The sequence below is a fragment of the Marmota marmota genome, unplaced genomic scaffold (assembly GCF_001458135.2).
Source record: "Marmota marmota marmota unplaced genomic scaffold, marMar, whole genome shotgun sequence".
NCBI classification, from domain to species: domain Eukaryota; kingdom Metazoa; phylum Chordata; class Mammalia; order Rodentia; family Sciuridae; genus Marmota; species Marmota marmota.
In genome coordinates, this window is record NW_026000257.1 from 199,351 (window position 1) to 268,748 (window position 69,398).

General features: G+C 36.4%; 1 protein-coding gene and 1 long non-coding RNA gene across 2 annotated transcripts; one reads left to right on the forward strand and one right to left on the reverse strand.

Annotated features, from left to right (window-relative positions):
• Positions 1-42,888: 42,888 nt before the first annotated feature.
• On the reverse strand, positions 42,889-52,118 carry LOC125614267. Its single transcript, XR_007344878.1, has 3 exons — positions 51,940-52,118; positions 48,870-48,872; positions 42,889-42,906 (listed from the first exon to the last, which is right to left on the reverse strand). It is a non-coding gene; the product is annotated as an uncharacterized LOC125614267 (long non-coding RNA).
• Positions 52,119-57,181: 5,063 nt separating this feature from the next.
• On the forward strand, positions 57,182-60,567 carry LOC125614266 (EZH inhibitory protein). Its single transcript, XM_048796792.1, has 2 exons — positions 57,182-58,568; positions 60,404-60,567. The coding sequence occupies exons 1-2, from the start codon at positions 57,182-57,184 to the stop codon at positions 60,565-60,567; spliced, it is 1,551 nt and encodes a 516-aa protein (XP_048652749.1).
• The last annotated feature ends 8,831 nt before the right edge of the window (positions 60,568-69,398 follow it).

Genomic DNA, 69,398 nt, shown 5'->3' on the forward strand with positions numbered 1-69,398 from the left:
CTCTACCATCTTTGAATCCAAATATTTTTTATGCATCAATTTATTGAAGAGTGGGATGTCCAAATAGTATATTACAATTTGAATGTGTATTATTATATTTTTACTTTTAAAAAAAATCTATATACATTTTTCTCTCACTTATCTGTCTCCCTGGATTTTCTTTTCACTTCTCTCATGCTAATAGCTAACCTCAATTAATTCCTCCTTTGCTCTTACTATAAATTTTTACCTCTATCTTCTCTCCTTCTCCCTAATAAACATCACATCCTACACAACTTCTGTTCCTTCTTTGTCCATCATTTGAAATGGTAAACCCTTTCAGCAAACTTGCTGTTTATATTATAGACAATAATTTAATGCATCATTTCTGTATTATTGCAACAAAACTGTAGACACCTTAATAGGAGTTTTTTAGTTTATTGTATATTATTTGCATTAGGTGCTGTTAATATTGGTCTTCTCCTTAAAAGCTAGGTATTGGAAGCCTTCAGGGACACTGTAAGATTACAGGGTAGATTACTGTACTGCCTCAGATCCATACTACTAGATAGGAAGACACACAAACAATATAAAAAAACAAGGGAAAAAAGCACCTCAAATAAACCAAAATGTTCCGACAATAGAATCCATAGACAGCACAGTAGAAGAAATGTCAGAGAAGGAAATTAGAATGTACATAGTTATGCTGATCTGTGAAGTAAAGGATAGTATAAGTAGTGAAATCAAAGAGAAAATACAGGAAGTGAACGATCGTTTCAAAAAAGTTCGAGATTCTAAAAAAAGAGCAGAAATCATCAAAATTAAAAAATCAACAAAACAAATGATAAATTCAATAGAAGGCATCACCAACAGACTAGACCACTTGGAATACAGAACCTCAGGCAATGAAGACAAAATGCATACTCTTTTTTTTTTAAGAGATAGGAGAGAGAGAGAGAGAGAGAGAGAGAGAGAGATTGATTTAATATTTATTTTTCAGTTTTTGGTGGACACAACATCTTTATTTTATTTTTATGTGGTGCTGAGGATCGAACCCAGTGCCCCACACATGCCAGGAGAGCATGTTACCGCTTGAGCCACATCTCCAGCCCCCAAAATACATATTCTTGAAAACAAAGTTGACTGTACAGAGAAGATTGTAAGAAACCATGAACAGAACTTCCAAGAAATAAGGGATAACATGAAAAGACCAAATTTAATATTTATCAGAAGAGATGATGGCATGGAGATACAAACCAAATGAATGTACAAACTTTTCAATGATATAATATCAGAAAATTTCCCAAATCTAAAGAATGAAATAAAAAATTAATTACAATAGGCTCACAGGACCCCAGATGTCCAAAATTACAACAGACCCACACCAAGGCACATTATAATGATAATGACTAACATACAGAATAAGGATAGAATTTTAAAGGCTGCAAGAGAAAAAAATCAAATTACATATAGGACAAAACCATTTCAGATTTCAGCTGATTTCTCAAACCAGACCCTCAACACCAGAAGATCATGGGACAATATATATGAAGTTCTGAAAGAAAATGAAAGCCAATAGAGAATTTTATATCCAGCAAAACTGAGCTTCAGATTTGAAGATGAAATAAAAACCTTCCATGAGAAACAAAAGTTAAAAGAAATAACAACTAGAAAGCCTTCACTACAGAACATTCTCAGCAAAATATTCCATGAGGAGGAAATGGGGAAACAAACAATGAAAACCAGCAAAGGGAGGAACTACACTAAAGGAAATGTCAATCAAAGGAAACTAAGTCAAGTTAAAAGCCAAAATGACCAGGAATACAAATAATATGTCAATAATAACCCTGAATGTTAGTGGCCTAAGCTCATCAATCAAAACACACAGAGTGACAGAATGGATTTTTTTTAAAAAAGACTCAAAGATATGCTATCTTTACTAGACTCACCTCCTAGGGAAAAAACATTCACAGACTGAAGGTGATAGGTGGGGAAAAACATAGCACTCACATGGACTGCGTCAACAAGTAGGGGTTTCTATCCTCATATCACATAAAGTGGACTTCAAGCCAAAGTTAGTCAGATGGGATAAAGAAAGACATTTAATACTGCTTAAGTTAATCATACATCAATAAGACATAACAATTGTAAATATATATGCCCCAAACAGTGGAGCATTTACGTATATCAAACAAATCCTTTTCAATTTCAAGAATCAAATAGACAACAACACAATAATACTGGGTGACACTAACACACATCTCTCACCACTGGATAGATCTTCCAAACAACAACTAAACAAAGAAACTATAGAACTAAATAATACAATCAATAATTTAGACTTAACAGACATATATGGAGAGTATTTCATCCATCATCGAGTGAATACATTTTCTTCTCAGCAGCACATGATCCTTCTCTGAAATAGACCATATGTTATGCTACAAAGCAGCTCTTAGCAAATACAAAAAATTGAAATACTGCCCTGCATTTTATCAGATCATAATAGAATGAAACTAGAAATCAATGATAAAATAAAAAATAGAAGATACTCCAATACATGTAGACTAAATAACATGCTACTGAATGATGAATGGATAGCAGTAGAAATCAGGGAGGAAATTAAAAAAATACTTAGAAGTAAATGAGAACACTGATACAACATGTCAAAATCTCTGGGACACTATGAAGGCAGTGCTAAGAGGAAAGTTCACTGCATTGAGCTCATTCATTAAAAGAATAAAATGTCAACAAACAGATGACCTAACATTACATCTCAAAGCCCTAGAAAAAGAACAAATCAATGCCAAAAGCAGGAGAAGACAGGAAGTAATTAAAATTAGAATTGAAATCAATGAAATTGAAACAAAAGGAGCAATTTAAAAAAAACTGACAAAATGAAAAGTTGGTTCTTTATGGAGGGAGATCCTCTGGAGGGAGATCCTCATTGTTATATAAAATTACATATAAGAGGTTGTGAGGGGAATGGGAAAATAAAGAAGGAGAGAAATGAATTACAGTAGATGGGGTAGAGAGAGAAGATGGGAGGGGAGGGGAGGGGAGATAGTAGAGGATAGGAAAGGTAGCAGAATACAACAGTCACTAATAGGGCATTATGTAAAAATGTAGATGTGTAACCGACGTGATTCTGCAATCTGTATTTGGGGTAAAATTGGGAGTTCAAAACCCACCTGAATCAAATGTATGAAATATGATATGTCAAGAGCTTTGTAATGTTTTGAACAACCAATAAAAAAAATTGATAAACCCTTAGGCATGCTAATGAAGAGAGAGAGAGAAAACTCAAACTACAAAAATTTGTGATGAAAAGGGAAATATCATGATGGACAATACAGAAGATAATTAGAAACTATTTTGAAAATTTATAATCAAATAAAATAGAAAATCTCAGACATTGACAAATTTCTAGAGACATATGATCTACTCAAAGTGAATCAGTAGGACATATACAATGTAAACAGATCAATTTCAAGCAATAAAATAGAACATGCCATCAAGAGCCTACCAACCAAGAAAAGCCAAGGAACAGAAGGATTCTCAGCCGAGTTCTACAAGACCTTCAAAGAAGATCTAATACCAATATTCCTCAAATTATTCCATGAAATATAAAAGGAGAGAACCCTTCCAAATTCATTGTATGAGGCTAGTATCACCCTAATACCAAAACCAGACAAAGACACATCAAAGAAAGAAAACTTCAGACCATGTTCAGATGAATATAGACATAAAACTTCTTAATAAAATTCTGGAAAATCACACAAAAACATATTAAAAAGATAGTGCACCATGGTCAAGTGGGGTTCATTCCAGGGATGCCAGGTTGGTTCAACATATGGAAATTAACAAATGTAATACATCACATCAATAGGCTCAAATACAAGAATCATGATCATCTCAATAGATGCAGAAAAAAGGATTTGATAAAATACAGCACCCCTCCATGTTCAAAACACTAGAAAAACTAAAGATAATAGGAACATACTTCAACATTATAAAAGCTATCTATTCTAACCCCAAGGCCAACATCATTATAAATGGAGAAAAATTGAAATCACTCCCCCTAAAAACTGGAACAAGACAGAAATGCCCTCTTTCACCACTTCTCTTCAACATAGTCCTTGAAAGTCTAGCCAGAGCAATTAGACAGACTAAAGAAATTAAAGGGATACAGATAGGAAAAGAAGAATTCAAATTATCACTATTTGCCAATGACAAGATTCTATATATTGAAGATCCAAAAAACTCCACCGGAAAACTTCTAGAACTAATAAATGAATTCAGCAAAGTAGCAGGATATAAAATCAAAACCCATAAATCAAATGCATTTCTATACATCAATGATGAATCCACTGCAAGAGAAAACTATCCCATTTACGATAGTCTCAAAAAAATTAAAATACTTGGGAATCAACAAAGCAGGTGAAAGATATCTACAATGAAAAATACAGAACCCTAAAGAAAGAAATTGAGGGAGACCTTAGAAGATGGAAAGATCTCCCATGCTCATGGATAGGCAGAATTAATTTTGTCAAAATTGCTCTACAATCAAAACTGTTATATAGATTTAAAGCAATTCCTATTAAAATCCCACTGACATTCTTCATAGAACTAGAAAAAGCAATCATGAAATTCATTTGGAAAAATAAGATACCCAGAATAGCCAAAGCAATCCTTAGCAAGAAGAGTGAATCAGGAGGCATCACTACACCAGACCTTAAACTATACTACAGAGCAATAGTAACAGAAACAGCATGGTATTGGCACCAAAATAGACATGTAGACCAATATTACAGAATAGAAGGTACAGAGAAAAACCTACATAAATACAGTTATCTAATACTAAACAAAGGTGCCAAAAACATACATTGGAGAAAAAGTAGCCTATTCTTTTCAAGTAGAAAAATTAGTGCTAGGAAAACTGAAAATCCATATGTTGTAAAATGAAATTAAACCTCTATCTCTCACCCTGCACAAAAAATAACTCAAAGTGGATTAAGGACAGGAACTCTACACCTAATAGAAGTAAAAGTAGGACCAAATCTCCAACCATGTTGGCTTAGGGACTGACTTCCTTAACTAGACTCCTAAAGCACAAGTAAAATCAAGAATCAAAAAATGGGATGGACTAAAATTAAAAAGCTTTTTATCAGCAAAGGAAACAATCAAAAACGTGAAGATAGAGCCTACAGAATGGGAGAAAATCTTTACCTTACTTATCTCAGAGCACTAATCTCCAGGATATATAAAGAACTAATAAAACTTAACACCAAAAAAACCCACAAATAACCCAATCAATAAATGGGCTAAGGAATTGAACAGATACTTCAGAGAAGAAAAAATACAATCCACCAACAAACATGAAAAAATTTTCATCATCTCTAGCGATTAGAGAAATGCAAATCAAAACTACTCTTAGATTTCATCTCACTCCAGTCAGAATGGCACTTATCAAGAATACAAGCAACAATATGTGTTGGCAAGGATGTGGGGAAGAAGGTTATTCATACATTGCTGGTGGGACTGAAAATTGGTGTAACCACTCTGTAAAGCAGTATAGAGATTCCTCAGAAAACTTGGAATGGAACCACCATTTGACCCAGTTATGTAGATGCCCCTCAACAGATGAATGGATAAAGAAAATGTGGTACATATACACAATGGAATATTACTCAGCCTTAAAGAAGAATGAAATTTGGCATTTGCAGGTAAATGGATAGAGCTGGAGAATATCATGCTAAGTAAAATAAGCCAAACCCCCCAAAACAAAGGCTGAATGTTTTCTCTGATAAGTGGATATTGATCCACAATGGTGGGAGGGATGAAGGGACTTTGTATTGTGAAGAGGAGATTGAGAGGAGGGGTTATGGGGGTGGTAAGGACAGTGGAATGAGATGGACATTACTACCCTATATACATGTATGATTACACTAACAGTGTGACTCTGCACCATGTTCAGCCAGAGGAAGGAAAAGTTGTGTTCCCTTTATTTACAATGTATCAAAATGCATTCTATTGTTATGTATAACTAATTAGAACAAATTAAAAAAATATACATTTAAGAAAAACAATGGAAGTATAGAATATTGGTGCAAGGAATGTAAGGTTAGATTGGAATGAATTTATGGATTGTGTTCAATAAACACAGAATTTACATATAATGTTGTAGATTTGAGGAGTTAGAAAGGACTCTCCCAGTTTGTTTCTCTGTTAACTGAAACATGGACCAAAAGGTAGCCCATAGTAAGCAAATTGGAAATTTCATATCTTCCTTGGTTTAATGTATAGTAAGGGATGAAAAAGTTTAGGGAGGTTGGAATGCTAGAGTACATTTGTCATTTAATAATTACTCACACTGAGTGGGTCCATGAAACATTTCTTTTACCAGTATTATGAGAAATTATGAGAAGAACCTTAGCATCCTTAAAGAACTCTGATCTTTCTTCTCTGTAAGCCAGATATTATAGTGTGAACTGCATTGGTGAATTGGGAAATCTAAATGCAATGAGAGTAACTGGATCCCAGGGTGGCAGTGGCCGTGTGGCAGCACTCAGCCACCAAGGACAAGATGGGCCAGGTTTCTACAATGGATGATATAGTCAAAGGAGCAATTAGAATATTCTGACTCATGGGCTGGGATTGTGGCTCAGTGGTAAAGCACTTGCCTTGTATGCATGAGGCCCTGGGTTCGATCCTCAGCACCACATAAAAATAAATAAATAAAAATAAAGATATTGTGTCCATCTACATATATATAATATTCTAACTCATGAAGATAGATAGTATTGACCATAGCATCTGGAATTTGTTGATATTATTTGATTTTAAAAGCCAAGCAGGCTGAGGGAGACGGGAGACCACTTGAAACTAGTGGGTGCTATAATCTGCCAAAGAAAAACCTGTACATGAATGTTTATAGCAGCACTATGTAACAGAAAAAGAAAAAAACCGTGAATGGCAGGGCTTAGGGCCATGGCACCCAGTTTGAGTCCCAACTCCATCACATAATAGCTATATGACCATAAGCAAATTACTTAACCTCTCTAACCTCTGCTATGCTGAACATCTCCAAAAAGTCTGAAGGCTAAAGTCTTGTTCTTAGGGTGGTTATTGGGTGATCATGGAACCTTTAGTAAGTGGGACCTAGTGAAAGATCCTTAGCTCATTGTGAGTTTGTGCTGAAGAGATAGTTCTCATGTTATCAAAGCCTGAGCTTGAACTCACCTTCTCTATACTCCTGGTTTGAAAATGTAATAACTTGCTACCACTTGTACTCTTACTTTGCTATATACTACAATGTGACACAGCTGGTAACTGAACTGATATCCGCATGATGCCCTTGAACCACCAAATCTGTAGACTGACCCAACATTTTCTGTTTATATTGCTTGCTGCCTCAGGTATTTTATTAAAGTGATAAAAACTAATTAATGCAACCTTAGTTTTTAGTCTTATAGAAGTATACTTTATAGAGTTTTGTGCAGATCTAAAGATTAAATTGCTTTTAAAAATAAGCAGTACAGGGCTGGGGTTGTGGCTCAGTGGTCAAACACTTGCCTAGCATGTGTGAAGTACTGGGTTCAATTATCAGCACCACATATAAATAAATAAAGTCCAACTAAAAAAATACAAAAAAATAAGCAATACCACTAACTTGTTGGTTATACTTGAATTTATCCTTAATAAAAACTGAGTCGAGGGATGGGGTTGTGGCTCAGGGGTAGAGCACTTGCCTAGCATGCATGAGGCACTGGGTTTGATCATCAGTACCATATAAAAATAAACAAATAAAATAAAAGTATTTAAAAAAACTGAGTCCATTTTAGATAAATTAGGTAAATTTATATACTTCTATATGCCCAGTGAACTAGTGAGAAAGTTATCTTCAACACAGTCAATTGGTTCAGACCACTAAAATTTTTATGGGAAAAACTTAAGTTCCTTCTCAAATTATAATCTGATTCTCCTAATTATGATCTTATTTTAATGATCACTTTGCTAGATTTTATAAATTGTTTTCATTTTCTAATATATCTATACCTTTCCTTCCAAGAAACTGTGATTATCATAGTGGAAAAAAAAGATTGCAGGATAGGAAAACAAACACTTTGAAGTTGGATTCATACAGTGGAAGAAAGAGTTGCTACATACTGCAATTCAATAAGCCCTACATTGATCATTATCTTACTGTGGTATTGCACTATTGAGATCTGCAGATTTTCTAGCAGGGATCTTTGCATTTATTTTCATGTTATTATTGTCTGTATACTGGTAAGTTGATTCACACATATAAGCTACTATTTAAAAAGCTATGGTTTCTACTGTGATAAATACAATTGCATTTTTTAAATTTGCTAAAAAAGAAAGAAAAAAAACTGTGAAATCAACTCAATTATCCATCATTTGCTTAATGGATAAACCAAATGTGTATGTCCATACAAAGGGACATTAGTGCTGCTACATGCTACAAAACAGATGGAGGTTAAAACATGCCAAGTGAAAGAAGCCAGTGGCAAAAGACAGTGCAATATATGACTCCATTCATATGAAATACCTAGAATAGGGAAATCTTTAGAAGCAGTAAGTAGATTAGTAGTTATTTAAGGGTTGGGGTGATAGGTTGAAAGAAGACTAGCTAAAGCACGAGAATTGTTTTACAGATGATAAAAAATATTATAAATTGATTATGTGAATGATTCCACATACCTATTAATACAATAAAAACAATTAATTTTATGCTTTAATGAGTGAAATGCATACCAGCAAAGCTGTTAAAAACAACAAGAGAACATTATATTGTGTTCAAGAAATACACTGTAAGCCAGACACAGTGGCACGCACCTGTAATCCCAGCAGATTGGGAGGCTAAGACAGGAGGATCGTGAGTACAAAGCCAGCCCCAGCAATGGCGAAGCCCTAAGCAACTCAGTGAGACCCTGTCTCTAAATAAAATACAAGATAGGGCTGGGGATGTGGCTCAGTGGTCGAATGCCCCTGAGTTCAATCCCCACTACTGCCCCCTCTCCAAAAAAAAAAGAAAGAAATACACTGTAATACAATGAAACTGGGTTAAAAGTAATGTGATGGAAATATTAATGAATAGAAAAGGAGAGAATACTAAGAAATAGGGGCAGAGTAAGAGGGGCTAAGAGTCTCCAGAGATCATTTTTTTTTGCTATAGACAAACCTATTTCAAGAGCTATTCATGTACATGACTGTCTTCCCAAGAGCTACAGAATCCAGGTGAGATACCATAGTGCTTGGTTTTAGTTCAATAATAATAAAAGACTCATTGAAAAAAGGAAGAAAAGAGTTGCCCATGTCACCTCTTCAACTTGAAGCAGGGTGGGGAGACATGTCTTCTATTTTGGGAGGGGAATTAATTAAGTCCAGGTCTTAGCCTTGAAACCCAATACCAGGACCCCCCTAGTGATAGCCAGTGCTGGGCAGAGTCTCACAAACACTGCCCCCAGGCCTGCACCCATGGACTGAGCTGCTAGAACTGCATTAGCCTAGCATCCAAGAGCCGCCTCCACCACTTTTTCTCTAGTATTAGTGGCAGAACAAAGAGCAAGACTCCACCTGCTGGAGAGTAAAGCACAAAAGCTAACAAAGGGTTTTGTCTTAGAACTTTGTGCCAGGCTCATCCTGGTAAGGCCCAGCATCATTCAGAAGCTAAATACCTCACATATCAGCCAGATCTCACAGATGGATTCTCTAGACCTTCCCTGGAATCAGGCAGAGACTTGCATGATGGTATGACAGATCCACTATTCAGCCTGCATCATTACCAGCCCTAGAGTAGGCATGGGACACGTCCACCCCAGACTCCTCAGGTCTTCTGAAGCTGTGAGACTCAGATGCAACCCATCTTAATGTCAGCATTTGTGTCCTAGGGACTATCCCCATTACCTGTTTGCCAATTGTAGGCAGCAAGTTATCCCCAGGAGAGTGCTCAGACATAGCTCTAGACCTTCCCCAGCACCAGACAGAGACCTGTGCCTCAGTAGGAAGGACAAATGTTTCAGTCTGCATCACCGCCAGCCACTGTGTTGGCCTCAGTGAACTCCTGAAAATGCAAAGGTCCTTTGCACTTTGAAACTTGTAAGCAACCCAGCTTAGCATAAACGTTGGTGGCCAAGGGACTGCTTTCGCCAATACTATCCCAAACTCAGGTAGCTTAATATGGAGCAAGATTCCTTTCAAAGGAGTTAGGATAGGGTAGCAAGCACAGGAATTTGCCCTGGAACTCAGTGCCAGGCAGGTGAAACCTAACATTAGGTAAATAATCTCAGGATAAAGCCTCTAGAAGAGCCCCAGAGTCAGAGCAAGACATGCGACCTGTCAATTGACTTTCTGTTCCAGCCAGCATCACCTGTGGCCGGGTGCAGCAGTTTGGGGCCAGCAGTCCATCTCAGCAATAGGCAGCCTGTAGAGAAGTATGGGCCTTGGCTGGGAGGGCTGTGGGCTCAAGGTGTGATTATTCACCACAATTGAGACTCATCCCAAGAACATAAGTGTAGTTCTCCATATGCATATCAATAAATGTGATACACTATATCAACAGAATGAAGGACAAAAATCATATGATCATCTCTATAGATGCACAAAAGGTATTTGATAAAATTAACATCCCGTTATGATGAAAACAGTGAACACATAAGGTAAGCATAAAAGGAACATACCTCAACATCTTAAAGGCCATCTATAATAAGCCATCAGCTAACATAGTATTGATATAGAAAAGCTGAAAGCTTTCTAAAATTTGGAACAATACAATGATGCCAACTTTCATCACTTTTTTATGTACCAGATATTTATTGAATATCTATCAGGTAACAGTCCTGTTTCCGGTGGCAGGAAGGCAAGCAAGGATACACCTTGCAGCAAAGCTGACGTTGATGCAGAACTTCCTTGTGGCAGTGGACCACACTCAGGAAGCCTGGGGAGAGCTGGTGAAGCTGACACTGAGTGGCTGTGCTGGCCAGTGGTCCAAGCTCCCCACTTTCATCACTTTTACTGAACCTAGATCTGAACTCCTAGACAAAAAAAAAAAAAAAATCAGGGAAGAGAAAGAAATAAAAGACATTTAAATTTTAAAAGAGATAGTCAAATCATCCCTGGAGATGACATGATCCTATATACAGAAAACTCCAAATACTCTACCAAAGATGTATTAGAAGTGATAAATGAATTTAGTAAAGTTGCAGGATACAAAATTGAAATATAAAAATTCTTAGCTTTTTTGGGGGGTGGTACTGAAGGTTGAATCCAGGGGTACTTTACCACTGAGTAAAGTACCAAGTCCTTTTTCTTTTTCTTTCTTTCTTTCTTTTTTTTTTTTTTTGATACAGGGTCTCAATAAGTTGCCAAGGCTAGCCTCAGACTTGAAATTCTCCTGTCTTAGTCTCCAAGTTGCTGGGATATAGGCATGTGCCAACATACTTATAAATACACAGCTTTAAATATACCAATATACCAATAGTGAATTATCTGAACTAGAAATCAAGAGAGTAATACAATTTATAATAAATATAAGAAAACAAATACCTAAGAATAAATTTAGCCAAATAAGTGAATGATCTCTACAACGAACCATATAAAACTTTGATGGCAGAAATTGAAGAGGACACACAAAAATGGAAAGATATCCTGTGTGTGAATTGGAAGAATCAATACTGTTAAAAAGTCCACATTGGGGTCTGGGGTTGTGGCTCAGAGGTAGAGCACTTGCCTAGCATGTGTAAGGCACTAGAAGCAAACTAAGGCATCAACAGTTGACTGATTTTTTTTTTAATCAAGATGCTACAAACATGTAGAAGAGAAAGGACAGTCTGTTCAATAAACTGTAAACTGTTGGTGATGATGTAAGTTAGTACAGCCAATATGGAAAATAGTTTGGAGGTTCCTCAAAAAACTAAAAATAGAACTACCATATGATCTAGCAATCCCACTACTGTGTATATCCAAAGGAAATGAAATCAGTATATTGAAGAGACAACTGCATACCAATGTTCATTGCAGCACTACTCACAATAGCCATGAAACAGAAACAATAATTGAACCTAGTGCCTTACACATGCTAGTTTATGTGTCCATAAACTGATGAATGAATAAAGAAAATGTAATATATATACACCATGGAATACTATTCAGCCATAAAAAGAATGAAATCCTGTCATTTGTGACAACTTGGATGCAATTAGTGATTATTAAATGAAACCAGTTAGACACAGAAAGGCAAATACCACATGATCTCATTCATATGTAGAAACTAAAAAAAAGTTGATCTAATAGAAACTGAGAGGAAAATGGTAATTACTAGAGGCTGGGGACAGAAGAGGAGAGAGAGGAGTAGGTAAAGACATCAATGGTACTAAGGTCACAGTTATATAGGATTAAGTTTAGGGGTGATATTGAATAGTAGGATGACTATAGATAAAGATAATGTCCCATAGATTTCAGAAAGCTAGAGGAAAGGAGTTTTGATGTTTTCACCACAAACAAATCAAACATTTTATGAGGCAGGGGCAGTACCAGGGATTGAATCCACTGGTGCTTAATCACTGAGCCACACCACAGGTATTTTTATATATTATTTAGAAACAGGGTTTCACTGAGTTGCTTAGGGCATCCCTAAGTTTCTAACACTGGCTTTGAATTCGTCAGCGTCCTGCTTCAGCCTCCAAAATCAAACATTTTTGATGTACGCTATTGGTGGGAATGTAAATCAGTAAAGTCATTTTGAAAAAACAAGTATGGAATTTCCTAAAGAACAATTAAAAATAGAATTACCATCTGATCCCACATTCCTATTTCTGGCATATATGCAAATAATTGAAATCAGTGTGTCAAAGTGATATATCACTCTAATTTTCATTATAGTATTTTTCATAATAGCCAAAATATGGAAAAAATATAAGTGTCCATTGATGGATTAATTAATTAATTAATTAAGAAAATTTGGCATATATACTATAGAAGACTACAGAGACTTTAAAAATAAGGGTATTCTATGACTCATGACAATGTGGATAGAACTAGAGAACATTATGATAATTGAAGTTTACCAGAAACAGAAAGAAAAATACTATATGATGTCACTTACATGTGGAATCTAAAAAAAGTCAACCACAGAAATAGAGAGGAGAAAAGTGGATAATGTCTGTGGTGGGGAAGGAATGGAGAAAAGGGAAATGTTAATCAAAGCATACAAAATTTTTCATGTAGACAGGATGAAAACATTTTCATGATATATGATGACTACAGTTAATAAAAAAATATTACAAATTTCAAAATTGCTAAAAGAAAATATTTTTCACATCCTTACCTCAGGACAAAATATCTTGAGGTAATGGATGTGTTCATTAGCTTAATTTAATCTTTCTACAATGTATACATAGATCAAAATGCACGTTCTATGCTCAATAAGCATGCACAATTATTATTTGTCAATGAAAATAATAAAATAAAATGTCAGGAAAGGATATACCATTATAATATCAAGAAAAAGAAAGCTGGAATATCTAGAATAGTTTCAGACAAACCCAATTTCAGAATAAGGAAGATTATGAGGGATACTGAGCAGCATTAAAAAATGATGAAGGAAAATTTCCAAGAAGATATAATGATTCTTTCTGTGTATGTACCTAACAAAAGTGCATGAAAATATGCAATGTATAAATTGATAGAACTACAAGGATAAATAAACATGCACACTGTAATAGTTGGAGACTCAAGGCTTCCCTAATAGGCAGAAAATCTGGAAGGGTAGAGTTGAACAGAACAATGACATTAATCAAATGGAACTAATAGACAATTATAAAATATATCATCCAAAAACAATACAATAAAGATTATTTTCAAGCTCCTTTATAACTTTCCCCAAGATATACTACATATGGGTTGACAGAAAAACACCTTAGAAATTCAAAAGAACAGAAATCATGCCAATACGTTCTCAGATCACAATCAAAATACAGTAGGAATTAATAACAGACAGCTGGAAAACCTTACAATATAGAGTTGAACATATTTTCAAATAAGACATGGGTCACAGAAGATGTCTCAAGGGAAATTTAGAAAACAGTCTGAACTAAATGAAAATGAAAACACAACTTACCAAAATTTGAGTAAAGCAGCAAAAAAAAGTGTCTAAAAGGCACTTATATGGTTAAATATATATGTTAGAAAAGCAGGCTCTAAAACCAATAACTTAATCTTTAATAGAAAACTAGAGAACTATGAGTTAAGTAAGCCTAAAACAAGAGAAATAAATGATTAAAATTAGAGCAGAGATAAATGAAATTAAAAACATGAAATCAACAGAGAAAACTGATTGTTTGAAAGATTAACACTTAATAAATGTCTATGTAGGGGCTGGTGTTGTGGCTCAGTGGTAGAGCACTTGCCTAGCACTGGCACGGCCCTGGGTTCAATCCTCAGCACCACATAAAAATTAATAATTAATTAAAGATATTGTGTCCAACTACAACTAAAAAATAAATATTAAAAAAATTTAAAAACATTTAGTTAGTTAATCAAGAAGAAAAAGAAAGAGACAAATAACTATCAGAACTGAAAAAGTGGATTTAGCAACTAAACCAATGGACATTAAAAACATAATTAAGGAATATTTTAAACTATTATTTTCTCAAAATTTCAGTAACAGAGATATATAGCCCAATTCCTTGAAAGATACAAATAACAAAAGCTCACACATATGACTTAGAAATAAGTCATATGAATAGGCTAATACCTATTGTAAAAGAAAGATAATAATTAATAACTTCTAAGAACAAAGCAACCCAGCCTAGGTGGTTTCACTTGTGAATTCCATTGATCATTTAAGGAAGAAACAAACTCATTCTCAATAATCTCAGGAAACAGAAACAAAGGGAATATCTCTTGAAACATTGTATGAAGATGGCATTATCTTAACCTTAAAACTAGACAAAAACATTATAAAAAGAAAAAATCGTGCTCACACGTAAAATAAGTTCTAATATTCTATTACACAGAAGGATGTTCTAATATTGTATCATCTAACTTAAAATAACTAGAAGAAGGATTTAGGTTTTGTTTTGTATTGTTTTTTACTTCAGTGCTTGGGATCAAATTCAAGGACATGTACATGCTAGACTAGTGCTATACCTCTGAACTATATCCCCAGCCCCAGAAGAGAGGATTTTGATTGTTTCTCATCATAAATAAGTGATAAATATTTGAGATGATAACATAAATATCCTGAATTGATCAATACACAATATATAAATGCACCAAAACATCATGTAATACCCCATAATGACACACAATTATTGCATCAATTAAAAAAACTGAAGCCAAAACAATAGGAATTTTAATGACACATTGCTCATCTTTGACTTACCTTTTGCCAAATTCAGCACATAATGAGTAGTAGGAAACCACATTAACTCCAAGCTCCTTTCTCAGGATGAAAGTAAAAACTGGAACTTGTTTGAAGTGTTCTAGCTTGTCTGTGTACTACCGGAGGGACTGGTTTCTGTTTCACCTGATTCTGAACACTGATGGGAAAGATGGCATAGTTTGCATACCAGGTTAGAGGTCATTGAAAGCCATGACTAGTGCGGGTATCATTAGAGGTGCAGGGAATTTGCAGTCCCACAGGCACACTGGTGTAAGTGATTATAGATAGAACAATGCAATAGAAACCACAGGCTTCAGAGAAGAAGGAATGGCAAGACTCTTAGGAAAATAAGGCTTTTAAAATTAGCTGTATATATTAGGAACTGGAATAAAATCACAGACCTAGGGTAGATGCATCCCCAGAAAATGTTTGAGCGGACCTAGAGTCTCTACAGACTACAAAAAGCCAGTCTGCACAGACTGGAAGAGATGGCCATTTTGGGGGGCTGGGGCTGTGGTTCAGTGGCAGAGCGCTTGCCTAGCATGTATGAGGCACTGGGTTTGATCCTCAGCACCACATAAAGATAAATAACTAAAATAAAGGTATTCTATCCATCTACAACTAAAAAATATTGTTTTAAAAAAAGAAAGGGATATCACCATTTTTTTCAATTGTCTAAATCTCTACAAAAGATTACAAGAGCATATCACAAAATAGGCAAGTATTTCCCATTCAAATGAACAAAATAAATCTCAATAAACCACCTCTAAGGAAATGTAGCCTTCTGAGTCACTTGAAAAAATAAATAAATAAACAAACAAATAAACAAACAAAAATAGATAAATAAAACAGGACTGGGGTTGTAGTTCAGTGGCAGAGTGCTTGCCTAGCATGCGTGAGACACTGAGTTTGATCCTCAGCACCATATAAAAATAAACAAATAAAATAAAGGCATTCTGTCCATCTACAACTACAAAAATATTTTTAAAAGTTTAAAACAACTGTTTTAAAGATAGTCATTGAGGGGTGGGGCTGCAGCTCAGTGGCAGAGCACTTGCATATGGCACTGGGTTTGATCCTTAGCACCATATAAAAATAAACAAATAAAATAAAGGCATTCTGTCCATCTACAACTAAAAAAAAAAAACTAGTGTTTTTTTAAAGAATGTCACTGAATTTAAAAAGATGTAAATTAGTATGACCACTACGGAGATTAGTACAGTGGTTTCTCAAAATATTAGGAATGAAAACATTATATGACCCATCTATCTCACTCCTCAGCATTTATCCAAAATAATTAAAGGCAGAATACTATAACAATAAAGCATACTCATGTTTATAGCAGCACAATTCACAATAGCCAAGTTATGGAATTGGACTAGATGTCTACCAACAGACAAATGGATAAAGAAAATGTGTTACACACACACACACACACACACACACAAAATGAAGTTCTATTCAGCCATAAAGAAGAATAAAATTATGTCATTTGCTGGTAAATGGATGAAACTGAAATACATACACTAAGTAAAATAAGCCAGATAGAAACACAAGGGTCAGATATTTCTCTTATATGCACAAGCTATAAAGTAAAAAAAAAGGATTTTTAAAAAAGGAAGGATATCATAAAAATAGGAGAGAGATCAATAGAGTAGGAGTGAAGGAGGGAGGAAAAGGGGAAGAATAGGGAATTAAAATCAACCAGATTATGCTATATGCATGTATGATTACATCTCAATGGATTCTACTTTCATGTAAAATTATAATTCACCAATGGAAAAAATTGTGTGTAGCTAAGTACATAGAAGGAAGGCCAGAAGAGTAAAGGAAGGAGAACCGGGGGAGGGAGGAAGGGAGGGAAAAGAAAAGCACTGGAGAATGTTTTAGCGCAAATTTTGTTATGTGCATTCATGAATGTCACAATGAACCCTACTACTATGTATAAGTTCCATATACTAACATAAAACTAAAATCTATAGAATATACAGGAAGGAAATTAGAAGGGAATCAAATATGTTACCACAATAAAAAAAATCTATAAACACAAAGGAAGGCATTAGGGCTGGGGTTGTGGCTCAGTGGTAGAGTACTTGCCTAACATGTGTGAAGCACTGGGTGGGTTCTCAGCACCACATACAAATAAATAAAATAAAGGTCTATCAACAACTAAAAATATATAAAAAAAATTAAAAAGGAAGACATTAAGGGAGGAAATGAAGCACAAAAATGCTAAAAGACAAATAGAAAATAATGATAAAATGTCAATAGTAAGTCCTCTGTATCATTAATTTCTTTCAATGTAAATGGATTATATCCCCCAATCAAAAGACATACATTGCCTGAATAGATTTTTTTTAAAAACAGAATCCAACCATATGATGTTTAGAAGAGATTCACTTTAGATCTAAGGACACACACATTCTAAAAGTGAAAGGATAGAAAAAGATATTCCACACATACAGTACCCAAAAGAAAGCAGAAATAGCTGTACTAACATCAGACAAAACAGACTTAAAGTCAGTAATTGTTACAAAACACCAAGGGTATTACATAATATTAGAAGTGTCAAAGCACAAAGAAAAGATAATAACACTTATATGTATAGCAGACATCGGAGCTCCTAAATATATAAAACAAACATTGATGAACTGAAGAGAAAAATACACATATCTACAACAATAATGAGACTTTTTGGTTCCAGGGATTGAATCCAGGGGCACTTAATCATTGAGTCACATCCCCAGTACCCTCCTTTTTGTATTTTATTTAGAGACAGGGTCTCACTGAGTTGTTTTGGGCCTAAGTTGCTGAGGCTGGCTTTGAACTCGCAATCCTCCTGCCTCAGCTTTCCCAATCACTGGGATTACAAGTGGGTGCCACTGTACCCTGGTCATATCCCACTTTTAATAATGAAATTAAAGAGCTGGGCACAGTGGCATATGCCTGTAATCCCAGCAGCTCGGGAGGCTGAAACAGGAGGATCAAGAATTCAAAGCCAGACTGAGAAAAAGCAAGCCGCTAACGAACTCAGTAAGACCCTGTCTCTAAATAAAATACAAAATAGGGCTAGAGGTGTGGCTCAGTGGTTGAGTACCCCTGAGTTCAATCCCTGGTACCTCCCCCCAAATAATAATAATAGATAAACTAACCAATCAGCTGATCAAAAAGAAAGCAGAGGCCTTAAACAAAATGATAGACCCCCATGGAATTAACAGATATATATGTGGAACACCCTGCAATAACAGATAATATATTTTCTTATCAAGTGCACATGGAATAGTCTTTAGGATAGAACACATGTAAGGCTTCAAAAGGGATTTTAATAAATTTGGTAAGTTTGAATTCATACCACTATCTTTTCTGATCACAATGGAATGAAAACAGAAATAAACAGCAGAAGGAAAACTGGAAAATGCACACATATGCAAAAATGAACAAACTCACTCAACCAACCAGTGAGTCATAGAAAGATCACAAGGGAAATTAGAAAATATGAGACAAGTTAAAATGGCAACAAAACATACTGAAACTTAAGGAATTCAGAAAAGGCAGTGCTAAGAGGAAAATTATATCTATAAATGCTTATTTAATAATGAACAAAGAACTGGGCATGGTGGCACATTCTTGTAATCCCAATGGCTTGGTAGGCTCAGGCAGGAGGATCATGAGTTCAAAGCGAGCCTCAGCAAAAGCGAGGTGCTAAGCAACTCAGTGAGACCTTGTTTCTAAATAAAATAAAAAATACGGCTGGGGATGTGGCTCAGTGGTCGAGTGCCCCTGAATTCAATCCCCGGTACCAAAAAACAAAAAAGAAAGAAAGAAAGAAAAAAAATGAAGAGCTCTAATGTACAACCCTACAACCTAATTTGCACTTTATAGAATTAGAGAAAAAAATTAAAACCAAAACTAGTAGAAAGGAAATAATAAAGATGAGAGCAGAGAAAATTATTGAAATAAATAATATTAAAAATAGATAAATCAATGAAAACAAGTGTTGGATCTTTGAAAAGATCAACAAAACTAACAAATATTTAGCTAGATGATTTTATAAAATTAAAAGGATTCTAAAAGAATACTATGAGCAATTAGTAATTAGCAATTACACCATAAATGTGATAACCTAGATAAAATGGATATATTTCTAGAAAATTACAACCTGACAATATTGAAACATAACAGAAAATCTGAACACCTGGGCATGGTGGCACATGTTTGTAATCCCAGTGGCTCAGGAGGCTGAAGCAGGAGGATCACAAGTTCAAAGCCAGCCTCAGCAATTTAGTGAGGCCCTAAGCAACTTAGCAAGACCCTGCCTCTAAAGAACATGTTTAAAAGGGCTGTGGAATGGCTCAGTGGTTAAGTGCCCCTAGGTTCAATCCCTGGTTTCCCAAAAAGAATTTTGAATCTGAACAGAACTGTAACTAATAAGAGATTAATACAGTACCCTCTCAATTAAGAAAAACCCTAGATCAAATTGCATCATTGGTAAATTTTACCAAATATTTAAAGAAGACTAAAATTAATTCTTCTCAAACTCTTCCACAAAAAATGAACTAGAAGAAACATTTCCATAATCATTGTATAAGGCTAGCATTACCCTGATACGGAAATCAGAAAAAGATACTGTAAGAGAAAAATAATAACAACAGTATCCCTGATGAACATTAATGCTAAAGTTCTCAATAACATACTAGCAAAGGGACTTCATCAGGATATTATAAGGATTACAGACCATGACTAAATGGAATGTTTTTTCTTAGAATTCAAACATAGTTCAACACAGAAAAATCATAACAGGCTGAAGGGAAAAACTCACATGATTCTTTCAATTGATGTAGAATAAGCATGTGACAACATTCAACTCCCTCTCATGACAAAAACACTCAACAAACCAGAAATAGGAGGAAATTGCCTATCATAATAAAGGGCATATATAAATAGTTTACAGCTAGCATCTTACTTAATGGTGGAAGACTGAAATCTTTTCCTCTAATATTAGGAACAAAACAAGGTTGCTTGCTTTCACTACTTTTAGTCAATACAGTACTCAAAGACTTAGCCAGAACAATTAAGCAAGAAAAAGATACAAAAGCCATCCAAATTAAAAAGAAGAAATAAAACTACCTCCATCCATGGACAGCACAATCTTATATGTAGATAACTGTAAAGATTCCACAAAAATCCTGCTATAACTAATAAACAAATTCTACAAAGTTGCAGAATATAAAATCAACATATAAAATTCAGTTTAATTTCTAATGCTAACAATGAATATTCTGAAATGGGAAGTAGGAATAATTTGGTTATAATACTATAAAAATAACAAAATACCGAATACATTTGTCTCTTCAACAAATAGCATTTGGAGAAGTGGATGTCCACATGCAGAGAATGAAATTGTACTCTTATTCCATATATAAATGTTAGCTTAAAATAGATCAAATAATTGAACACTAGAGCAAAAACTAAGTGAATAAAATGTCATGGGAAAATTTTCATGACATTGTATTTGGCAATGATTTCTCACATATAACACCAAAAACAGAGGCAACAAGAAATTAAAAAATAGATAAATTGCACTATATCAAAATTTAAAACTTGTGTGCATCAAAGAACACAATTAATAAAATGGAAAGGAAAACTTCAGAATGGGAAAACATATTTGCGAATCATATATCTGATGAGGGGTTAATTCCAGAATATATAAAGAACTCCCACAACTCAACAACTAAAATAAAAACCAAAAATACTCAACAAACCCAAATAAAAATAGGTGTGAGGCTTAAAACATATTTATCTAATAATTATACACAAATGGGCAATGGAAACATAAAAAATGCTCACATCTTTTTTTTCATTAAGAAATACAATTCAAAACCACAAAAATGATATATATCAACCCATTGGGGTGGGTACTATAAAAAACTAAACAGAAAACAAAAAGTGTTGACAAAAATAAGAAGAAATCTGAAATCTTGTACACTTTTGGCAGGAATATAAACTACTGGAGGTGCTGTGGAAAACAGTAAGACAATTCATTTAAAAATTAAAAATTGAATTATATGATACCTCAATTCATTTTCTGGGTTTAAATTTTAAAAATTAAAGTAGAGTGATGATCTCCATTATATGTGGAATCTTTTAAAAAATATATTGAATACACAGAAATGATAGTAGAAATGCTGTTACCAGAGGTTGGGGTAGGGGGAGATAGACCAGATGTAATTCAAAAGGTATAAAGTTATAGTTACATAGGATAAGTCTACATATCTAATGTACAACATAATGACTATAGCTAATAATATTGCATTACATACAGGAAATTTGCTAAAAGAGTAGATATTAGGTGCTCTTAACACACACACACACACACACACACACACAGAATAACCATAAGAGATGGTTGATATCTTAATTGGCTTGACTGAATTAATGATTGAACAATGTACATATATATTAAAACATCATGCTGTGCCTGTAATCCCAGCAGCTCGGGAGGCTGAGACAGGAGGATCGCAGAGTTCAAAGCCAGCCTCAGCAACAGCGAGGCCCTAAGCAACTCAGTGATACCCTGTCTCTAAAAAAAAGTACAAAATAGGGCTGGGGATGTGGCTCAATGGTCAAGTGCCCCTAAATTCAATCTCTGGTGCCAAATAGCAACAACAACAACAAAACAACATCATGCTATATACCTTAAATAGAAACAATTCTTTAAAGGGAAATTAAAGCAAGGACTTCAAAATGCATTTTTATATCCATGCTCATAGCAGCATAATCCACATTAGCCAAGGAGTGAAAACAACCCAAGTATCCTTCAACAGATAAATGAATAAATAAAATTTAATATATACATACAGTGGAATATTATTCAACCTTTATAAGGACAGAAACTCTGACACATTACACCATGGATGAACCTTGAGAACATTATGCCTGTGAAATGAGCCAATCTCATAATGACAAATATTGTATGAATCCATTTATATGAGTTATCTAGACTAGTTAAATTCATAGAAACAGAAAATAGTATAGTCTTTATCAGGAGCTTGGGGCCTAGAGGAAAATGGGATGTTGTTCAATGGTTATAGAATTACCATTTTGCAAGATTAAACATTCCTGGTAACTGATTGCACAACAATGGAAATATACTTAATATTATTGAATGTAAAATTCAAAATGTTTAAGCTGTTAAATTTTATGTCATGTGTATTTTACCACTATTTTAAAAATTTTCAAAAGCAATACTTTATTGAATGCCTGTCAGATGGCAGCTATTATGCTCTGATCTTTTTATAAAAATATTTTTTTAGTTGTAGATGGACATAGTATCTTTATTTTTATTTCTTGATTTTTATGTGGTGCTGAGGATCGAACCCAGGGCCTCATGCACGTGAGGCAAGCACTCTACCACTGAGCTACAACTCCAGCCCTATGCTCTGCTCTTTAATGACATTATTATTTTTAAAACAACTTCCATATGTGGGAGGTCCTATATTTATTCCTATTTTCCAGACATTGAAACTGAAATTCTGAGTAATTTTGTGATTTTGATGTTCTCATAGCTAGCAGAGTTTGACCCCAGAGTGAGACATCTGGGTTCCAATTTTGGTTTTCCCAGAATTGCTGTGATTTGTTGTGTGGCCCTGAACTAATTACTGTACCTGGAATCCTACATGTCCTCATTAGTTGACTGGGTACAATAAGAACCCATGCTTCCTAGATTTTTGTGAAGATTAAAATAGATGGTAAATCTGAAATGCTTCCAGTAGCATCTGGCAAATAATAAAGTGCCTTGTAAACAAGAAATTTGTTATGATTAAGATAACTTCATGTACTCATATATTTCTGACCCTAGTAGCTAGACTTTTAACACCCCATGATACCAGACTCTGTGTGTTTCTTAGGGCTAAATAATCATATCCTCAAATACAGAGTCAATCTATATTAAGAACACAGCAATTCTGTATAGTGTCTGTAACAACAGAATTTATTATTTTGTATATTTTCTTATGAAAATTAAAATACAGGAAAATTATAATCCCTTCTGTTTATTGGCAGAATACTATGTACCTGGATAATGATAATCAAACATGATCAAATAATGTATGATAGCAGTAGTAGTGAATATTGACTGAAAGCAGACTATCAAACAAGCTGACAGTTTTGGCTAGAAACAACAAATCCTTTTGGATTCACAGTTTAGACTTTCATAGACAGCAAAGGCAATACCAATATGGTGTCACTTCCCACTCCCCATGTTTCACAGGATAATATCAAAACAAACTCGGCCAGATGATAGGCATCATCAGCAGTGGGGACCCTGTTGCTGAGGAGACATGTCCACACTGCAGCTAAGTGGTAAGCAGTTCTATAGCCAGCAGCTATATTCTGGAGAGGGGGAAGGACAAGTTGAAAAATCCTATACCTCCCTTGGAGTCAGAAAGGTAATAAGAAAATGCATAATGACAGCCTTTTCCAAAATAGGGAGAAGGTGATGAATGACCTTGAAGCATCATTTTAAAAATAAGCCTGTTTTCCATGTTCCTGGAAGATCACAGGATATTTCTACACGGCCTTGGGCCAAAAATCAGTTGAATCTTGCCTGGATGGCCCATGTACAAGTCTGTTAAGGTGCTAACACAGAACAGTTCACCTGCATATACTATATACCAGAAATTATCCAATGCTTAGGATAGCTACTGGAGGCATATTTTATCATTCCTGAATTGTACATGAACAAACAGACACAGAAGAATAAAAGATTTTTTTCTCAAGTTCCAAAGTAATACAAGATAAAGTTATATCTGACTCAAGGGCCCATTCTTTTTGTCCCACACCAAACTACCTTCAGTTTTATCAGTGTACAAGATTGATAGGAACTCTCATTCCACCTGGACAATAAGAACTTTGAATACAGGGAGGAAAAACTAACCTTCCCTTATACTGCTGGGTCCTAATTCAATGCATAGATAGGTAAGTACTCATGGAAAAGTTGTTGACTCATTTATTGGGGGTTCATTTTGTACAGCCTACATGATGGAACTTAATCACCAATAATCACTTATAACAATTGTTGTATAACCTCTGTAACATAGGGATTCGGGGAGTACCTGGGATATTCAACCACTGAGTTTTGAACCTTGCTATGTAGCTGAGGCTGACTTTGAACTCACAATCCTCCTGCCTCAGTCTCCCAAATTGCTAGGATTATAGGAATATGCCATCAGGCCCAGATAATATAGTGATTTTTTATGTTGTTACTAATGGGGCAATAGAACAACCTCTTTTATTTATAATTTATCCAGTCTATGAAATTGTTATTAGCAACATAAAACAGTCTAAGATACTTTGATTTCCATTCTCTAAAATGTGGATAGGACTAGTACTTCCTTTGAAGATTAAATTGTGTGTGAATGTGTGTATGTATATAAACAGTGACAGGCATGTGATAATTGCTCATTAAATTTAAATATTCCTGGGCCACATGTTATTGTGTCTTAAAAACTGTCTTTTTAAATCATCCAAAATTGTAGCAGTACCATCAGAATCCGTGAGATGTCTTTCCCAAATTCATATTTCCTCATTTAATCTTATTTGAGGCCTAAAGTCAACCCAAACTTAGTTGAAGAGAATATATTTTAAAAACTCTATGTTTACATGGGTTATGGACTAGATTGTATCACCCTGAATTTTATATATTTAAGCCCTAATCCTAGTACCCCAGAATGTGACTGTAAAATGAGGTCATCAGGGTAGCCCTTAATCTAATCTGACTGATATCCTTATAGGAAGAGGAAATTTAGACACACTAAGAGACACCCACAATTAGGAGATCATTTGCAAGCCAAGGAGAGAGGTGTCAGGAGAAAAAAGTCCTACCAACACCTTTATCCTAGACTTTCAGCCTCCAAAACTGTGAGAAAGTCAATTTCTGTTGTTTAAGCCACCAAATTGTGCCATATTTTTAATGATAGGCCTAGAAGACTAATATACTCTTCTTTCTTTCTTTCAAGACAAGAGCAGGGTATATGACTGAGTCTTCTCACTTACCCAGTGTACATAGTCTGGTACATAGTAGGTGCATAATCAATATTTGTTCAATGTTTAGTGTCAACGGAGTAGGAAAGTGAGCTGTAATTAACAGAGAACTGAGTATGACAGAATAATAGCATGGTCAGGTGGTTAGTTAAAATGAGGGCAATTTGGCAGACACAGTGATGCACACCTATAATCCAGTGACTCAAAAGGCTGAGGCAGGAGGATCACAAGTTTGAGGTTATCCTCAACAATTTAGTGAAATTTCTATAAAATTTTAAAAAATAAAGGATCTGGGATATAGCTTAGTGGTAGAGCACCCCTGGGTTCAATCCCCTGTACCATAATAAATAAATAAATTTATTAAATAAAATAAAAGTATGAGAATTTGGAGTAAGGCAGACCTGGATTTGAATCTCTACCTCAAAATTCAAAATAAGGGGACTGGTCTCTTCCATATAATTAGTTGAGTCATGAGACACACTCTGGGGTTAGGCTGCCTGATTCATATCAGCTTCATCACCAGCTTATAATGGGACCATGGAAAATTCTGTGATCCTCTCTCTCTCTGTGATTCATTCTTTTCAGGTACAAATAAGTTAATACTAGATGCCATATTTTAGGGTATGTGAGGATTAAATTAAACAATGACATATTTAAATACTCAGAACTGTGTCTGGCTTGGTATAAGCAATCAAAATAATATAGGTCTTAAAATAAAATACCTCTGGATTACTATAAGCAAATGTATAAACTCAATAAACATTGGTAATTAATATTAGTCTAGAAACCACTACTAATGTTGTTTCATTTGATCCAACATTTCTTCAGTGTAAGTGATAATATTGGCCTCCTATAGAAACTGAGCTACAATAATTAGGTATTCTAACCAAGTGCACCCTGAAAGGAAGGATTGGTCCAATGGAAAAAAGGATACATGTTTGTGGATGGTGTTGTTAAAGTGTTAATTCCATTTTCATTCTTTGTTTGTGGTGCTGTGGATGGATCTCAGGGCCTCACATATGCTAGGCAAGTGCTCCACCACTGAATTACATTTCCAGGCTTTCATTCTAAGATTTTATCTCAGGCAAAAATTTATTCCAATTCTGCTGAGTTTTTGGCTTCATGGAAAAGAAAAATAAAACATGAAAGAGAACTGAATATTATACATTCATACATGGAACAATTTATATTGACTTTAGAGTATGATAGCACATTCCTGGTCATAAAGACTCAGTTTCCTCATTTGAAAAATGAAGGTGAAAATTACTTTTTCAAAGGTTTCTTAGAATTTTAACTTGAATTATGTAGGTTAATCAACTAACAGTATTTTGTGTATCTTTGTAGTGTGATCATATGTCACAGGGCCTGGCACATAATATTCTCAGTAACTTTTTTAAATGAATAAAACAGAGCAATGACTCTTAAATATTTTGGTTTCAGAAACCTTTCATACTCCTATAATGTTAAAGTGATTTTATTTATATGTATCATATCAACTGATACTTAGCATATTAAAAATTAAAATAGAAAAATTTCAAATACAACTATATACAAACACATTCCATTAGATTTCAGAGCAATATCACAGCTTCTGTAATCCCTGTAAAACCCTGCTTTTCATTAAAGAGTAAATAAGAGTAAAAAACTAACTTTTGGTAAGATCATTAAGTTATGTGATCTTGTTAACCCCATTAAATGGCCTTGTGAACCCATAACCAATGTTGCAAATTGTGGGGAAACTATAAATTCAGAGAAATCCACATGGCAAACAGCTTTGACTTATAAGTCACCTGTGGATTCACTGCTCTTCACTAAAACCTTTACCCTGTGTTCAGAAGCTTTACTAACTGATGAAAGAAACTTGAGGCTGTGATAATTAAAGAGATAGTTGGTGCAAAGAATCATAAATATTTATCCAGTTAATTTGACAACTCAATGAAAAAAGTATGTGTGAGAGATGTGGGAAAAGGAGTAACACTCTTAGATGTAGCCTACAACCAACTAATGAAGGTCTGATAGTCTTGTTTATTTCCCCAAATGGATATAAGTTAATGTTGTCTGAGGTCTAAATATAAAATTATACACCTACATTAAGAAATCCATAATTTGGGGCTGGGGTTATAGCTCAGCAGTACAGCACTTGCCTTGCACATGTGAGGCATTGGGTTTGATCCTCAGCACCACATTAAAATAAATAAATATATTTTTTAAAAAAGAAGTCCATAATTTTCCATGGATTTGATAAGCACTAGATGTTCAACAAATATATAAAATTACCCCAATTGGTGTTCTAAGATTCCTGAATATATGCACAAATCATGGTTAAAATTAATATTCAATGGTTTTAAATTTAATTTGTCCTCTTGAAATGATGTATTTTCCCAAAAGAAAATAATTTACTTATATATTTAGAAACACATACTTCCAATACTGAAATTATAAATAATTCTCCTTTTGTATTGTGCATTAACATTTGTGTTTGTCCAGGTTACATGGAATATATGAGGCTTTTTAAAAGTATGTTCTCCATGTCTTGCCTTGGTATGTGTTGTAGTTATAAGACTGCTTACAGCAATTCCCAAGCCCCAATATAATATTTAGAAAACTAGTAGATAACTGGTTTCTGTTTTCTGGAATACAGCTTATGCTATAACTAAATATTTACCTCCAACTTTTAATTTTGGAATATTTCAAACCTATGGAAAATTTGATAGAATTGAAAGAAGACTAAAATGAGTATCCAAATATCCATATCAATATTCTTCCATATTTTTGTACACATGCACTTTATTTTATTATTTATATCTATCCATCTATCATCTATCAATTATTTATGTAAATGCTATTCTGAACTATTTGAGGGAAAATGCAAATATTATGAAACATCACTCCTAAACACACCAACATTCATTTCTTTAAAAAGAATATTCTTCTACATTACTGTTAGCAAACTTAAGAAAATTAACATTAATTTAATAACATTATGTAAAAGTCTATTTTTAATTTTCTCAAATGTTCTTTAAATGTCTTTAATAGATTTTATTCTTGTGTGTAGGTGGTTCTGGGCATGGGTTTGAGTTTGGTAGGCAAGAACTCTAGCTAGTGGTATCTCCCCTGCCATATAATAGACTTTTAAAAATCCCAATACAAGATTTAATCATTCGATCTTTTGGCTGTATGCCATTCTTTTTTCCTTTCTTAAAAATCTGGAGCAAATTCATAACCTGTTTTGTTTTTCATAACAATGAATTTTTGAATACTTCAACCTAGTTTTCCTTAAAATTGTCCCATAAACGAATTTTTCATTTTTCTCAAAATTAGATTCAGTTTAAATATTTTTATCAAGAATAAAACACTTTTGGGGCTTGGGATGTGGCTCAAGTGGTAGTGCGCTCATCTGGTATGCGTGAGGCACTGGGTTCGATCCTCAGCACCACATAAAAATAAAACAAAGATTTGTGTCCACCAAAAAAAAAAAAAAACCCCTAAAAAGTAAATATTTTAAAAAGAATAAAACACTTAATATTTTCCATCAAAAGGTATAGAATATGTTATCCCCACTATTGGTTGAAAGTAGTGAGTGCCTTTATTCAATATAGTTCTCAAAACTCTAGCAAGAGCAATCAGGCAAGAGAAGGAAATTAAAGGCATATAGATAGGAAAAGAAAAAGATCAAATTATCACTGATGATGACATGATCCTATATCTAGAAGTCCCCAAAACTCCACCCAAATACTTACAGAGCTGATTATCAAATTCATCAAAGTAGCAGGATACAGGATCAACATTCATAAATTGATAGTTTCCTATAGTCCAATAGTGAGAAAGAAATCAGGAAAACTATCCCATTCACAATAACTCGAAAAATACTTGGGAATAAATTTAACCAAGGAGGTGAAAGACCTCTATAATAAAAACAATAGAACACTGAAGCAAAAAAAAAAAAAAAACTGAAGAAGACCTCAGAAAATGGGAAGACCTATCAATGTTCTTGAATAGACAGAATTAATATTATCAAAATGTCTGTAGTACCAAAAGCACTACACAGATTCAATGCAAGCCCCATCAAAACACCAATGATATTCTTCACAGAACTAGAGAAAAGACAGTCTTCAAGTTTACATGGAAGAATAAAAGAGACACACACCAGGCAAAGCAATCCTGAGCAAGAACAATGATGCTGGAAACATCATAAAACCCAGCTTCAAATTATATATAGAGCTACAGAAACAAAAACAACATCTATTGACATCAAAATAGATACATAGACCAATGGAATAGAATAGAGCACACAGAGACACACCCACACAGATACAGTCAAAAAGGCTCCAAAAACACACATTGGAGAGACGGGCTTTTTAACAAATGGTGCTAGGAAAACTGGATATTCATATAGAGAAGAATGAAACTAGCTCACTGTCTCTTTCCCTGCCCAAAAGTCAAATAGAAGTGAATCAAAGACATAAGAATTAGACCAGAAATTTTGCAACTGCTAGAAGAAAAAGTAGACTCAACACTCCATGATTAAAATTAATATTCAATGCATATAGTTTCCTTAACCAAAACTCAAGACATAAAACCAAGAATCAAGAACTGGGGCAGTATCAAATTAAACAGCTTCTGCACAGCAAAGGAAATGATTAAGAGTATGAACAGAGAGTCTACAGAATGGGAGAAGATCTTAGCCAGCTACTCCTCTGATAGGGGATTAACATCCAGAATATACAAAGAACTCAAAAAACTGAACACCAAAAAACAATTTAATCAATACAAGGGCAAAATAAATAAAAAGGCATTTCTCAAAAGGAGAAAAACAAATGGCTAATAAATATATGAAAAAAAATGTTCAATACCCATATCAATAGGGAAATGCAAATCAAACTACATTGAGATTTCATGTCACTCTAGTTAGAACGGCAATCATCAAGAATACAAATAATAGTCATGTGCAGTAGTGTGTGCCTCTAATTCTAGTGACTTGGGAGGCTGAGGCAGGAGGATTGTAAGTTCATAGCCAGCCTCAGCAACTTAACGAGGCTCTCGGCAATTTATTAGGATCCTGTCTCAAAATAAAAAATAAAAACTGGGCTGGAACCGGATACAGTGGCACACGCCTGTGATCTCAGCAGCTCGGAGGCTGAGACAGGAGGATCGTGAGTTCAAAGCTAGCCTCAACAATAGCAAGGTGCTAAGCAACTCAGTGAGACCCTGCCTGTAATAAAATACAAAATAGGGCTGGGGATGTAGCTCAGTGGTTGAACGTCCCTGGGTTCAATCCCCGGTAGTGAAAAAAATTAAAAGAATACCAATAATAATAAATGCTGGCAAGGATGTAGGGGGAAATGTATATTCATATGTAATTAGTGGGACTGCAAATTAGTGCAATCGCTTTGGAAAGCAGTATGTAGATTCCTCAAGAGACTAGTAATGGAACTACCATATCACCTAGCCATCCTACTCCCTGGTATTTATCCAACAGAACTAAAATCATCACACTATAGTGATACAGGCATATCAATCAATATTTATAGCAGCACAATTCACAATAGCCAAGTTATGGAATCAGACCAGGTGCCTGACAACAGGCAAAAGAATAAAAACAATGTGTTCTATATACACAATGGAGTTTTACTCAGCCAAAAAGAAGAATGAAATTATGTCATTTGCTGGTAAATGGATGGAAATGGAGAACATCATGTTACATGCAATAAGGCACACTCAGAAAGACAAAGATTGAATGTTTTCTCTCATATGCGGAAGTTAGAGCAAAATAAGGGAAAGAAGGAGGTTACCATGAAAATAGAAGGGAGATGAGTGGAATAAAGGAAGGGCATTGAGTTTTGAGGGTGAAGGAGGAGGGATGGGAAAAGGGAGAAAGCATGGAATGAAACTGACCAAAATGATCCCATGTATATGAATATACCACAGTGAGTTCCACCTTTATGGTTAACTATAAAGCACCAATTTAAATAAATAAATAAAAGGAAGACCAGTAGAGTAGAAGAAGGAAAACAGGTGGTGGGGTGAGCAGATTGAAAAAGGAAGTAGTAGGGACTGAAATGGAGCAAATTACGTTCCATATATGTGTATGATTTTTGTCAAAATGAACGCCACTATTTTGTTTTACTATAATGCACTAATAAAACATTCTTGAAAAAAAAAGTTAGTGAGCACCTTTCTAGTCAAATATACATTTTTCCATTAGTAAATAATCAGTAATCTGTACGTTAATAACTTCAATCAAGATCAGGCACATTCAAGTTGGTATGACTATAGTCCAAGTTAGTAATTTCAATATCCTATTCCCTAATAATATTGCACTAATGTTTTGTGATTCATTGAGTATCTTGACCTAAATCAATTCTTACATCATGAGTTGCATTTAATAACTACTAATTTTTTCTTTTTTTTTTTTTTTGGCAATGCTGGGCATTTTAAGCAGGAATTCTAACACTGAGTTACATCCCCCACCCCTTAATTAGTATTCTTAATTTGAAGCAGAACTATGTCCCCACTTTTCTTCTCATTCTTAGCTTTAAAAAAATATCTCTTGTGACAACTACCTTATCAACTATATCAAAGCAGACTCATATTCTCCCATATCTCCCTAGAGCTTTTTGTATCATACTATATGTCTTACATGCACTAAAATGTATTAGCTGCATTGAAAGGCATGGATTAGAGAAATCATGACTTTGCTTTCATGTTACTAATAAAATTTAGTGATAATAATCAGAGGTTCCCTTACCAAGAACTCGCCATATGCCTGACAGTGGCTTGAATACTTTAAATCTTCTATACTTTTACATTATGAAAACAATTCTACAAAGTAGGCATTATTCTTAACTCCAGTTTACATAGAATATATGTGAAGCCTAGAGAACTTAATTATTTCAGAGAAGGTTACTTAACAAGGAATTGTTGATGAACACATCAACTCCCTTGAATCAGGGATTCTATATTCTGACTATGAGCTAAAATCTAAGCAGAAAAGAAAAATTATTCTAAGTAGAACAACATATTTAGGGTTCTGTAAAAATTAAATGTCATAGAACTTTACAACATATGTATCTGAGCAATGCTAAAGGCTGTACTTTTTTTTTTTTTTTTTTTTTTTTTTTGATATTGGGGATTGGTTAACCTGGGTGCTTAATCACTGAGCCCTGTCTCCAGCCCTTTTCATTTCTTTGTTTATTTACTTTATTTTGAGACAGGGTCTCACTAAATTGCTTAGTACCTCACTGGGGATGGCTTTGAACTTACAATCCTCCTGCTTCAGCCTCCAGAGTTGCTGGGGTTATGGGCATGCACCACTGCACCCAGCTTAAAGGGCTATACTTGAAGGTGAATTGGTCTGCTTTTTTCTAATAATATACAGCAAATGATCATGGTCTATCCTATGAGTTAATGGTCAAAATATTTATTAGGTATTTCCCATACAATATCTTTTAATTTCCGAGATACCTAAAACCAATTTCTTTCAACTGCATGTTAAATAGAACAAGAATCCTGATCTAAATAATCCAAAATTTCAATAGTACTTCCAGACTGTCTTCTAAAATGGGCCTAACAATTTGCATACCCAACAGCAGCGAATGGAAGTTCCTATTTTTCCATGACCTTAGCAATTGGTGGTGTTAGTGTTTTGGATTTTAGTCATTATAATAGTATCTCACTGTTTTAATTTGCAATTCCCTGACATGACGCTGAGAATTTTGTTCTTATGTTTATTTGCCAACTGTATTATTATTATTTTTTGGTGAAGTATCTGTTCAGATATATTTCCAATAGTTTTAACTGGGTTTGATTTGTTTGTTTTACTTTGGTTTATTTTTGGTGGAGTAGGGTACTGCTGATCAAATCCAGAGCTTTGCAAGTGCCAGGCATGCACTTCACCACTGAGCTGTACCCACACCTGGGTTGTGTTATTAACTGTCAAGCTTTAAAGAATTCTGATATATTTTGGATACCAATTCCTTATAAGATATTTATTTTGCAAATATTTTCTTGTAGTCTGTGGATGTGCCTCCATTTTCTTAAGTCTTCATCAAAGAGTAGCATTTTTCATATTAATGAGTTCCAACTTATCATGTTTTTCTTTCATATATTGTGCTTGTTGATGTTTTATCTATTAAGTCATCACAAAACCCAAGATCACCTAGATGTTCTCTTTCATTATCTTCTAGAATTTTTATATTTTGTATTTTATATTTCAGTCTGTGACCCATTTTGAGATACTTTTTCTGAAAGACTTAAGGTCTGTCTAGATCCTTTTTCTTTTTTGTATGTACATGTCTAGATGATCCAGTACAATTTGTTGGAAATACTGTCCCTTTTCCACTTAATTCCCTTGGCATTTTAGTGTGGGATCAGTTATAAATATAAACTATATTTGTGTGTGCTTACATTCTACTCTACATATCTATTTGCCTATTATCAATACCATAATGTCTTGGTTACTATACCTTTATAGTAAATTTTGATGTTTGTTTTTCATGGTTGTTGTTCTCCTTTAGTATTGTGCTCCCTATTCTAGTTTTTTTTTTTCTGTCCTTCTACATAATCTTTAAATTAATTGATACTAGCTATCCACAAAATAACTTGCTAGGATTTGCCTGGGATTGCATTGAATCAGTAGACTAAGTTAGGAGAATGGAAGAAAACTGGTATCATTTATTCTTTAAATCTTTGGTAGGATTGACTGGTCTAACTATCTGGGCCTGGTGTTTCCAATTTTGAACAGTTACTAACTATTGATCCAATGTCTTTGATAAAGGCCTATTCAGATTATATAGTTCTTGTTTTGCTAGATTGCCCCTTAAAAGGAATTTGTGTGCTTCTGCTATGTTCTCTTATTTGTGGACATAGAGTTGTTCCACAGTAATTTTTAATTATTCTTTTAATGTCCATGGGATCATTGTGAAGGTCCATCCTTAATTGCTGATATTTGTAATTGTGTCTTCTTTGTTTTTGTTAGCCTAGTTAGAGACTTATAATTCCACTGATTTTTTTCAATGCACCAACTGTGTTTTCATTGATTTTCTTTGTGAATTTCTTGCTTTCAGTTTCATTGATTTCTACTTTTCTTTTTCTTTTGCTTACTCTGGATTTGACTGTTCTTCTTTCTCTAGTTTCCTAAAGCAGAAGTTTGGATTACTGATGTTTTGCTTTGCCTTCTATCCTCATACATATACTCAATGCTATATACTTATTTCTGGTTTAATTCAGTTATGGCCTGAGAACATGCTTTGTATGATTTCTATTTTTCTATTTGTCACAGTGTGTTTTAAGTCCAGAATGTGATCTAGCCTAGTGATGTTCCATGTGAGGTTGAGGGAAAAATGTATATCATCCTACTGTTTTTAAATAGAGTACACTATACATGTCAATCCCATCCAGTTGATTAATGGTACTGTTTAGTTTACTATATCTTTAGTGATTCTTCTGTGTGCTGAATGTGCCCATTTTTGATAGAGGGATGATGAAGTATTCAACTATAATAGCGGATTTGTCCATTTTTCTTTACAGTTCTTTCAGCTTTTGCCTCATGTATTTTGACACCCTTGTTAAGTATATACATACATACTAAACATTGTTACATCTCCTTTGGGAATTACCTCTTTATCATTATGCAATGTCTATCGTTTTCCAAATAATTTCCCTTCTTCTGAGGTCTGGTTCTTCTGACGCTGAGAAGCTTTCTTTGGAATGGTGAAAGCAAGAATTTTGTATGATTGTTTCATAATTAATCATCTCTAGTTGATATTATATTATTTTGTCATTAAATTTGAAAAATTAAAAAATAAATATATTCACCAAGTTTAGGTTCTTATATGGCTGAAATTTTCCTATCAGGCCAACTCTCCCACTGGCTATACACACACACACACACACACACACACACACATATACAATAGGCACACATTTATGTGAAAGTACATGGAGTGAACCAAAACATCCAAAAATTGGAAAAGAATGACATTTATGAGAAGGACAAGCTCACCATTTATTTGTAAATTTTAGTTTGAGAGTAAGTTTCAGTCTTCATCCACAGGGTGGCTAAAAACTCTAATGAAAAATGTGCAGCCTTGGTGACTTAAAGAACTGAAGTACACTATTTGGGGCAATCATAGTAAGAAGAAATCAAGAAGGTATATCTTGGTAAAGAGTGACCCAAAGACAAGTGCCTAAATTCATCATATAGCCTTTGCCAAATTACTGGCTAATCTCTGAATTCAAATCTATGCATGGGGTAGACTCCAAGTATCCCCAAAAGGGTAAAAAAATGAATTGATATTTAAGCTATTAATATACCACAGGAGAGATGGAATTTGCAGTTTGGATTCAGCCAATTAAACTGCCTGCCAAAATATAAATAGATAATAAACATAAGTTTAAATAAATGTGCTGAAAACAAAACCATATAATAATTTTTAAATGTATTTAAAATAAAAGTAATGGAGATTAGGAGTGTCACAGGGGAAATAGAGGCTGCTTTGAGAACAATAGGCAGGTCACTAATACAGGATTCAGGTGGGGATCAGAGAAGGATTCCAAGAAAAAAAAATTATGTATAAGCTTAGATTTGAAATATGGACAAGAGTCTAAAGTGAACAGAAAGGTGGTAGGAGTCCCCACACATGATGTAGAGTTTTTCTCAGATCTTTCTCCTTTGTAATTTGCCTCTGGGTGGGCAGGATTTGAAAATATCTGGATAGGAACAGCCCACCATCCTCAGATACAACCCAGACATACCAGCTTACTTGTCACACTGGGGTAATCCTCCCTTATTTCCATATTTTATATCAGTCCCGAGAGGTCAGGATTTGGCTGTGGGAAGTTTGGGATTAGACATTGGGATGTCTGATCTCAATGTGCCTGAGACCAATACGAGTATTTCAAAAGGGACTTTGCAGATACGATTAATGATTTTGATAAGAGGAAATTATCTTTGGTTATGAAGATGGGCAAAATATAATTATAAGTGAGATGGAGGCAGAAGAGTAAGTGAAGAAGAGGAAACGTGACAATGAAAGGAGAGAGAGAAAGAGAAAGAAAGAAGATTCTATGCAACTGGCCTTGAAGATGAAGGAAGGCTCACAAGTCAAAGAATGTGTGCAGCCTTTAGAAGCTGAAAAAAAAGGCAAGAAAAATATTCTCCCCTAAAGCCTCCAAAAGGAACTTGGCCTTTTGCACACATTCAGTCTCCTTAAATACAGAGCTGTGAAATAACATATTTTGGTTTTTCAAAACACCAAGATTGTGGTGTTTTGTTACAGCAACAACAGGAAAATAATATAGAATCCCAATGCCTTAGTTGACCACTGGGCCCAAATCAGCCTATGGCGAATGTTACATGATATCATTGAAGATAAGACAAGATGCTCGTCTGGAAAGAAATTAATCTTATGAAAGTAGGCAGAGTTTGCTGGTGCTGTAGCTCAGTGGTGGAGCACTTGCCTAGCATGTGTAAGGCCCTGAATTTGATCCAAGTATCACAAAAGGAGGGAGAAAAAGAAAGGAGGCAGAGTTCAAGTGCTACTACTGACAAGCCCTTAAGAGTAGCATAGCAGTTCTGCCTGACCCGTATGTCTATAGAACACCTGATAGCTATTCACTCAATGTCAGTAGTGAGTGTTGGATTAACAGTTATTTCTGTATTTCTCTCTATCTCCCTCTCTACTTCTCCTTCACCTCTTCCTCTCTCATCAAGGTTTATATCCTCCTAAGGATATAGAAAAAGTTACCTTTGACAATTTATCTTATAACAACAGGATTGACTCTCTAGGATATTTTATAATCATAAGCTCTTCAGAAGAGCCATTTTGTGTCATAAGTGAGAACAATGGGAGACAAACCAAAAGCTTGATTAATAGCAAGCTTTTTGTCATTTCTAAACAAAGGAGATGCAGAGAACTTAATTGAAAGAGAAACAGGACTACTATAGGTTTGTCTTTAGCAAACTTTAATCTTTAACTAAATGTTTAAATATTTTTATTTATATGTTTAGTTGCAAATGGACACAATACCTTTATTTATTTTTATGTGGTGCTGAGGATCAAACCCAGTGCCTCACACGTGCTAGGCAAGTGCTCTACCACTGAGCCACAACTGCAGCCCCCTAAATGTTTATATTTATTATTATCTTTGGCATTGATGAACACTTAGCAAAAAAAATCAAAACAAAACAAAACACCTCCTTTCAAATTATCCTCTAATGGAGAGTTAATTTTGAATGAGATATGGGGGGCTGGGGTTGTAGCTCAGAGGTAGAGTGCTTGCCTAGCATGTGTGAGGCACTGGGTTCGATCCTCAACACCACATAAATTTAAAATAAAGATATTGTGTCCACCTATAACTAAAAAAAATATTTTTTAAAAAATGAGATATGGCCTCAAACTGCTTACAATGTTCCTTTCTACGATCTGATCTGAGATCTTGAGAATGTGTAACACCAAAAGAAAGGACTTCTTATACCAGCATTCACAAAACTAGAAGCCAGAGCAAAACCACAAAATCAGTTATGTTTCCAGAGAAGGTACATGGAGGACAAACACAAAACACTCCAGGATAATTTAAAAGTAAGGGAAAATCAGCTTCTGAATTTTAACTATAATATTAGCACAGAGCTGGCCCTAGTGGTACATGTCTAAAGTCCCATTAACTTGGGAGACTGAGGCAAGAGGATGACAAATTAGAGGCCAGGTATGACAATTTAGTGAGACTCTGTCTCAAAAATAAATAAATAAATAAATAAATAAATAAATAAATAGGACTGGGGATATAACTCAGTGGTAACGTATCAGTGGGTTTGATTCTCAGTACCAAAACAAAATAAAACAAAACAAAAAATTAGCACAGAGATACTTTAAAGTCGTTTTAACATGTAAGGCTGATATAGGTACTATAGCTCCTTATAATAAAGTTAAAACCCAGAGAACTAAATTATAATATTTCAAGATCCATACACTGTGATCAGTGAGAGTGCTATGATACAATTTGTGGGATGCTTATATTGTTTCATCTCGGGTAGTGATTATGAGGATATTTACTTTATAGATATTTGTTAAGCTGCAAATATTTTATACTGCTTTTTAATTCTAATTTTTAAAAATATTTTAGTTGTAGATGGATAAAATACCTTTATTTTATTTCTTTATTTTTTACGTGGTGCTGAGGATCAAACCCAGTGCCTCTCACATGCTAGGAAAGTACTCTACCACTGAGCTACAGTCCCAGCTCTCTAATTTTTAATTGATGTACAATATTTATACGTATCTGAGAAGCAGTGTTATAATTTGGTACACATATACAATGCATAATGATCAAATCAGGGTAATAAGCATTTCCATCTCCTCCAGTATTATCATTTCTATATGTTGAGAACCTTCAAATACTTCTCTAGCTATTTAAAAATATATGATGAATCGATGTAGACTACAGTTACCCAATTGTGATGTGGATTAGAACTATGTCTCAACTTCTGTTTTTTGGTACAGATATCCATCCTCTCTCTATTCTTCCTCCCCTTCCCTTCCTACCCTCTGATAACCACAATTCTATTGTTACTTCTTTGTTTTCCTGTGTTTGGCTGAATTCACTTAACACAATGTTCTATAGTTCAATCCATGTTGTTTCTAATTATAGGATTTCATCTTTTCTATGACTAAATAATACTCCATTGTGTATGTATACCACATTTTTGACATCTTGGTTGATTCCATATCTTGGCTATTATAAATAGTGCTTCAATGAATGTAGAACTACAGATGTCACTTTGCTATACCAATTTCAATTTCTCTGGATATATACCCAGTAGTGGGAGTGCCAGATCATAAGGTATTTGGTATTTCTTTCTTTAACTTTTTGAGGAGGCTTCATATAGCTTTCAATTAAAGCTCTACTAATTTACATGCCCCCCCAGCAATGCATAGATTTAAAGCCGGGCCTGGTGTTGTACCCTTGTAATTCCAGTGACTCAGGAGGCTGAAGCAATAGGATCACAAGTTTGAGGCTAGTCTCAGCATCTCAGTGAGACTCTCAGCAATTTATAAAGACCTGTCTCAAAATTAACAACAACAGCAACAAAAATTAAACAAGTACTGGGGATGTAGCTCAGTGGTTAAGTGCCCCTGGGATTAAACCTTGGTATTACAAAAAAAGTTCATAACAATTCCCCTTTCTCTGAATTCTCACCAGCACTTGTTATTTTTGCCTGATAATAGTCATTCTAGATGGGATTTTTTTTTTTTTTTTTTTTGGTGCGGTTGGGGACTGAATCCAGGGTCTGGTGGATGCTAGGCAAGCATACTACCACTGACCTATAAAATAACCCAATCAATAAATGGGCAAAAGAACTGAATAGATGCTTCTCAAAAGAAGAAATACAAATGGTCAACAAATACCTGAAAAAAAATATTCAACATCTCTATCAATTAAGAACATACAAATCAAAACTACATTGAGATTTCATCTTACTCCAGTCAGAACAGCAATTATCAAGAACACAAATGACAATAAATGTTGGTGAGGATGTGGGGAAAACATTCACTTATCCATTGCTGATGAAAGTGGAAATTAGTGCAACCACTCTATTTTTTAAATACTGTTATTTATTTATTTTATGTGGTGCTGACTGTAGAACCCAGTGCCTCACATGAGCTAGACAAGCACTCCACTGCTGAGCTACAACCCCAGCCCAGTGCAACCACTCTGAAAAGCATTATGGAGATTCCTCAGAAAACTTGGAATGGAATCACCATATGACCCAGGTATTGCATTCCTCAGTATATATCTGAAATATTTTAAATCAGCATACTACAGGAAGCAGCCACATCAATATTTATAGCAACAAAATGCACAATAGTCAACCTATGGAACCAATCATCAACAGATGAATGGATTAAAAATGTGGTATCTATACACAATAAAGTATTACTCAGCCATAAAGAAGAATCAAAATTATGGCATTTGATGGTAAATGGATGGTGCTGGAGACTATTATGCTAAGTGAAATAAGTCACTCCCTAAAAGCAAAAGGTTGAATATTTTCTCTGACATGTAGAAGCTGATACAAAATAGGGGGAGTGGCATAAAAAGAAAGAAAGAGAGAAAGAAAGAAATGGAAAACAGGAGGGATAATTTTACCAAAATAGAGGAAAGAAGAGTATAGTAGATTAAGGGGATTAAGGAGGAGGAAGGAGGGGCAAGATGAGGGAAGAACAGTGGAATGAATCAGACTGAACTTTGATATGTACATACATGAATATAGCACAGTGATTCCCAACATGAAGTATATCTACAAGACCCTAATTAAAAAAAACTATAAATAAATTACAGAAAGATCTGGAGAGTAGAGGGAGGGGAGCAGGAAGAGGGAGGGGGAGGTGCTGGGGACTGACTTAGAGAGAATTATATTCCATGCTATTGTAATTATGTCAAATGTACCTTAATGCTATATATAACTAAAAAGAAGTTTAAAAAAGAAAAAAATAGCCATTCTAACTACAATAAGGTGATATCTTATTGTGATTTTGATTTGAATTTCTGATGATTAGTGATGCACACTTATATTTTATGCATTTTTATATGCATGTGTGTTTTATTTCATCATTTTCATAAAAAGAGAAAGAATGGCTTAATTTTTAAAGGCTGAAAATTTAAACTGTTGATTGAAAGGTAGAGGAACTGGAATTGTTAGATACTGTGAGTGAAGTGTCAACTAATACAATCACTTTAGAATACTTTTTGTTAGCATCTACTGGAGATGAATATGTATGTAACCTGTGACTCAAGGTTTACACCTAATAGAAATATGTACATAGCTACAGAACTATATGTGCAAAGATGTTTATAATAGCATTATGCATAATTGTCATTAACTTGAAATGATATATATGACTATGTTGCTGCATAACAATTTACCCCAAAACTTAGTGGCTTAAAACTATAGTCTTTTGTTATCATTCAGACAGGGCACAGCTGAGATGGCTATTTTGGTGACATAATATTTGGGCCTTGTCTGGAATATCATAGGCCTCACCTAGAAAATTCAAAGACTAGGGGCTGAAAACATCTAAAAGATCATTCACTCTCATGTCTAGCAATTGATGTCAGCTTTCAGCTAGTGTCTACTCAGGGCTATAGGCTGATGGTCTTTCCATGTAGTTTTGGCTTCTTCACAACATGATGGTAGGTTCCAAGAGCAAGCATCCCATGATAGACAGGCCACATTGCAATTTATAGCCTAGCCTTAGAAGTCACAGTGCCACTTCTACCACATTCTATTGATAGAGGCCCTAAGCAACTCAGCAAGGCCCTGTCTCAAAATAAAAAAAAAAATTAAAAAGGGCTGGGGATGTAGCTCAGTGACAAAGTTCCCATAGGTTCAATCCCTAGTACCAAAAATGAAAAAGAAAGAAAAAAAATCAGACAAAACTATTGTGTAGATACTGCCAGTCCAAGCAGAGCTTGTTTTAGGGGTTAATGATTGGGAAGAAGCAGGAGGGAAACTTCTGCAGTGCTAGTGAAACTCAATATCTTGAGGTAGGTTTTAGTTACATTAAAGTGTAAGCTTTGTGATGAATAAACACCAGTTTGTGCACTTAGGAGTTGCATAACTTTGTTTACTCAAAAAAAATAAAATAAAACTGGTTCCTGGGTAAGAGCAAAATGAAGACATTCTCTATCTACTAAAAGTATGTGCAAGTCAAATGGTAGGTGGTAGAAGGGAATACATTGGTGATTCCCTTTCAAACACTGGTTTAGAAGATATGTTTGGGGGTATCTTCAGTCTCATGTTATTAATGGGGATAAAATAGATATAGAAATGTTAAATAGAAGTCAGCTCTTCCACACACTATCCTCTGGTTCCTTGTCACCACAACCTGTCTCTTTTCTCTATATATTAACATGATCTAGAAAGCAGACTCATTTCACATTCATTCTCTCTCTCTCTCGCTCTCTCACACACACACACACACATACACACATCTTTCAAATTCACCAGATGTGAAGCTTGAAACTTACAAAGCTACTGTGGGACTAGCCTAAGGAAGAATCCAGCACTGAGGATTTCAGGAAATTGTCAATCTCTTTCTAAAATCTTCTTTCTCTTACACACTAATACCAACCATTCTTTTAGCTAGTCCCTACATGTACTCCCTCCTGCCTCTGGCTTATCACTTCTGAATGCCCCACCGCATCCTCTAGGAATCAAGAATATCAGCCTTTTAGATCCTGTTCTAGCTCACCTCAGGAAATTCTGAGATAGCGTGATTGGGGGTTTGAAAGGAAGGTTATAGCAGATGTGTCCTTAGCAATGCATTCAAAGCCCCTCATATTCTTAATCTTGCTAACCTTCCTGCACCATTTCTGTTCACATTTAACGTGTGTGTGTGTGTGTACCTCCCCTTCACTCATACACTATTTTATCTGCAAGCTCTGGACTGTTGCTGTTACGATTTTTTTGGGGGGGGGGTCTGGATTACCCCTGCATCCCTTTCCCATATTTATCTTCTACTTATCCACTAATAAGTAAGGTGACAACTCTTTCAGAAAGTTTGCATTTATTATAACACCCACCATATTCTAATGAAATTAGTTTTAAATGTGTTTGTCTCCCCCACTTTGTGATAATCTTGAGGACAAAAACTCTGTTTTCCTCTCCAGCCCCATTACACATGTGTGTAATAAATATCTGCTCATTTATCAGTGTCAATGAAGTAGAGTAGAGGAGGAGGATACCATCTAATAAGCACATGTGAGGGAGAGGAAGAGGATGCTAGAATGTGGGTATTTCAAATCACACATACCTGGATTTGAATCTCTGCTACCAACTTCATAGCTGAGAAGTTATGACCAAGCTCCTGTGTCCCCTTCCATGTAGTAAATTAACTCACAGGACAAATTCCAGGGTTAGGCTGGCTGGTTCACATGAGCTTCATTACTAGCATCCAGTGTGACCACGGGAAATTCTCTGTGCTTTGGTTCTCTCATCTGAAAAATAAGGATAGTAAGAATTCTTCCCTCTTAGGGCTTTTGTGAGGATTAAATGCATGAAATCTGATAGACTATCAAGTACTGTGCAAATGTTAAACATCAGTAAAGTTAGCAATTATTATTATGCAAAATAGGCATCACAATATTACTTATTTCAAAGATATCTGAAGCATATATGTGCTGAATAAATGATATTTATTACTATTAATTGATATACTCCAAATAGAGAACCTTCATGCATTTTTACAATGAAACTAAGTGGGATGTAACTGAAATAGAAAAAATAAATTCTGACCATTAAAATATCATTCTAAATCACAACGTAAAATGAAAAAAAAACTCCCTAATCCTGGTGAATTTTCAACCTTGCTGAAGAGAAGTGAAGGAGGTTTTTAATATTAAGCATCCACACATGTAGTGAAAATGACACAGGAATGGAAGTCAGACAGCACACACCTGTTATTTAAGTCATTCTTTCTAATACAGCTTTAATATTCAGTGGTCTTTCTTTGGGAAATGACCTTAAATAAGCTTTTTCACTCTCAGAAAATTTTTTAACAATTTCAAGGGAAGCAGAGCCTAGAAGCTGGTTGCTGTAAATAAAAACAGAGACTGTCATTAAGAGTGGATAATGCAAATGGCATGAGCATTGGAGCCAAACTGACTTGGGGTTGAAAATTCGTCCCACTTCCACCTGTTATGTGACCTTGAACAAATCACGTAACCTCTGACCATCAGTCTCCTCATTTGAAAATTGCAGGTGATAATAATATCTATTTCATAATCACTTCCTTTGAGAAGGGCCTGTCCTGATTCTGCTCACTCATCCCTTTGGCTGTGGTTAAGGGGTCTTGGTCTGTGTTCTCAGACTCCCCTGTTCTTGCAAAGATGCATTTAGGGTTTTACTGACAGAATCAAGAATGCAAATCCAAAGATTAGTGGGATTGTCAGATACAGATGAGCCCCACACTCAGAAAGAGATAGCTGTCTCCAGTTTGTTCTTTGACTACTCATCCCTGGTCCTTCCCAGTCGGCAACTTCTTCATTTATCTTTCCTTTGCAATCACATGATACTCTGTCAAACTTCTGATTCTTCACTTTAAATAATTTGTCTACCACACCAGACTTGTGAGATGTTTAAGGAAAAGGATAAAGTTACACTGGCTTTTTCCCCCAGTCAGCATCCAGAACATTTCCTGGATCTTGGAATAGAAGAAAGGTAAAAAGAAGTCAAACAAAAAATTTGTTAAACTTAATAAAATTATTGGGAAAAGTTTAGAAATAATATACAATAAATCCAGTTTCTTTTTGTCTTATTAAATATTCCAAATATGTTCTTGCATTTACTCTCAGCTACAGTTGAGATATATTATTCCCTTCTTTTTCCATATGCAATTACCAAGAACTAAAGAATTTCAGGACTATTTCCATGATCATAGGCCTGGTATGAAACAGAATGTGCATGGAAACTTCAGGTATGCCATGCCAACTCACACAAACATATCACAAGCATGTTAGTACAGGTAATTTCTAGGTGTCCAAAATCTCTTAGAAGGGGCTGCAGATACAGCATACCATGCTATGCCAGTAAAACTCATTTTAAGAGCATGAACAGGGTGTTGGCTTCATTGCAACAAGCGGTCACTCTTGGTAGTGCAATGAAGCGGCCCAGTAAGTTCTTAAAACTTGAGCTGCTCCCCCCGCCCCCCGCTACATCCCGCAACAACCGCTTCCCTACCCCCAATCCCCGCGCTTCCGCAGCAATGCAGGGCCACAACTTTGCCAGAATTTGGGTTTATGACTGAGGATGCTATAGGCAGGATAAGGAAAAGAACTGCCGCTGAACTGAGCAGTTAAGTGCAGCCCGGGAATCCCTGTTCCCCACCCCCAAGCTCCAGCCAGCCACAGCGGTCACGGGCTCCAGCGGCACGAGGCGGCTAGCAGTCCAAGTCCGGGGCAGGAGCTTAAAGGCGGCAAAGAGCACTACTGAAAGGAAGCTGGCAGGCTGGCAAGGCAAAGATCCACGGCACTACGCGCCGCCCCAAACTCGTGGATGCTGGAGGTGTTTACCAATGAGCTAGACCTGGGCGCGCAGCGCGAGCGCTGGAAGACATTCAGGAAGCTGCGGGGCCTCAGCTGCCCCGGCGCCGCCAAGTTCATGCTGGACACCTTCGAGTCCAGAGCCTAGTGTACCACACCCAGGGCTGCCACTCTGGCGCGGCACGGTTCAATTGAGAACTGAACCCTCGCAGCCCCAAGAGTCCTGGATTACGCTGCAGGCTTTGCAGGAAGAAGCAGCGCCTGCACTCCCACTTGGCAACCTCCTGGCCTCTTGCTCCTCCAGGGCGTGGAGAGCATCATCAAGGCACCTCGCGCTGCACGTTGTCTGCAGCAGGTGCGGGGTGCAGAGTTGCCACAAGGCTGTCTTTGACTCCCCTGGAGTAAGGCGTCGACCTGCAATGCCTGGACAAAGGAACATTTTTCTGAAGGTAAAGCCCATTGAAACGTGGAGGCCCCTCACCCTCCTGCTAGTCTATATTTAGCCTCAAGGGATTCCTTAAATGTATTCTGTGCATTCTATGTTGATGGACTGTGTTAATTCTATGTTAATGGCTCTGGAGACATCTGCTCCAGGTAAACAAATCTTCATTGTGATTCTGAATCTGTCTTTGAGAGTGGTGGTTTACCCTTCAACCTCAGTGCTTGAATGGGTTAAAAAGAAAAAGGCATTGATTCAGCTGGTCTAGCGTTTTATTGTTGTAATAAGGTGGTGTGTGTGTGTGTGTGTGTGTGTTTCCAACTTCTTTATATTAGGGAGCTTAAACCAGAAATCTCACTTGTGGCCATTTTTGCAGTATGCTACAATCAGTATATGCCTATGATTAGGAAATAGCATGGTAATTACCTGAGAAAGAGAAAAAAGTTGAAAGTCTCAGGGACGGGGGGAAGGATGTGCATTAGAATCAAATGATTTCTGGTTTTATTAAAGGTTGGCATTACTATTTAACTTTTAAGATTATGTATGTGTGCTAATAAGAGAAAATTAAAGAATAGGTGATGCATTTTATATAAAAATAATCTGTGAAAATTCTATATTGAAAATATGCAGAAATACTAAGCTTAATTTAAGATTAAATAAATCCTCAAACATACATACAATTCCTAAAAGAGTTATTGTCTCTTACTCATTAGTTGTGACAATTTGATAAAATGCATGTTTTACTGTTGATCTTGGTAGGTTTGCATATTGATTGGCTTAATAATGTGAAAATTGCACTTTGCTCAATTTGGGCAAAAACAAGACATTCAGGGACTATATTCCCATTTCCCAGATGAATAAACCAGGGTTCCAAAGATTAACTGGCTGGAAGTCATGCATTAAGTAAATGCTGAAACTGGCACAGTCTCTGAAGTCCATTCAATATCACATCTCTATTATTTGCAGTATCCCTCTCTCTCTCTGTGTGTATTTTTTGGATAGCCACACCTTTATCAGAAAAATGGTGTTATTCTTCCACTAGGACTGAGAATCAAAATTACTGATAAAATTTCAAGGATAATTGAGTAAAATCATCCAGTTTTTTTAAGAAATCACTAGTAACAAGTGATTGAGAATCTAGAAGCAAAGATAGGAATCTTCCAAATGTATTTAATGAATGGAGTGTAAAATCTGATTCCAAATATTATACCACACCCATAGATGTATGATCTCATTTATTAACATAGATTTCATTTTTGAATTGATAAAGTTTGAATGAATAAAATTCAACAGTAGACAAAACATAGCCACATCCTTGCCATTTCTTAGGCATGAGAGCATTACATAATATTAGGAAATATTTTAATTAATCCATTATATTGATAGGTCAGAAGAGAAAAAAATCATGATCATCTGACCATATGATTGAAAGGGTTCAATAAATTGAATCAATCTGATAAACTCTCTGTAGTCTCTTGTACATTTGATGTGTCTCCAGCTGACACAATTAAGCTAAACCCTTCTACTACTACACATTCACAATCCTTTATCTGAAGCCCTTGGAATCAAATGCTTCATAATGTTTATCCCATAAAAATCCTTAACAAGGCCTAGAATAATACTGCTGAATCTAATTAAACAGTATGTCTGTAATTAAACATATACATATTCACTGCAAGATCTGAAGATTACAAATAGCATTATGTTGATTCAGGTCAGGTTTTATGTTCAAATTAATCAAGAAAAATAAGTTTTTTTTTTCATTTTGCATTTTGGACTTGTCCTTTAGGGATTGTGAGCCTGGAATATATTTCTGTCAATTCTTCTTGCCTATTTTCATAGGCTTTTTTGGTAGCTTTTTATTTTTCATTGATGTACAATATTCAAATCTAGAGTGTGCACTTGTAAGGACAACAAATTGCTGACATTTTACAAAGTGAATATATGTATGTAACAACCACCAGGACCAAGGTATAGAACATTAGTGGCATGCCAGAAACCTATGTTATGCCCTCATTTAGCTATTACCCTAGAAAGTGATCTACGTCACTGTAATTTATTTTTTCTGTTTTTTAAACTTTATATAAAGAGCATTATAAAACATGTATATTCTTACATTTGGTTACTTTTGCTCAATATTAATGGTTGGTTTTGAAACATGTTCATTTTGTTGCATGTAGGGATATGTGCTTGTTTCATTGCTGTATAGTATTCCATTGTGTGAATATATCACAATTTATTCACTTAAAAGTTGATAGATATTTAGTTTGTTTGTAGTTTGTGATTATTTCCAATAATGCCACAATAATAACATCTTTATTCATATCTTTTGGAGTACATGCATGTCTGTTGGATATCGATTTTGTGTGGCAGGCAGAATTCTCTAATGGTTCCCAGTGACACTTGTCTTTGAACGATCTCCTCCAATTGGGTTGAGATGGAATGTGTGAATATGATGAAATATCACTCCTTTGATTATGTTACCTTTATGGCAAAAAATATTTTTTCAGATATAATTAAGATTACAGATCAGTTTTTTTAAAGAGGGGGATTGGTGGTAGAGCACTTGCCTAGCATATGTGAGGCACTGGGTTCAATTCTCAGCACCTTGTATAAATAAATAAATAAAATAAAGGTTCATCAACAGCTAAAAAATGTTTTAAAAAGAGAAGGGGATTATTTGGGGTGGGCTAGACCTATTCAGGTGAGCGCTTAGATGGGCCTAAGTCCTTGTTGAAAGAGAGACTTAGATTATGAGAGGATATTAGCAGGGTCCACATGGCAAAGAACTACAGGTAGCCTCTCAGAGACAAGTGCCAACCCAGTTTACATCCTGCAAGAGAATAGGGGTCTTGGTCCTCCAGCTGCAGGGACCTGAATTCAGCTGTCAATGTGAATGAGTCTAGAAGGGCTTCTTCTCCAGAACCTCCAGAAAGGAACCCAGCCAGTCCAACACCACCCCACACCCTGCATCCTGAGGCATGAAGCCAGGCAGGCTGTGTGCTGATGTCTGACCTATGCAACTGTGAGCTGGTGAGTGGCAGATTCAGCTGCTGAGTGCTGTAGTGAATGGGAAACCTGTGGAGATTCTGGTCCCTGGAACTGAGGGAGCGTAGGACTCTGTTGAGTGAAGCCTGGGAGAATTTTGAGGTGCATGATAGAGAAAGCCTGAGTCATCTTGGGAAAACACTTTAATTGCCTTGGAAAGACTATTAGTTGGAATAAGTTGTATTTCCAAACTGTTTTGGAACTTTGAATTTCTTTCTGCCTTCCATTTACTCCTGTTTGAAACCAGAATGCTTATAGCTATTGTTCTATGTCTGTCCCATTGTTATATATTGGACTGCCAGGGAAAGACAGCTTAACACTTTAATTGGAGAGTAATTGTGTACCAGGAATTGTACTGAGTGAATTATAGCCAGAAATCTAATCCATGTCTGATTTATAATGAATTTTTGTGGGGCTGAGTATTGACCCAGGGCCTCATGTTTGCTAGACAAGAACTCTGCCACTGAACAACATCCTAGCCCAGCATCCATGTCTGATTTTGATGAGCATTTGGAGTACAGCTGATGATGTAATATAATGAGGAATTTGCAGACTGTGGGGGAGGTGAACATTTTTATGTGGAACAGATTCGACATAGGGAGAATTCTAAAATGAGTGAGAGAAGCTTGTGAATATGATGAGCTATTACTCCTGAAATTATGTTGTGCTATATGGGAAAATAGATATTTGTAGATGTATTAAGGTCCCAAATCAGTGGATGTTCCAGTGAGGAGGTTATCTGGGTGGGCCAGACCTCATCAGGTTGTGGTATTGCTATGGCCCTTCTTGAGAGATTGGAAATTTGGAGAGGTACATGTGGCAAGGAATTGCATGAGTCCTGTAGAGGTAAACAGGTAAACATGGAACTGAATTCTGCCTAAAACCTCAATGAATTTAGAAATATATTCCTTCTCATAGGAGCCAGAAGGAAACACAGCCTGGCTGACTCATATTATGGGCTTATTTCACCCTGTGAGACACTAAATGGAGTACCTGGATGTGCCAAGCATGGGCCTCTGAACCTACAGAATTCAGAAAACAAATTGGCACTGTTTAAAGCCACTTACTTTGTGATAATTTGTTAAACAGGAATAGAAAATTAACAAAGATGGAATTCCTGAGTTATAGAAAATGCATAAAATCAGCTTAAACACATACTGTCAGTTTTCCAATTTATAGTCCCACCATCAGAGTTTCAGTTCCCCTATACCCTTTCCAACTCTTTTTTGTGTGTTATTGTGTGTGTGTGTGTGTGTGTTTTGCTGAGGATTGAACTCCAGGCCTCATGCATGCCAGACAAACCCTCTACCACCGAGCCATATCCCTATCCCCTATCATCTCAAACTCTTGATAGCAATAGTCGTTTTGGCTATCCTGGTAGATCTTTGCTGATATTTCATTGTGATTTTGATTTGTATATTCTCGGTGACTGAGTTTGAGCAGATTTTTATTTCTTTGTTGGTCAGCTGAATGTCATACTTTACAAAGTAAAGTTGAAATATTGTTCTAGTTCTTAATTGAATTTACTTTTTTCTTCCTGGTTTTATTCTGTATATAAGAGGTTTGCTGGACGTTGAGTGGGGAGGTTGATGCTTTCCATTATCATTAGTGGTTTCTGTGTCCTGTTTTAGATACCATGATGTACTCCAAGATCATCAGGATATCCTTATACGTTATTTTCTGAAAACTTTATCTTCTGTAATTACTGGGTATAGTTAAATTTAGAGGCCAAATTTATGTTTTCCATATGGCTTGATATCCTGTTATTCCATCTCCACTTATTTAAATGATTATCCTTCTTCCTGAGAACTGTATTAATGCCTCTGTTGTGAGGTGATGCTATATGTGTCTTTGTGGACTCCTTATTTGTTGGTCTATTTAGATATCTAAATCTAAATAGATGAAGATATGTCTATTTTTTATCTATTCTTGCATATCAAAATATTCTTATACAAAAGTCACACTATTTTAATTATAATGGCTTTATAGTTTGCTTACTCTCTGGCTTTGAGTGATAGTCCTTTAAATTTCTTCTTCTGGATGACTTTCTCTGTTCTTGCATCTTTGGTATCCATATTTTATAATCAGTTAGCCAATTTTTACTTACAAACCATCTGCTGGAATTTTTATTGGGATTACATTGAATCCATAGATCATTTGGATGAGAATTCTGTCTTAAGATTTTTTTCATAATATTGCTTATAATCAATAAATACACTGCATCTCTGATTAATGTGGTTTTCTTTAATTTCTTTCAGAAATGTTAGAGCTTTCTGGACAATAGTCTTTTAAATTTTTATTAGTGTTGTTCCAAGGTGTTTGATGCTTTCTCATGCTATTGCAAATTTCATTTAAAATTTTTCCACTTTATAATTTTTGATGCTAATATATGGAAATATAATTCAATTGTGTAATATTGACTTTATGTCCAGTTATCATGCTGTTTTTATTCTAATATTTGATTTGTATATTCTTTAAGTTTTTATGTAAACAATATCTTGTATGTTTTTATTGTTTAATAGCTGAGAAATCACAGGGTACAGTGGCACCTGCCTGTAATCCCAGTGGCTAGGGAGGCTAAGGCAGGAGAATCAAGAGTTCAAAGCCAGCCTCAGCAAAAGCAAGGTGCCAAGCAATTCAGTGAGACCCTATCTCTAAATAAAATACAAAATAGGGCTGGGGATGTGGTTCAGTGGTCAAGTGACCTTGAGTTTAATTCTTGGTAGCCCTGCCCCCACCAAAAAAGAGCTGAGAAATCTTTCCCCAGAGAACCCAAAGGATGTCCTTCCATCTCATTGACTGGGAAATGCCCATTTGCAAGCTATTCACCAGAGTGGGAGTCAGATTACTGTAACTTGGTTAGCTGACCATACTACTCTTTATAGATCAGATACATTGCACTGAGCCAAAGTTTTTTGTTTAATTGTAAACACACACACACACACACACACACTGGGAAATGAATGCCCTTTTATAGTGAGGGTACCGGGATTGAACTCAGGGGCACTCGACCACTGAGCCACATCCCCACCCCTATTTTGTATTTTATTTAGACACAGAGTCTCATTGAGTAGCTTAGCACTTCACCTTTGCTGAAGCTTGCTTTGAATTTGCGGTCCTCCCATCTCAGCCTCCAGAGCCACTGGAATTACAGGCGTGCGCCACCATGCCGGGTGAAATGAATGCTTTGATTAGACCTTTGAAAATGAAGAGATAATGTTGATGGATTGATATTTGTGGAATGAGTTAACATTACAGTTCTAAAGTTGTGTAACTTCTTAAGCAACTACTAGAGTGCTTAATATGAGAAAAATATTTAGAGCTTGTTGAGGAAGAAAGAAGTCTTTAAAAATATGCTCAGTGTTAGAATACCTGCTTAGCATGCACAAAGACCTGGGTTCAATCTGCAGCCCCCCCCCCCAAATGAATTTGTTTATTTCCAAAGTACCCCATGTGCCAATAAAGAAGTGTCAAATGATCACAGAAAAATGAACATGTAAATCTGTCAAATTTTTAATGATAGTTTTTAATTACTGGTAGAATTGTCCCAACTTAAATTTTCTTAAGCTTTTCTGAATTATCTAAATTCTCTACTGCAATATTTGTCAAAGTTGACACTATTGGCATTTGAGGCCAGATAATTTTGTATTAGTGGAGACTTTCCTGTGCATTGAAGGTGTAAAGCAGCATCCCTGATCCACAGTCAGATGCAAATAGCACTGCACTGTCCCCAACTGTCATTCTGCAGACACTTCTAAATATTCCAAGGGGCAAAATGAGCCCCCTATTGAGAACAACAGCACTATAGTGGATGAAATTTAAATGCATATAAAAAGGTAAATGTAAAATAGATACATGTAAGTATAGATCAGTAGAAAATAGGGTACATGGTGTGTGTGTGTGTGTGTGTGTGTGTGTGTGTTGTACAATATTATAACCACTTTCCCATAGCTTTAAAAGTTTTTCAAAAACATCCTGTAAAAGTACATAAATTTGGGCTGGGGTTGTATCTTAGTGGTGGAATGCTTGCCTTGCATGTGTGAGGCACTGGGTTCGATACTCAGCACCACATATAGAGAAATAAATAAAGGCCCATCAACAACTAAAAAAATTTTTTTTTAAAGTTACATAAATTTGTTCTGTGGGCATCTGATATACTGTTGGAAATTGAGGTTGTTTCAGATTTTTTAAAAAAGAAATGGCATTCTACACATCTTTTGTCCATGTTTAATCAGATAATTTGAGTGGGTTTTGTTGTTTTTTGAATGTTGTTGTTTGAGTTCCTTGTAGATCCTGGTTGTTAATCCTTGTTGGATGAAGTTTGCAAATATTTTCTCTCATTCTGCAGTTTGTCTCTTAATTCTCTTGATTTTTCCCTTTGTTGTGGAGAAAAGCTTTTGAGTTTGATACAACCCCATTGGTCTATTTTTGCTTCCATTTCCCATGCTTTTGGAGTCATTCCCCAAAATATATCTGCCCAGATCAACATTCCAAAGCATTTCCACTATGCTTTCTTCTAGTACTTTCATACTTTCTGGCCTTGCATTTCAGTCTTAAATCCATTTTAATTGATTTTCAATATGGCAAAAAGGTCGAGTGTCATTGTTATGCATACAGGTATTCATCATTCCCAGGACCATTTGGTGAAGAAACTGTCCTTTCCCCAATATGTGTTTTTGGCACCTTTATTGAAAATCGGTTTGCTATAAATACCTGGATTTTTTTTTTCTGGTTCCTCCGCTGTTTTCCATTGGTTTATAGGTCTGTTTTTTATGTCAGTATCTATGCTATTTTGGTTAATGTAGCTTTGTAGTGTATTTTGACTTCAGGTTAAATGATACCTCTAGCTTTGGTCTTTTGCTCAGGATTTCTTTGGCTATTTATAGGGCGGTTTTGTGTGTGGAAGTTGTTTTTTTTTTGTTGTTGTTGTTTCAGAGGAATTTTAGGATTTTTTTCTATTTTGTGAATATTGCCATTGATATTTTGATAGGAATTGAACATTTATCAAAAGAAAACATGAAAATGGCTAAAAGTTCTATGAAAAATGTCCAGTATCACTAATCATCAGTGAAATGCAAATGAAAAGTATGATAAGATATCATCTCACTTCAGTTAGAATGACCATCATCAAAAAGACAAAAGAAAATACTGGCGAGGATGCAGAGAAAGGGAAACATTATTACACATTTGGTGGGAACATAAATTAGTACAGCCATTATGGAAAACATAATAGGGATTACAATCATGTGCCGCCATGCCGGGCAAGAATTTTTTTTAAATGTATCTTCATATCATTAAATTTTCATCTGGGAAGGTGCTACAAATTTATAATCCCATCCAATAATATAAGAGAGCCTATTTTCTTAAAAAAAGCTTAAAACCTAATTAAACCTCTTTAAGTTTGTTTTATTTTCATGTAAGGTAATTATTTTTAAAAATGCAAGTAGGTATTTATTTAGTACAAGAATGATATAGGCTCATTGGAAAAATTCAGAAGATAATATATGAGAGAATAAAAAAATCACTCTTCCCACTTCTTTTGTATAAGCACATACATACATAAATACTTTAAATGGAAGTCAGAAAATGATAAAGAACAGGATACTGAAGACACAAATGAAATTAAAGAGAGGAAGTTTCTTTAGAATAAACTTTTAGATCTTAGAGATCTCATAGGTGGACGAATATACAGGAGAGTCATTTTAGTTATTATTAAGTCAGAGTAATGGCTAAGGTCCACAGAAATTCTAAAAAAGGAAGAAAAGTATTAGACCATAAAATGAAATGACTCCCTAGAGGAAAACTGGATTCATGAAACTACTGAAAGTTAACTTATAGAGCTATGAGAATAGCTATGAGATGAATTGGGGCTTATACCTTTAAATGACTAGGATGCCCATACAGGGTTATAGGTGTCAACGTGGTCATAAGAGAATTATGGATTCACACTATCTCCTTGATCTCCTCCACTGGGCAAGATTTCCCTCTTTCATTGTCACCACCATCCACCAAAATGCAGGAGCCATCACTTACTGCTGTCCTTCCCCCATAACCTTAAAACCAATCAAGTTCCCCAGCTCAGGTCCCAGACATTGTGTAGCATACACAAGCCATCACCATTACGTACTGTTTGAATTCTATCTCTACAAAATGATATGAAATAAAGTGGACATTGTTCTATGACACTAAAATTATGGAATGGTACATGAACAGAACACATTCTATTTATTTACTGTTCATTTAATTCCATCTTGTATTTCATCAGTCCTTTATTTTCCATCTTCCATTATTATTTAATTCCTAGTTCATCCTTCATAAATTTGGATTCTATATTTCATTCCAAATTTCATTCTATTCTTTTCTGATATTTTAAAATCTAGAGGACATATTTCACAGGCATTGATTTCAGGCAATTGCACATTCTGTTCCTTTTTATTTTCCTTCCTATTTTGATTATTTTCTATTTTCTTTCATATTTTATTTAACACTATACTGTTTCATCCCCTTTCTCATATAACACATTTTATTTTGTGACATTTTATTTCCATTTTATTTCATTCCATTTTCTCATTCTATCATATTCTATTCTATGTCCAGTCTCTTCAGTTTTCCATTCCACATCCTGTTCAAGTCTGTATTCCATTCCCAGTTTCACTCCAGTCTCCAGTTCATCCCCTGCTGCATTCCATTTCAAATCCATTTTCCATTCCACATTAACACTCCACATATCATTCCATTCTATTTTTGAGTTGTGTTGAAGTCCAGTTGCTCTTCATTCTCATAAATATCCTGTTCTATCCTGCTAAAATTGTTATAACAGCAACTTTCAGAACAGTTTGCCAGTATTTTTATCAAAGAATTACAAGTGTGCATAGACTGTACCATGAATTTCTTTTTCTGGGACTTTGCAACAAGGACAAAACTGAGGATAAGAATCGTTTTGAGTGAGAAGGATGTGGCTCACATTGATGTAAAAATTTGGGAAACATAAATGTTGGTTGACACAGGAGTATTTGAAAATATAATCTTCCTCCTCAATAGGTATATGTTTTAGTTAAAATGGCCTTGTGGAAATTTATTCAGTGATATGGGAGAGTGTTTTCTGGACTCCCAAAATAGGTTAATAAAACAACATGTAATCATAAATAGTTCAATTTTCATAAACTATGAAACGTGCGAGTGGCCATTTTACCGAGATATAAAGAAGTATGTCCAGTATTTGCCTGTGGGCGTTTTGAGAATTTCAGTGGTGCTTTTCTCATATTTGTTTTTCTGTTTTGGGCACTTAAAGAAGCCGACCTTTTGAAATAGTGACTAAGAATGAGGGTCCAAATATGAAACTTCAAGTCTGTACATCACAGCGAATTTAAAAGAAACTAGAGTCTAGTCCAAATAAATGAACGTGCATTTATCAGTGGATTCCTATGCAGCCCTTAAAAATGCTGATGAATGTTGAGAAAGGTATCAGCCTTAATCCTAGGAAACCTTGGCCTCAGGGCAAAAGGTAGGGAGAAGCAGTTTAAAGGAACACTCTAAATCTTTGTCTGCTGTTTGAGGTAGGCAGAACAGCTCAAGCCAAGACACTGTGGACCCCATCTCTTTTCTTGCCTTCAGGCCTCTCACCAAACTTAAAATACAGATCCAGTCTGGGGTTATCCAGATGCCTGAAGGGGTTCTTGAACAATCCTCTATGGGGTCCCACCCTAGCTTAGGGATACAGCCTGTCAGCCAGGTTGGTATCTTTCAAGAGTTTGATCTTTTGAGGTTTTGAGAGGGGAGTGGTACTAACAAGATGATTTGTGGTACCTCAAATGGTTCACACAGATAGACTCCACACCCCAAACCCTTTCCCTGAACCATACTGTATTAGGGGCCAGGTTTGAGACTAGAGAAATTCACACTATTGACCCCAGAGGACAAAATGGGTGGTGGAGGGGGAGCACAAGAATCCAAAGGCGGGGAAACGCCTCCTATAGCTCTAAGGCTGAAGGGAGGGGTGGATACACCCTCCTGGCTGGCGCCAGAAAGGTCTACATTGGGCTGCTAGGCTACAGCTACAGGATGGTGGGAAGCATCACGTGATATCCAGCTCGCCAATCAGAGGTGAAGATCAGTTGGCCCCACCCATCCTTCTTTACCAGCTCTGACTGGACCCAGCCGGCGGCATTACTTGCCACCGGAGTTTTGTCTCGGAGCCTTCACTTGGGTCAGAGCTGGAATCCTATAGCATGGCTACTCAGGCACCTCGAGAGAAGCAGCAGAAGCCCCAGCAGGGTGAGGTACCCAGAGGGCAGAAGAATGAGGCCACCCTAGCCCCTGGCCATGTCTTTGGAAGGGTATATCAAGATCCTGTTGCTTTGGTCCCCACAGCCCCAAGCCATGAGGCTGTGTTTGGAGACACTGATCAAAGCAGCACAGCAGGTTCTGCTACCTCTGCCGTCGTTTCCACTGCCTGTGAAGACCCTGTGCTGCCCTCCATGGACAGTATGTCAGCAAAACGCCGCGTTGACCTCCAGGACAGCCGTGGTTCCCAGGCAAGCCTTAGACGTGAGGAACCTGAGACCAGTGGCCAGGAGCAACCCCAGGCCCAGAAAAAGAGCCCTGAGAACAAACGTCGTAAGAAGCAGCCCAGCCAGCCCAACCGAGACCAGGCTGAAAAGCCTACAGGGCGCCACCTGCTTCCTGGGGCTTCTGCGCAGGCGTCTGTGCCTCCTCCGCCATCTTCTCAGCCCCGCCGCCGCCGCCGCGGTGGTTCTCAAGCCTCTACATGGAATCATGCAACCGGTCCAGGACCTGCTCTCCGCAGCCAAGCCCTCAGGGCAGACTCTGCCCTCTGCAGTGGCACCACCGTTCCAGGCCATGGCACCCAAAGCCATGCATCTACACCAGGTCCTGCTCACCGCAATCGTGCCACACCACCAGGCCCTGTTCTGCGTAGCAGTGCATCCAGGCCTAGGCCTGCTCTTCGACGCCGTGCCAGCCCACCAGGCCCAGTTCTTCGCAGTGGTGCATCCAGGCCCAGCCCTGATCAACGCCATGCATCTGCACCAGGCCCTGGTCTCCGCCGTCGCTCCACTGCACCAGGTCCTGTTCTCCGCAGTGGTTCATCCAGGCTCCGCCCTGTTCCCCAGAATGGTGCCTCTCAGCGTGGGTCTGATCTCCGCAGCCATGTCACCCGGCCAGGTCCTGCTCTTCGATGTCCAGTATCTGCACCAGCCACTAATCCCAGGAGCCGTGCCACCCGACCAGGTGCTGATCTTCACAGTGGCAGCACTTCATCAGTTCCTGTTCGCACCAGTGCATCCCGGCCAGACACCACCCTCAGAAGACCTGCAACAAAGTCCGGCCCTACTCCTAGCAGCACGACCTCAACCACAGGCCTTGGTCCCCGGAGGAGACGCCCCACCCTGCAGAGGTCATCTGGAAGGTCGGCCATTTCCATTCGAGGCTCTCTGCGTAACCCAGGTGTCAGGAGACCTCCTCCTTCCTCTAGGGCACCCTTACAGCATGTCTTTCAGAGTAGCTCAAGTTCTTCTGAACGTGAGGTTGGAAGCCCGCCTTCTCAGTCTGTCTGGCATGCAGTCCGTATGCGTGCTTCCTCTCCTTCACCCCCTGGTAGGTTCTTTCCTTTGCATAGGCAGCGCAGTGAGAGCATCTCTACCTCCACCTCATCCTCCTCATCCTCCTCATCCTCCTCGTCCTCCTCGTCCTCCTCGTCCTCTTCCCCTTCTTCCTCCCCAACTAGATCTCCTGGCTTAAGCCCCTCTTCATCTCCCACCAAGTTTCCTGGCCAGGGTTCCTCATCCTCTTCTCCTCCGTGCTATGGCTTGGGTTCTATCTCTACTCCTAGCCCTTCCAGCCTTAGGCGTGCCTTGCTGCCTGAGCTGGATGCCCCGAGCTCAGAAATTCCCGGGGAACAGGGAGGAGAACAGGTGTAGGGGGATCATCTCATGCCCCTACACCATTTGTGCTGTGACCTCTTCTGTGAGCGTCCTCCAAGACCCACAGAAGGAATCAGCATCCAACAGCTGCATGAATAGATTATTCTATGCATACCTGTATACCTGTGAGATTTTTCAAGAGTTCTAGCTATTAATCAATATCCTGAGCAATTTTGAAGCATCCTCTCCCCATGACCCTGCTGCTCAGCACTTACCTGCCGTTTGCCCTTGATTTCAAGCCCCATTCTTCCTCAAAAGGGCCTGCCTTTGCCCCTGAGTTGACAATTGTTTCCCTAAGTAGCTTTTTATGTAATGAAGTACCTTAATAAAGCTGTTGGTTTCACCTTAAAAATGTAGAGTTTCTTTATTGTCGTCCTCAATCTTGTTTTAAAGAAAGTTATTAGCATGCTAGCTGTCTGTTTGGATGCAAGAAAGAATAAAATATGCTTTAGCAATCATTTTTTTTTTTGCTACTGCCAGAAATGGAGTTCTGCCAGGTAAGTTCCTCCTTAAGGCACTGTATACTTTCTTAGTATAGGTGATTTGCAACTTGAGTAAGAAAAGGGGCACAATTTAACACGAGGCAGCTGAGTGCAAGGAGAGATGATGATTTCCAGGATCAGAAAAGAGGAAGGGCATGAATAAGGGGTTGGGGAGTGTCGGGGACATGACCCAGATGAGAGTAGAGGTCTGGGAGTGGGGGCAGGATCCCGAAGGGAGAAATGGCAGGAACCCGGAACCTGAGGGCAGAAGAGCTCTTCTATTTTCTACTGGAGGTAAATGTTTATTTGCTGAGAAGGGCCTCTGGAGGTCTGGGATTGGGGGATTTGAGGTTAATAACTCATGGGAAAATGGTTAGATATTTAACAAAAATACGCATTGATGGATAATCTTGTTGTAAAAAGGGTTGTTACTGAGTTTGTGAGCAAGTATATAATGTTAAGAGTGTGTGTGTGTGTGTGTGTGTGTGAGAGAGAGAGAGAGAGAGAGAGAGCATGCGTGTGAATTTTGGAGAGATGTTTGAACATACACCATGCTGGTTTTTGGAATAACTCTTGATATGGTCTTAACTTTTATATTCTACATTCTTTACTTTGACCATGTAACTACCTCTATATGAAATTCAGCTGCTTTAAAAAAATAGAAATCTTTGGAAACATGGTACTTTCTCGTGCCGTGGCACACACCTGTAATCCCATAGCTCAGAATGCAGAGGCAAGAGGATGGAAAGTTGAAAGCCAGCCTCAGAAACTTAATGAGATCTTATCTCAAAATTTAAAAAGTTTAAAAGGTAATATCAACAGGGTAGACTTGTCTACCACCTTTTTGAAATTGTGACTGGTCATTGGAGAGATGGCAAAGCAAGAGTCTTGGAGTGGGTTTTTTGTACCTATTTATTGGAAGGCAGTGACAGGTTATTCAAGTGTCGGTCCAACTTTTTGTTAGCTGGCTCATTAGTGTGACATATGAATAAATCCATTGGAAATTTTAGCTCTGTCACCATTGCAGGTTTGCAGTTCCCAGATTCTTCATTGACAGACCTGGTTTTGCTGTCACCTGGTGTCCTCTGCACCATCCTTATTTCTTTTTGCTCAGGTGCTAATGAGAAACGAAGCAGCCAGCATACAAGAAAAAGAACAGGGAGTCCCGAGCAATACATGTTGGTCAGCTAGTGAGAAGCACCTCAGTATATTCTATGTGAATCCTTTCTGACCTGTGTTTTTAAGGTAATGTCAGACACATAGTGTACGTCCACCTATGCTGACTCTATTGACATGGGTTGCAGGATGCACTTTGAATAGGCAACAGTGTAAGAATCATCTACCTACTGTCCTGGGAACGATGCCTGACTCCATATAGGAGTTCAATAAATATTTACTAAATGAATGATCGAGTTCTTTTTTTTCCCTTTTGTTTTAACATTTACTTTTTAAAAAATCGTAAGAAGGTCATTATAACACCTTCCTGCATTTTCAAAATTATACTTGGCAACTTTTACATAGTTCTAGGTACCTTTTTAAAGAAACAGTCTCTTTTTAGAGCAGCTTTAGGTTCACAGCAGAGTTGAGTGGGAGGTACAGAGNGTTATTCACCCTTAGGTTCAATCCCTAGTTCTGTGTTTGTGTGTGTGTGTGTGTGTGTGTGTGTAATCTCTTTTCTCATTTCCTTCCTCTGCTTTTCTAGTGTGTGTGCAGTAGAAGCCTAGTCCTAGGCCTTACGTTTTGGAAGGAAATCCTTAGGTCCTGCTCCTGCTGCATGCACATCAGAGAGCTACTTGTCCACAAGTTCAAGGAGATGTTCCCACCAGGTCTCAAAACCCTGACAGTTATGTAAAATTTTCAGATACACTTATTCCTCAAAGCTGCATCCAGGACCTGTGATTCTTTTTTCATTTTTTTTAAGAGAGACAGGGTCTCAATGAATTGCTTAGTGTCTCGCAATTGCAGAGGCTGTCTTTGAACTCACAATCCTCCTGTTTCAGCCTCCCAAGCTGCTGGGATTACAGGCATGTGGCTGCTTGCCCAGCTGTACACACATTCTTAAACTTCATCTTGCTTGCAACACTTGGTACAGTTGTTAACTCCTCACTCCTTGATAAATGATTTTCCTTAGTCTTTGGAGACTGCTTTCTTTGTGTTCACCTGCATTCTCCTGTACTTTTTTTTTCACTTTTCATAATTTTGAGTGCTGAAATGCCCAGGCCTCAGTATTTGGATTTTTTCCTTATATAAATTTACTTCCTAAGAAATTCCATCTAGTTTCACATTTTTAAATGTTTTGGGGGGAGTTGGGGGATACCAGAGATTGAACCCAAGTGTGCTTAACCACTGAACCACATTCCCAGTCTTTTTTACTTTTTATTTTGAGACAAGGTCTCACTAAGTTGCTGAGGCTGGCCTTGAACTTGTGGTCCTCTTGCCTCAGCTAACTGAGTTTCTGGAATTACTGGTGTGCCCCACTTTAAACTGATTAAATATTGTGCATCCACTTACATCTATTCCCTTCTACTCCTGCTGCCTGATTGACTTGTCCACGTATCCACTTATCAGTAATATGGAATGCTGTCTTATGGAAATATAAGGCTGCCAACACATACAATTTACAATTTTCTAGTAGCCAAAATGTAAAATATAGAAAAAACTAGTCAGGTATGGTGGTGCCTGTTTGTGATCCTGGGAGGAGGATGACAAACTTGAGGCCAGATTCAGCAACTTGGTGAGAGCCTGTCTCAAAATTAAAAAAAATAAAAACAAAGGATTGGGGAAGTAGCTCAGCAGGAAAGCACCTCTGGGTTCAATTCCCAGTACTAAAAATAAGTAAGTAGTCAAGTAAATGAATAATGAAGAAACAAGTTATATTAATTTTAATCATTTATTTAACTTATCCAAAATATTAGTTTAGTATGTGATCTCTATAGAACTTAATGAGATATTTTATAGTTTTTCCTACTAAGTCTTCAAAATTTGTATGTTTTACAACACATTTTAATTCTGATTGATCACATTTCAAGTGCTTGATACTCACATAAGTAGACAGTATAGAATGGGACATTCTCATTTCCTTAGTCTCTTGCTTATTTCCAATTGAATTGTGAATCTACCTCCAGCTTGTTTTCATAATTGCAGGCTTCTCTCTGAATAGTGCCCCGAGGTATTTACCCAGGGTTATAGTGTTCCAATGCCTCTTGAGTTGGGCCCTTTGAACTCACTTGGAATTGAAAAGGGATGAAACCCTCCCAGTTTTCACTGCTTTTTCCAATGAGTTAGGTTGTTTGCAGTTCTTATGTTATCCAGTTAACCAGACACTGTGCTAGTATAGTCACCCCTTGGTATCTGAAGGGGATTGATTCCAGGAACACACAGAGATATCAAATCTGTGGATGCTAAACTCCTTTACAGAAAACTGGATAGTAGTGGGGTGCAATAGTTTGAGCCTCTAATCCTAGCTCCTTGGGGGGTGCTGAGGCAGAAGGTTGGCTTGAGCCCAGGAATTCAGGACCAGCCTATGCAAAGAAAGAGACCCCTTCACCAAAAAAAGGGAGCAGTGTTTGCATATAACCTAAACATGCCCTCCCATACACTTTAGATCCTCTCTAGTTTACTATAATACCTAATTCAATATGAATGCTTTGAAAATAGGTGTCATACTATATTGTTAGGGAATAATTACAAGAAATAGTCTCTATCTGTATAGATACAGGGCTTTTTCTCAATCATTTTTGAGGGGAGTGAACTTAAGGCCTCATGCATGGTAGGTAAGTGCTCTACCACTGAGCCACATTCCCAGCCCTTTCCTAATTGTTTTTGATTTTCAGTTGGTTGAATTTGCAGGTGCAGAGCCTATGGATGAGGAGGGTTGACTGTACTTCTTTTTCCTTCTACATAGGTACTCATATCATGTAGGTAATGTGACTGTTGGTGGTTTGTCCTTATCTACTTGAATTTGGAAGTTTTCGGTGATACCTTGTTAAACTAGCTTTGATGAAAACATTACCCATGAATTTTGCTTCTGTGCTTTACTGCTCCGTTTATATGTGGGTGTTTGGAGATACTTAAAAGCTGTATAGTCACCACTGTAACCATCTTCCCAGAATCTACTACCAAATGCCCTTACTTCTTGGAAAATATGCCACCTCCTCAGGTGTTTCCCCAATATCTGATGATAACACTATGTATATAATCAGGCCTTTCATAACTCAGGAAAGTACAAAATAGGATCTGTAATATGTAGTAATGGAGTAAAATAAAAAAAAAATCAAATTCAGAAATGAAAATGAAAACCTATTGGGTGTGCTACTAAAAATCTTTGGAACTGAAGAAAATTTTGAGAATACATATTTTAACAGTTCTTGCTGTTGTAGATCTTTTGCTTGAATAATTCTACAAATAGTCAATGGCAAATATAATAAGTATATTATTTTTTGCTGCAGTGTTATAAATTGGGTCCAGGATCTCACAAATGCTAGGCAAGTGCTTTACCACTGAGCTATCACTTTGTGCAATTTTAATGCAAGTTTCACAACTTCCCAGTGTTGGAAGGCCTTCATTTATTCCCAACATTTTACAGATGTTGAAAGTGAAAAGCCAATCTCAGCAAATTAGTGAGGCCCTAAGCAACTCAGCAAGACCCTGTATCTAAATAAAATATAAAAAAAGGGGTGGGTATGTGGCTCAGTGGTTAAGCATCCCTAGGTTCAATCCCCAGTAACAAAAATAAATAAATAAATAAATACAAAAAACCAAACCAATTTTGTGCTTTTCAAAATCTCATAGGTATTAGCTCTAGAATCAGAATTCTTAGGTTTGAATTCTGTTTTCCTCACTGCTTCACTGTCTCTTCCTTGTTGAGTTAATTAACCTGAGATCCTGTGTTCCCTCATTTGTCAGTTGGGCACAGCAGTAGTGCATGCTCCTAAATTGTTGTAGGGATTAAAATGAATGGTGCTTGTTAAGGGCTTCCAACAGTGTCTGGCATATAATCAGTGCCTGTTTCATTCTGATTACAATTATGATCAGGGTTATGATCACATACCAGATAGTCCTGCTTGCAGCAGCAAGACTATTAACATTTTTCTGATCTTTCCCAAGCAAAATACTTTAAAATCAAACTGGTTATTTCAAAAGTGGAAAAAGAAAATCTTTATTGTACTTTAAAATTGGAAGGCATTTACACAGGTTGTTGAGCAACATTTTTGCAATACCAGAGGCCACTGAACAAAAATATAAAAAAATAGAGGGTAAAGTCTCTAAAGTTAAAAATTCTAGGAAATTAACAAATTTGGACTTGAAGTAGCTATGTGAATGCCTTTAAAAGTAGTAGTTTCCCTCCAGGCATTATTTACACCTTAATTCTTTTAAAATATTCATTTTAGTGGATGAATGTAATATACCTGGGATTAACATTATTGACTGTAAGTTGCCTTTAAACATTACAAAGCATGGAAATCTACGTTAAAAAATCATGTTATACTTATGTGCATTAAGTATTATTTTAATGTTTATGCATACACTAAACTTATTTGATATGGAAAAATAACCTTAGGAAGTTGGTGTTCATATTAAATCCACTTTATAGATGAGGACATCCATGAATAGAAATGACATAAAATATAACATGAAAGAAAGGCACGTTGAGTTGTGGACTCTGTCTTGGTCCAAGTTTAGAAACTTTCTTTATGAAGTAAACTGCATGATATATCCCTGCACAAAGTACTACCACTTTATCAACTCTGAAAGTGATGGTTTGGAAACATTCATCTACTGCTATTTATTAGGAAGTAATGGTGTTGTTTTGTGTTCTGTAAAACTATGCTATCAACTCCAACTTCATATTGAAGGTGAAAAATCTCAACAATATGAATTCAAAGTCACATGTGAAAAATGAGTATAGCAGGAAGCTATAATTTATGGTGCAGGAAGATAGGTCTACCGAGAGACAGGGACAGGTTTAGAAAGTGAAAGTAATAGGCTGCTTCTTAGGAATTTCTTTTCTTATTTATTTGTTTGTTTGTTTGTTTATTTTTTGTACCAGAGATTGAATCCCAGGTGCTTAACCACTGAGTCACTTCCGCAGCCTTTTTTTGTATTTAGAGAGAGGGTCTCCCTGAGTTGTTTAGGGTCTCACTGAGGTGCTGAGGCTGGCTTTTGAACTTTCAATCCTCCTGCCTCAGCCTCCCAAGCCACTGGGATTACAGGCATGCGATACCACACCTGGCTATGCTTGTTTTTTGTGGTTGGTTTGGGTTTTTTTTTAATTTTTAATTTTTTTTTTTGTTACTGGGGATTGAACCTAGGGGTGTTTGACCACTGAGCAACATACCCACCCCTTTTTTATATTTTATTTAGAGACAGGGTCTTGCTGAGTTGCTTAGGGCCTCACTAATTTGCTGAGTCTGGCTTTGAACTCACCATCCTCCTGCCTCTGCCTCCTGAGCTGTTTGGATTACAGGTGTGCGCCACCATGTTCTGCACAGAAATTTCTGTCTCTGGTCTATTGCTGCCTTTTGTGTTCCTGTGCTCTAAGTGGTATTCAAACCCCAGAAGTACCTGCATTTTGTATGGGAAGTAGTATGGTTTTCAGTACACACCTTAAATAAGGATAGTGTTTCATAAATCTCAGGCATTCATAAGAAAACTTAAGGAATTTTTTTTTAATTCTTTTGCTCTTTCTTTCCTTCGTATTCCTTTTCTCTTTCAATCCTTTTTCCTTCTTCCCATCCTCTCTTCATTTTTACCTCCTTCTTTCCCTCCTTCCTCTCCTTCTTACTTTCTTTCCACTATATGGATATGTTACAATTTGTTTTTTTATTAAAAAGTTGTTAATGACTATTTTGTTTTCATATTTTGGCTATTACTACAAATAAAGCTTATTAGAATATTATATACAGATATTTGTATAGACAAATTTTCTTTCCTCTTGAGTAAATATGTAATAGTTTGAAATAGGTGGGTAAAACATAGTTAATATTTATTTAATTTTTTGTGATTGGTACTGGAGATTAAACCCAGGGGTGCTTTAACACTGAGCTGCATCCCCATCCCCACCCCCCCTTTTTTGAGACAGGGTGTCATTAAATTGCTGAGGCTGATCTTAAACTTGTGATCCTTCTCCTACAGCCTCCTGAGCAGTCATGATTACAGGTGTGAGCCACCATTTCAGGAACACATTTTTCTTTCTTGCAGTGCTGTTTATCAAACCAGAACCTTCTACATGCTAGGCAATCACTCTACCATGGAGCTATATTCCCAACACAGAAAGTCTTAATTTTTTTTAAAAAAAATTATATTTGTAGATGGACAGAATGCCTTTATTTTATTTATTTCTATATGGTGCTAAAGATCCAACCCAGTGCCTCACACATGCTAGGCAAGTGCTCTGCCACTGTGCTACAGCCCCAGCCTCAGAAAGTCTTAATTTTGATGAAATCTAATTTATTATTTTCTTTTATGAATCATACTTTTAGTGTCATATCTAAGAAATTTTCCCCAAACTCAAGATTTTATAGACTTTCTCCTATGCTTTTGTCTCCTAGAATCTCCATGTTTAACTTTCATGCTTAGTTTTATGATTGAATTTACTTTTTAGATATCTCAAGGTCTAGATCAGCATTCATTTTTTTATTTTTAGTTCCAGGACTATTTATTGAAAAGATTAACACGCACTGCATTTTCCTTGCACTTTTGTTGAAAACCAATTGAACTATTTCTGGACTTATTTGATTCCATTGAATCTCCAAGTGCCAGTGCCATGCTATCTTGATTAAGAATTTTAGAACTGGTTTATCAGTTTCTACAACAGTCCACCTTTATGGAAATATGATCAGAGATACAATAAAATGCATTAAATATAATCCCTTTATGCCAATCTCGGTAGCACTCTCCTGTAATCCCAGTGACTCAGGTGGTTGAGGCAAGAGGATTACAAGCTTGAGGTCAGACTGGGAAACTCAGAGATACTCTGTCTCAAAATAGAAAATAAAAAGCTCTGGGGGTGTAGCTCAGTGATAAAGATTCCATCCCCAGTACCACAAACAAAAAAAAATCCCTCTTCCTTACCCATTCCCCACTCTATCCCTAGGAAATCAATTATCTACAGTCTATTTAAAGATTAGTTTTCCTTTTGATTACTGTGACCAAAATACCTGATAAGAACAACTTAAAGGAGTAAATGTTAATTTGGGGCTCAAGGTTTCAGAGGTCTCAATCCATAACCATGGACTCCATTGTTCTGGGCCCAAGGTGAGGCAGAACATCATAGTGTAAAGGTGTGGCTGACAGAAACTGCTCAGCTCATGATAGCCTGTAAGCAGGTGGGGAGGAGCCAAGGACAAAATATAATTCCAAGGACATGTCCCCCAAAACCTACTTTTAGAACTGGTTTATCAGTTTCTACAACAGTCCACCTTTATGGAAATGCCCCACTTGAATACATCTCCAACCCAATATTCCTTTCAAATTATTAATCGATCAAATGTATTAATCCACTAATGAGATCACAACTCTTTGCCTAAAAGCCCCACTTCTGAAACTTCCTGGGTTGAGTGTCATGGTGTCAAAACATGAGCTTTTCAGAGGTTATTTCTAGATGCAAATGATAACAGCCCCCTGTAGAATTTTCGGGAAGAATTTGTTTAGAACAGGTATTTTTTTTTTCCTTAAATATTTGGTAAAATGCAACACTGAAAACCTTGTGGTCCAGGAGTTTTTCTTGTGGGGAGGTTTGTAAATAGAAAATCTCTTTTTAAAATATATACAGGGATTTTCAAATTTTAACTCATTTTATTTTGTTTGTTTATTATTATTTTGCAGTGCCAGAGAAGGAACCCAGGGTCTCAAATATGCTAAGCAAGTACTGTATTACTATGCTACATATCCAGCCCTGTTTTGTTTCTTCTTGAGTGACTTTTGATACTTTAAGACTTTCAATGAATTTTTACATTTCTTATAAATTGTCTAATTACCTAGCATTAAATTGATTCTATTCCCTTAATTCTTAAAGCTGTGGTTATGTTTTATTTTTCATTCTCACTTTCTTAATAATGTGTGTTTTCTTTATTTTTCTTGAGCATTCTGACTAGAGGTTTACCAATTCTTTTTGGAGGGCGGGGGCAGTTACTGGGGATTGAACTCAGGGGCGCTCAACCACTGAGCAACATCCTCAGCCCTATTTTGTATTTTATTTAGAGACAGGGTCTAACTGAGTTGCTTAGCATCTTGCTGTTGCTGAAGATGGCTTTAAACTTTGTGGAGTCATTGGGATTATAGGCATGGGTCACCGCACCCAGTGAGGTTTATCAATTACATTGATCTTCTCAAAGAACCACATTTTTTGCTTGTTTGTGGTACTGGGAATAGACCTCAGGGGCAGTCTACCCCTGAGATATAATCCCAGTACTTTTATTTATTATTATTAATGCAATATAGTTATACCTAATAGTGGGGTTCATTCTGATATAATCATACAAGCAGGAAATATAATTTGTTTCATTTTAATCCCCAGTACTTCCTCTTTACATGCCCTCCTCCCTTCTCCTGTTCCCTTTCCCCTATTCTACTATTCTTCCATATATTTTTCTACTCTTTTTATTGGTGCTTCATAGATATACATAAAGATGAAATTCACTGGTACACACACACACACAGAGCATTATTTTTAAATTTTTATTCTGAAGTTCTACCCTTTTCCCATCCTTCCCCTCTCTCCCTCTATCCACTTTCTTTACCAATGATCTTCCTTGTATTTTCATGGGATTCTGTTCCTCCCTTCTTTTTCCCTATTTTTTTCTAGCTTTCACATATGAGAAAAAAACATGTGACCTCTGGCTTTCTTTGTCTGGCTTCTTGCACCTAACATAATATGCTCTGGTTCCATCCATTTACCAGCAAATGTCATAATTTCATTCTTCTTTATGACTGAGTAAAACTCCATTGTGTGTATGTGTATGTGTGTGTGTGTGTGTATGTATATATATATATATATATATATATATATATATATATATATA

Coding starts and splice junctions, on each gene's coding strand:
- LOC125614266 (XM_048796792.1), top strand. CDS start 57,182: ATGGCTACTCAGGCACCTCGAGAGAAGCAGCAGAAGCCCCAGCAGGGT. Junction 58,569..60,403: donor TTCCTCTCCTTCACCCCCTG/GTAGGTTCTTTC, acceptor TCACCATTGCAG/GTTTGCAGTTCCCAGATTCT.